This window comes from Lolium perenne, chromosome 6 (genome assembly GCF_019359855.2).
Source record: "Lolium perenne isolate Kyuss_39 chromosome 6, Kyuss_2.0, whole genome shotgun sequence".
Classification (NCBI taxonomy): Eukaryota; Viridiplantae; Streptophyta; class Magnoliopsida; order Poales; family Poaceae; genus Lolium; species Lolium perenne.
Genome location: NC_067249.2, coordinates 42252364 through 42324452, shown reverse-complemented (window position 1 = coordinate 42324452; position 72089 = coordinate 42252364). Strand labels below are relative to the sequence as shown.

General features: G+C 46.0%; 3 protein-coding genes, 1 non-coding gene and 1 pseudogene across 4 annotated transcripts; 1 reads left to right on the top strand and 4 right to left on the bottom strand.

The window, feature by feature from the left end:
* Nucleotides 1–14811: 14811 nt before the first annotated feature.
* LOC139832369 (uncharacterized) lies at nt 14812–16540 on the bottom strand. The gene is made up of 2 exons (XM_071822108.1): nt 16451–16540; nt 14812–15528 (listed from the first exon to the last, which is right to left on the bottom strand). Exons 1-2 carry the CDS (start codon nt 16538–16540, stop codon nt 14812–14814), a joined length of 807 nt encoding a protein of 268 aa, XP_071678209.1.
* A 1100-nt stretch (nt 16541–17640) lies between these two features.
* On the bottom strand, nt 17641–21292 carry LOC127308230 (uncharacterized). The gene is made up of 9 exons (XM_051339002.2): nt 20774–21292; nt 20024–20653; nt 19274–19427; nt 19040–19187; nt 18830–18940; nt 18676–18756; nt 18361–18547; nt 18047–18275; nt 17641–17968 (listed from the first exon to the last, which is right to left on the bottom strand). The coding sequence occupies exons 2-9, from the start codon at nt 20600–20602 to the stop codon at nt 17808–17810; spliced, it is 1650 nt and encodes a 549-aa protein (XP_051194962.1). The 5' UTR covers nt 20603–20653; nt 20774–21292; the 3' UTR covers nt 17641–17807.
* A 17529-nt stretch (nt 21293–38821) lies between these two features.
* Nucleotides 38822–45439, bottom strand: LOC139832368 (uncharacterized). The gene is made up of 4 exons (XM_071822107.1): nt 45360–45439; nt 44222–44366; nt 43768–43937; nt 38822–39533 (listed from the first exon to the last, which is right to left on the bottom strand). Exons 1-4 carry the CDS (start codon nt 45437–45439, stop codon nt 38822–38824), a joined length of 1107 nt encoding a protein of 368 aa, XP_071678208.1.
* LOC139832944 (small nucleolar RNA U3) lies at nt 41896–42109 on the top strand. Its single transcript, XR_011747853.1, has one exon. It is a non-coding gene; the product is annotated as a small nucleolar RNA U3 (small nucleolar RNA).
* Nucleotides 42700–48021, bottom strand: LOC127308229 (uncharacterized; annotated as a pseudogene).
* Nucleotides 48022–72089: the final 24068 nt, after the last annotated feature.

Genomic DNA, 72089 nt, shown 5'->3' with positions numbered 1-72089 from the left:
CAAGAAAGCACCCCTCATGAATTAGAGCTAGTGCAAATCAACTAAACTTGACTACTCTAGATGGGAACCTTGTGATTTTGAAAGGATTTTGAAACTTTGGAATGAAGATGCATTCCATTGAATGATTTTTGAAGGTGAATATGACCAAGAGAAGATGGTGATTTTTTTTTTTGTAAAACAGGATGTTGGTTTGAATGCGATACCTTTCCAATTCTCAAGTACCCCCACAATACCTGATTATGGGTAGGGCTTAACTGGAAGTTTATGCGTCTTAGTATGGGTTCCCTCTAAACAAGCGTCATCGGGGTTATGCCGAAAGCTGCCTCTACCACAAAAGAAACGACACGATATGATGCGAAATGAGGTGAATGTCCGGCCCAAGCCCTGTGCAGTTCCCAGGTTGACAGTTGGTCTTCACTGGGAGGCCAAGCTCATGGGGAGAGGTGCTCATACTAGGGTTCGTAAGTGAAAGGTTATGGTTGATGATCCGCGTACTGTGTTACGATTATTCGGGGAAATCCCGACGGATGAAATCAAATGTTGTGGCACAAGTGTGCAACCTCTGCAGAGTGTAAACCTATTCGAATAGCCGCGTCCACGGTTACGGACGGTTGGAAAGGCCATACAGTTTCCGATGTCATATCTTTGAAAATGATGTTGAAAGGTGATGGTGATTTGACTTGTGGTGAATTGAATTGAAATCACCACTTGAATGGTGGGAATGACACTAATGTTCCCCCTTGGGTTAGTTAGCACTTGAATAAGTTTTCTCAAAACTTTGTGAACCAAAACTAGCTTTATGCAAATAAACTAGAGCTTAGCAAACCCTACTAGAATGTCTAGCACTTTTTCTTAGTATTAGTTTGCGAGTACTCAACGTACTCACGGCTTTGTCCCTGGCTATTCAAATGGCCAGAGTATGAAGATGAACAAGGAGATGACCAGCAGGACGCCTACGACAACTAAGCGCCTTCCGACGTCAAGCGTTGGCCTGTGGACTCGAGAGTCCTTGTATCTTACGCTTCCGCTATGTTGAACTATGAACTTGTGTTTGTTCGTTGATCGATAGATCAACTATTCGTGTAATATGGATCATGTGATTCCAAATTTGTAAGACTTATGGTTTGTAATGAATGATGACTGTGATACTTAACTATTATGCCTCGCAACAACAATATTCCTGGGATTGCGATGTACGACATAATAGGCATTCGGACTTAAAAATCCGGGTGTTGACAAGTTGGTATCAGAGCCATTGTTTGACCTTAGAAGACCTTAGTTAGAATGGGCGTTCTGAAAAAAATTAACTTTGAAATCAAATGAAAGGACTTATTTGCGAAAATTTACTACACTCTTGTCTTTGAGACTTTGCCAAAATTTGATCATGTTCCATCTTCTTTAAATCAACTTAAAACCTTGCCACACTTTGCACTCCCTAACTTACTCATCCAATTCTCTTTCAGATGGAGCCGAATGAACCCCTCAACACCAAGTTTTATCAGCTTGGAAACGGAGGAAGCTTGATCTTCGAGCATGACCTCGACTCCCTGTCGGATCACCTTGGCCGCCCACACCCCGAGTTTCACGGGATTCAGGTGGACGACCAGCCGGGAGGGGAACTGCAGTGGATTATCACTGCCGACTTGAGGGGCAAGCTGGAGCCTCCCGCCTCGGAGAGGATCCTTTTCTCTTTCAGGGAAAGCAACTGGCTCGACGGACTTGCACGTGCTCTTCAGGAAGCACTTGCTCGTCTGTGCGGACAGAATACCGAAGCCCTTCGTGAGGAACGCTTTGCGCATCTCGCACGGCGTAACTCTGACGGAAGACCCATGGATGTGCCACTCCACCCCCAGTTGAGGCACCATGTGGATCACTTGGACTTCATGCTCTACCAGACTCAGAGAGACCTCGACGCCTCTCGCGCTTACGCGAACCAGACCCATGCTCACATCATTGAGCAGGGTGAGGCGATCAAGCTACTCAACAACGACCGCAGGAACCTTCGCCAGCAGCGTGCCAAGAGGGACGCTACGATTCGCCGCCTTCGCGACCGGATCGCGTCACTTGAGGCCACTGTCACGGCCCAGGAGGATCAGATTCGTCACATGGAGGAGGACGATGAAGGCATCGATATTCAGGGAGGAGACGCCTTTCTGAGCGATGACGATGACTTTGAGGAGGACGAGAACACCGAGGAGGAGGACTACGAGTTCCTGGAGGCCGGACAGGATGACTACGTCCCGATTGATATCGACGATGAGGAGTAGTTGCACTAGTTTCACTTATAGTAGGTGTGAGTTGTATCCCGTCCTTTGTATCGTAGCACGCGAATGGTTCTTAAAACCATTGGAGTATGTGTGTAGTTTGTACTATGTGTTGCATGAATGAATGAATGTTATGTTTGTCATGAAAAGATTACAAGTTTTCAAATGTTTTTCAAACTTAAATGAACCATAGAATGTTCCCTCTTATCTCATGATCTTCTATACCTTCAGATGGCCCCTCCGAATCGCACCAACGACGCGATGATGCAGCTTCTGCAAACCCTGCTTGCAGACCGGGAAACCGAGAGAGCCGAGCGCCAAGCCAACATCATCGCCTTGCAGAACCTCGCCCAAGGCCATGGAAATCATGACCACCCCGGATCCAAGCTCAAGAACTTCCAGAACACCAACCCTCCGGTGTTTAGCAAGACCGAGGAGCCCCTCGACGCCGACGATTGGCTCCAGACTATGGAGAACAATCTGGAAGTAGCTGGAGTAGAAGCCAACGAGAAGGTGTTGTTCGCCACTCACTACCTCGCTGGACCAGCTCGCGCTTGGTGGACAAGTACCCGTGCCATGAACGGAGGTCAATTCATGACTTGGGAGGATTTCAAACTCAAGTTTAGCAAGTACCATGTACCCCCGGGTCTTATCAAAAAGATGAGGGATGAGTTCCGTGAACTGAAACAAGGTCGCATGACGGTGGTTGAGTACCGCGACAAGTTTCTCACCTTGTCAAGGTATGCCCCTGATGAGACGGACACCGTTGAAAAGAGGAAGGAGAGATTCCTGAACGGGCTGCATGATGAGATGCAGACTGTCCTCGTCAACATCCCCTTCGCCGACCTCGAAGCCCTTGTTGACTCCGCCATCCAGATGGAGGGCAAGTTGAACCAAGCCAATGAGAACCGCAAGCGCCGCATGGCAAATCAGAGTGGATCAAGCCACCCCCAAAAGTTTCGCCCTAGCTCAAGCGGAGGTTTCAATCCAAGACCTAACAAACCCCCGATGCAGAGCTCTCGCCCCGGTTATCAGAACCGAAGTGGAGGAAACTCCAAGCCAGGAGGCTACAACCCCAACTACAACAACAACAACTACAACCGCGCTCCACCTCGAGCCCCGAACACCAACAACACCAACACCAACACCAACCCCAGAACCGGGAGCAATGCCATTCCCGTTGCGAACAAGCAGGACAAGAGCACTATCACTTGTTATGAGTGTGGTGTAGTGGGGCACTACTCCAACGAGTGTCCCAAGCGTCTTGCCAAGCTCGCCGGCAACACCGCTGCTCTGCTTTCAGCGACAACGCCGTGTCTCCACCGGCAAGAAGTTCGCCCCCAACAACCCCAACAACCGCAACGGCCGCCTCTACCACCTGAACGCCGAAGAAGCCCGAGAAGCCCCCGCTGTCGTCCTGCGTATGTTTTCTGTCAACCACACCCCTGCTAGAGTGTTGTTTGATTCCGGAGCATCGCATTCCTTTGTCACCGAAGATTTTGCATCAACAAGTAAAATTCAACCCCTCAGTTTGAAGCATGTTATGATAGTTCAAATCCCCGGATCAACCACCAAAGCCAGAAAATTTTGTAAAAATGTGCCAATCAAAATCCATGATGTTGATTTCTTTGCAAATCTCATCATACTTGGAACCAAAGGTTTGGAAGTTGTCCTAGGAATGGACTGGATGTCCAAACACAATGGATTGATAGACTGCGCCAAGAAAGCCATAACCATGACTAGCAGCACCGGAATCGTAGTTGAGCACGTCTCTGAAAAACTACCCAGAAAATTTACCTGCAACCAAAGTGTATCCAAGCCTACTCTGGATCAAATCAGGGTCGTTTGTCGCTACCCTGATGTGTTTCCGGATGATCTACCCGGTATGCCCCCGGACCGGGATATCGAGTTTATCATCGAGTTAATCCCCGGAACTGGACCCATCGCCCAGAGAGCCTACAGCATGAACGCAGCCGAGCTTGTGGAGCTGAAGAAGCAAATAGATGACATGTTAGCCAAAGGTTTGATCAGACCAAGTGCATCCCCTGGAGATCCCCGTCTTGTTTGTCGACAAGAAGGATGGTGCAAATCGTTTATGCACCGACTATCGTAAGCTTAACGATGTCACCATCAAAAACAAATACCCCTTACCCAAGATCGAAGACTTGTTCGACCAACTCACCGGATCCCGAGTTTTCTCGAAAATTGATCTTAGAACTGGATACCACCAACTGAAAACCCGAGCCGCCGACATTCCAAAAACTGCCTTTACCACCAGATATGGGTTGTATGAGTACAACGTCATGTCATTTGGACTGACCAATGCTCCCGCTTATTTCATGAATCTCATGAATAAGATCTTCATGAACTTCTTGGACAAATTTGTCGTTGTTTTCATCGACGACATTTTGGTCTACTCCAAGTCCGAAGAAGAACATGAACGACATCTCGGAGATTGTTCTAGAAACCCTGAGACAGCACCAGTTGTACGCCAAGTTTAGCAAGTGTGAGTTTTGGCTGGAAGAAGTTGGATTCCTCGGACACATCTTGTCTGCAGGAGGAATTGCCGTAGATCCCGCCAAGATCAAAACTGTTATGGAATGGAAAGCCCCGACCACACAAACTGAGGTCCGTGCTTTTCTTGGATTAGCCGGATATTACCGCAGATTTGTAGAAGGTTTTTCGAGCATCGCTCGACCAATGACCCAACTGCTGAAAAAGGACAGAAAGTTTGAGTGGACCGACAAGTGTGAAGAGAGCTTTCAACAGCTCAAGAGTAGACTGACAACAGCCCCAATCCTGATCATGCCAGATATCGCAAAGCCCTTTGACGTATATTGCGACGCCTCCAAGACTGGACTTGGATGCGTGCTTATGCAAGAAGGAAAGGTTGTATCCTACCTTTCTAGACAACTCAAGCAACATGAGCAGAACTACCCAACCCACGACCTCGAGCTTGCAGCCGTGGTCTTAGCCTTGAAAGTTTGGCGTCATTACCTCATGGGTAATCGATGCGAGATTTACTCCGACCACAAAAGCCTCAAATACATTTTCACCCAGAAGGAGTTAAACATGAGACAACGCCGATGGATCGAATTGATCAAGGATTACGACATGGAGATTCACTACCACCCCGGCAAGGCCAATGTGGTAGCGGATGCTTTGAGTCGACTGCCGTGCCAGTTGAACTCCATGCTCGCCACCGAACAGCCTAGTTTGCACCAAGAGTTTGAACAGTTCAGACTTGAACTTGTGAGTGAAGGATTCCTAGCCAGCATCGAACTGCAACCTACCTTGATTGGTCAGATCAAGGAAGCCCAGAAAGACAACGCTAGCATTGATGGAATCAAGAAACAGATAGCCACAGGAAAAGCCCCCGGATTCACCATTGACGAAGCCGGAGTGCTTTGGTACAAAGAACGCCTCTGCGTACCATCGGACTCTGACCTGAAACAAGTCATCCTGCAAGAAGCCCACGACACCCTTTACTCAATCCACCCCGGAGGTACCAAGATGTACCAGGACCTGAAAGAACAATTTTGGTGGCACGGAATGAAGAGAGAGATCGGTAGCTATATCGCTAAGTGTGACATCTGCCAGCGAGTTAAGGCAGAACACCAGAGACCCGCCGGACTGTTGCAACCCCTTGATTCCGGAATGGAAATGGGACTCCGTAGGAATGGACTTTATCACCGGACTGCCCAAATCCAGCAAAGGCAATGATTCCATATGGGTAGTGGTCGATAGATTGACCAAAGTCGCCCATTTCATCGCCGTCAAAACCACCTATCAAGGCCCCAAGTTAGCTGAACTCTACATCTCCAGGATAGTCGCTTTGCATGGAACCCCCAAATCGATAGTGTCAGATAGAGGATCACAGTTCACCTCAAGGTTCTGGCAGAAAGTGCATGAAGGACTAGGCACTCGCCTAAATTTCAGCACCGCCTATCATCCTCAGACCGACGGACAGACTGAGAGAGTAAACCAGATACTAGAAGACATGCTTAGGGCATGCGTACTGGAATACGGATCCAAGTGGGAAGACTGCCTACCTTATGCAGAATTCTCATACAACAATAGTTATCAAGCCAGCCTACAGATGGCCCCCTTTGAAGCCTTGTACGGAAGGAAGTGCCGTACCCCCCTGAACTGGTCAGAAGTCGGAGAGAGTCAAGTTTTCGGCCCAGACGTTCTTCGTGAAGCCGAAGAGAAGGTTCACAAGATCCGTGAGTACCTCAAGACTGCGCAATCCAGACAGAAGAGCTACGCCGACAAGAGACGTCGGGAGATGACCTTTGAGATCGGAGATTTTGTCTATCTCAAAGTATCCCCCTTGAAAGGGATGCAAAGGTTTCAGCTGAAAGGGAAGCTTGCACCTCGCTACGTGGGACCTTTCCAAGTCCTCAGCCGCCGAGGTGAAGTATCTTATCAACTGGAGTTGCCTGAAGAAATGTCGGCTGTGCACGACGTTTTTCACATCTCACTTCTCCGGAAATGTCTTGAAGTCCCTGAGAAGACCGAAGTGTTCAAGAACATCGATCACCGATCGGTGGATATCAACAAGGATCTGACTTACCGCGAAGTGCCGATTCGCATCCTAGAAGAAGCATACAGGACCACCCGCACCCGAAGCATCAAGTTTCTAAAGATCCAATGGAGCAATCATACCGAGGATGAAGCCACCTGGGAACGCGAAGACTTCATGAAGAAGGAGTACCCAGATCTCTTTAGTACCTAACTTTCTTTTTGATCTCGGGACGAGATCTTTTGTAAGGGGGAAGGGTTTGTAACACCCCAAATTTCAATAAAAAGAAAGTTAGAAGATTCCAGAATTACAAAATTTCAAACCAACAAAAACTTTTCCTTTGCATATAGTACCCTGCATAGGACTTGTGCATTTGAGTGATATGCCATGATGATTGTTATTACTTGTTATTGATATGCCCTAAAACCCTAGAGTGATCATGTGAAGATCACCAACCAAATAAATCAGAGAGGAAGAAAATCAAATAAAAGGCAAAACCCTAAAAACCCTCATAGATGCCCTATGGCATTTATATAAATTTTGACCCTAGACCTATTTGGTCTTCACCATTAGTTGAATAATGTTTTTAAACACTTATCACAACTTTTGGAACCAAGGTTTCACTTTTCAAATAATTTTCAAACACTTTTCCCACTCACATGTGATGATGACCAAATCTGCCAATTTTAGTCTGATCACCACTTTGAGCCCCTGCAATTCAATTTTCCCAAACCAATTCTTGCTAACTCTTTGCACCATTTCAAAGTCAACATCAAGGTGAACAACTTTGATGAAGACCACCCTGCCAAATTCATCTTTGATCACTAGCTATGCTCATCCAAAGTTGCAACTTTATATTAAGATCAACAATCTCCACTTAGCCATTTTGGCCAAAATTTGAAATCTAATTTTTCCACCACCACCTCCATTCATCTCTGGTCAATTACAACTTATCCTAACACTCACTTTTCAAAAAGGTTCACCATTTGAATTATTTCAAATTTGGACATTTTTGGGAATTCCAAAATTGGACACTATTTGCAACTATTGCAAATAGTGATCTATCCCACCTAATTGAAACCAAAGTACTACATTGTTCCCTGGTCCCCTTAAACCATCAAGGCCACATAGTTGAGCTAAGGAGAGGAGGAGAGAAGCTAGGACATGGCCATGCCGGCCATGTCGCCGAGCCGACCACCTCCCCCTCTCTCCCTTGCTCGCCACCCCTGGCCACCTCGCCACCGTGTGCCACCGCCTCTCCTACGCCACCCTAGCACAGCCCTGGTCGAGGAAGAGCTCGACAGCAGCCGGAACACGCGCGCCCAAACTCGCCCTGGACGCCGCTCGCGTCGCGCGTGAGCACGCCGCGGACACGTACTGGCCACGCGCCGCGCCACCATCTCGCGTTCGCCCTGGCCCCGCTGACTAGCCGTTGAGCATCACCACACCACCACGACACCGCCAGACATGGCCCCAACCAGACCCTGGACCGCCGTCGCCGTAGACGGGGAAGAAGATCCCGCCACTGCCGCCGCACGACATGGAAGCAACGCGAACTATTCTGACGCCGCCCGACCAAGCCAACACCACCCCTAGCTTCGCCTGGACGAGGAGAACCCGACCGCACCCTCGCCTAGCCCAACCGCTCACCGGAGACGCCGCGAGCATGTCGACCACCACCCTGCCCCGCGACCCTTGCTCAACCCTATAAATAGAGCGTTCCCTGGACCTAACCAAGCACACCACCTCACTCCCCACCTCTCACTGCTTCGCCACAACCACTCCACCCACTCGATCGTCGCCGGAGCTGCTCCAATTTGAAGGTCGGAGCCGCCCGTACCCGGAGGTCGCCGCCGTCGATTGGAGCTGTTCCAGGAGGAGCCGCCGGTACCAGCTGCTTCGCCGTCGTCCACATCTACCTCGCGCACACTGCCATACCTTGCTGGAGCCGCGGTGAGCTCTCCCACCCCCTACCAGAGCCGCCGGTGAACTCCCCTCTCGCCGGCGGGACGATGAACTGGAGCCGTTAGATCCCTCTCTAATCCTACGCTCCACGTCGCCCCGTACCGCTTCGGCGTTTAAACGCCGCTGACATGCGGGACCCCCCTGTCAGGCAGCCCACGCGGGCACAGACGCGTGGTGGGCTGGCCTTGGGCCTGTTTAAACTATTTCAGCCCGTTAGCTTTTCCCGCCGGCCTGTTGAATTCAAATTCGTGTTAAACATTTTTCCAAACATTTTCAATACTGCCCAAACTTTGAAATTAAATAGTTTCCAATTGGCTAAACCAAATTTAGTGAATTTGATATTGTTGGAAAGCCACTGAAATTCTCTATCCAATGCCACTGGCCTCTTGGTCAAATTCTTGGTAGAATTAATGTGACAAAAATAACAAGCCAGGGACTTTTCCCTATTCAAATAATTCTTAAAAATCAACCAAAATAGATATTAAGTTAATTCCAACTCTAATAGCTCACATTTGACTTACACTAATTGTTTATGCAATAAAATGGTGTGGTCACTTTGCATGATCATGCCATGGTTTAATGAATGGATATTTTGACTAGTTTAACTAGTTGATATTATCCAAAACTATTAAAGTTAAATTGTGTGAAGTCTTACACTTCATTTAAACTTGTCTCACATGAATTCATGGATGTTTGGACCCCTGGTTCCAAACTCTCTTATATGAAATTCTTGAGATTTAAATCAAGTGTAGTGTTATTTAAATGGTATGAGGTGTTCCCCCTCATTTAAATCATTCTCCCAAATGATGATGATGATGAACATTTGATCTAGGTCAAGATGAGTTCATCCATGATTGTTGGAGAAATTAAATCTTAAGAAGATTTCAATGAGAGGAAATTATTTCTCAAGAACCCTATGGAAACTATCATTTACATATAGAATACAAATCCTATTTAAATCCCACAACCCATGCACCCTAGTTTATTTATGTGTGTGCATAGAGTAGTTTGTGTGTTTATTTGTGATGTGTGGAATAGCCATTGAATTAGTGAGTAATTATACTCGTATTCAAATTTAGACGGTAGCACCGGAGAGTACGCCGAAGAAGAAGGTTGCTACCAGGAGGAGGAAGAGGAACAGTTTGAGAACTACCAAGGCAAGCTAAATTACTGTGCAAGCTTTTTTTTTTCTTGCCAAGTGCAAAGCCCCTTTGGGGCAAGGCACCATGTCTTACCTTTTCTTATGAGAACCCATCCCAAGTTTGACTGGTTTTCCAAATGACTTTTCCTTTTATAGTTAACTTTGGTCGAAGTACAAGTTGGTTACTAGAGTAGTAAGTTAGTCTCTTCCAAGCAAAGCAAGAAAGCACCCCTCATGAATTAGAGCTAGTGCAAATCAACTAAACTTGACTACTCTAGATGGGAACCTTGTGATTTTGAAAGGATTTTGAAACTTTGGAATGAAGATGCATTCCATTGAATGATTTTTGAAGGTGAATATGACCAAGAGAAGATGGTGATTTTTTTTTTTGTAAAACAGGATGTTGGTTTGAATGCGATACCTTTCCAATTCTCAAGTACCCCCACAATACCTGATTATGGGTAGGGCTTAACTGGAAGTTTATGCGTCTTAGTATGGGTTCCCTCTAAACAAGCGTCATCGGGGTTATGCCGAAAGCTGCCTCTACCACAAAAGAAACGACACGATATGATGCGAAATGAGGTGAATGTCCGGCCCAAGCCCTGTGCAGTTCCAGGTTGTGAGTTGGTCTTCTTTGGGAGGCCAAGCTCATGGGGAGAGGTGCTCATACTAGGGTTCGTAAGTGAAAGGTTATGGTTGATGATCCGCGTGCGTGTTACGATTATTCGGGGAAATCCCGACGGATGAAATCAAATGTTGTGGCACAAGTGTGCAACCTCTGGCAGTGTAAACCTATTCGAATAGCCGCGTCCACGGTTACGGACGGTTGGAAAGGCCATACAGTTTCCGATGTCATATCTTTGAAAATGATGTTGAAAGGTGATGGTGATTTGACTTGTGGTGAATTGAATTGAAATCACCACTTGAATGGTGGGAATGACACTAATGTTCCCCCTTGGGTTAGTTAGCACTTGAATAAGTTTTCTCAAAACTTTGTGAACCAAAACTAGCTTTATGCAAATAAACTAGAGCTTAGCAAACCCTACTAGAATGTCTAGCACTTTTTCTTAGTATTAGTTTGCGAGTACTCAACGTACTCACGGCTTTGTCCCTGGCTATTCAAATGGCCAGAGTATGAAGATGAACAAGGAGATGACCAGCAGGACGCCTACGACAACTAAGCGCCTTCCGACGTCAAGCGTTGGCCTGTGGACTCGAGAGTCCTTGTATCTTACGCTTCCGCTATGTTGAACTATGAACTTGTGTTTGTTCGTTGATCGATAGATCAACTATTCGTGTAATATGGATCATGTGATTCCAAATTTGTAAGACTTATGGTTTGTAATGAATGATGACTGTGATACTTAACTATTATGCCTCGCAACAACAATATTCCTGGGATTGCGATGTACGACATAATAGGCATTCGGACTTAAAAATCCGGGTGTTGACAGTAACATTCAATGTTCATGATCATGAAACTACGATCATCTATTAATCAACAAGCTAGTTTAACAAGAGGCTTACTAGAGACTCTTTTATGTTTACAAAACACACAAGTATTATTGTTTCCAGTTAATACTATTCTAGCATGGGATGTAAACATTTATCGTAAACACAAAGATAAATAATAACCACTTTATTATTACCTTTTGGGAATATCTCCAACAGTCTCCCACTTGCACTAGAGTCAATAATCCAAATTACATGGTAATATAACTAACACCCATGGCGCTTTGGTGTAGGTCATGTTTTTCTCTAGGGAGAGGTTTAGTCAATGGATCTGCTACATTCAGACTTGTGTGTACTTTGCAAATCTTTATGTCATCGTCTTCGACATACTCGCGAATAGAATGAAAACGTAGCTTGATATGCTTCAGCTTCTTGTGTGACCTTGGCTCCTGTGCATTGTCTATTGCACTCATGTTATCACAATAGATGGTCATCGGGTCCAATGCTCTAGGAACCACCACCAAGCTTAGTAATGAAACACTTCATCCATATCGCCTTTGATGAAGCCTCCGAAGCAGCTATGCATTCTGATGCAGTTGAAGATTTCGCCACAACACTTTGCTTTGCACTCCTTCAGCTTACTGCTGCACCATTCAAAATAAAAGTGTATCCAGATTGTGATTTAGAGTCATCTGGATCAGTGTTCCAACTAGCATCGGTTTAACTGGTTACAACGAGCTCTTGGTCACCTCCATAACAAAGAAACATATCATTAGTTCTTTTCAAGTACTTCAGGATATTCTTGACCGCTGTCTAGTGTTTCATTCCTGGATCACTTTGATATCTGCTAGTCAAACTAACAACATGTGCGATATCCGCTCTCGTACATATCATGGCATATATGATAGAGCCTATGGCCGATCACTTATTCATCTTTTCTCTACCATAGCCGGACTTTGATTTTTACTCAAGGACTTACCTGGCAACATGGGAAATAACTCTTTCTTTCTTTCATCCATTCTAAACTTATTTAGAATCTTGTCCAGGTATGTACTCTATGAAATTCCTATTAAACATCTTGATCTATCTCTATAAATCTTGATACCTAAAATGTATGCTGGTTTGCCAAGGTCTTTCGTTTAAAAACTTTTATTCAAATAGCCTTTGACACTCCTAAGAAGTTGTATATCATTCCCAATCAATAATATGTCATCCACATATAGTATTAGGAATGCTACAGAGGTTCCACTCACTTTCTTGTAAATACAAGTTTTTCCAAAAATTTGTATAAATCCAAAGTCTTTGATCGCTTTATCAAAGCATCGATTCCAACTCCGAGATGCTTGCTTTAGTCCATAAATGGAGCGCTGAACTTTGCATACAATTTCAGCATTTTTAGGATCGCCAAATCCCTTGGGTTGTACCATGTACAACTCTTTCTTAATGTCTATTGACATCAATCTGCTAGTTAGATTTCATAATCGATAAATGCAGCGATTTCTAACAAAATCTAGACTTAAGCTTCGCTACCGGTGAGAAAGTCTCATCGTAGTCAACTCCTTGAATTTGTCGGAATCCTTTCGCGATAAGTCAAACTTTATAGACAGTAACATTATCATCAGCATCTGTTTTCTTTTTGAAAATCCATTTGTTTTCAACAGCCTTGCGGCCATCAGGTAAGTCCACCAAAGTCCATACTTGGTTTTCATACATGGATCCCATTTTGGATTTCATGACTTCTTGCCATTTGTTGGAATCTGAGCTCATCATTGCTTCTTCATACATCTCAGGGTCATCATTGTTGTCTACCAACATGACATGCAACGTGGGTCATACGAATCAGGAGTGGCACGAACCCTCGTTGACCTGCGAGGTTCAGTAGTAACTTCGTTCGAAGTTTCATGATCAGTATCATTAGCTTCCTATCTTATTACTGCAGGCGGCACAAGAACATCTTCCGATGCTGCGCTACTCTCAAGTCCAAGAGAAGGTTTAATAACCTCATCGGGTTCTATTTTTCTTCCAGTCTCATCTTTCAAGAGAACTCTTTTTTTAAAAAGGATCCGTTTTTGCCAACAAAATTTTTACCTTCGGATCTATGATAGAAAGTATACCTAATTGTTTCTTTAGGGTATCCTATGAAGACGCATTTTTCCATTTTGGGTTCAGGCTTGTCAGGTTGTAACTTTTTTATATAAGCTTCGCAGCCCCAAACTTTAAGGAACGATAACTTAGGTTTCTTATTAAACCATAATTCATATGGTGTCGTTTCAACGGATTTAGATGGTGCCCTATTTAAAGTAAATGTGGTTGTCTCTAATGCATAACTCCAAAACGATAACAGTAAATCTGTAAGAGACATCATAGACCGAACCATATCTAAGAGAGTTCGATTACAACGTTCGGACGCACCATTATGTTGTGGTGTTCCTGGCGGTGTTAACTGTGAAAGTATTCCACATTTCTTCAAATGCATGCCAAACTCGTAACTTAGATATTCACCTCCGTGATCAGAGCGCAGAGACTTAATCTTCTTGTTACGTTGATTCTCTACTTCAATTTGAAATTCGTTAAACTTCTTGAAACTTTTGGATTTATGTTTCATAAAGTAGATATACCCATATCTACTAAAATCATCAGTGAAAGTAAGAACATAACGATAACCACCGCGCGATGCTACACTCATTGAACCACACACGTCGGCATGTATTATTTCCAATAAGTATGTAGCTCGCTCCATTATACCAGAGAATAAAGTCTTAGTCATTTTTCCCATTAGACATGATTCACATTTTTCAAGTGATTCTAGAAGTCCATCGGAATGGAATTTCTTCATGCATTTCACTCCAATATGACCAAGACGACAGTGCCACATGTATGTAGAAGTATCATTTTTTTTAATCATTTAGCATTAATGTTAAGAACATGTGTATCACTACTATCGAGATTTAACAAGAATAAACCATTCTTCTCAGTTGCATGACCATAAAAGATATTTTTTCATAAAAATTGAACAACCATTATTCTCAGACTTGAATGAATAACCGTCTTGCAATAAACAAGATCCAGATATAATGTTCATGCTCAACGCATGCACCAAATAACAATTATTTAGATTTAAAACTAATCCCGACGGTAGATGAAGGGGGATGCCAAGTGCGATCACATCAACCTTGGAGCCATTTCCAAGGCGCATTGTCACCCCGTCCTTCGCTAGTCTACGTTTATTCCGCAGTTCCTGTTTCGAGTTACAAATATGAGCAACCGAACCCGTATCAAATACCCAGGCACTACTATGATTACTAGTAAGATACACATCAATAACATGTATATCAGATATACCTTTTTTCTTGATGGTGTTGTTCTTCAGATCTGCCAAGTACTTGGAGCAGTTCCGCTTCTAGTGTCCTTCACCCTTGCAGTAAAAGCACTCAGTATCAGGCTTAGGACTAGCCTTGGGTTTCTTAGCAGGCGCAGCAGCTTTGTTGCCGCCCTTCTTGAATACCCTTTTCCTTAGGTTTGGCCTGATTCTTGAAATTAGTGGTCTTGTTGACCATCAACACTTGGTGCTCTTTCTTAATCTCCACTTCAGTAGTTTTTAGCATTGAGAAGAGTTCAGGAAACGTCTTGTTCTTGCACTGCATATTGTAGTTCATCACTAAGTTCTTGTAACTAGGTGGTAGTGATTGGAGTAGACGATGAATCCCAAAAGAATTAGGAATCTTTATTCCCAAATCTTGGAGCTTCTTTGCTTGCCCAGACATTTTGAGCACATGCTCGCTAACGGAGCATCCCTCTTCCATTTTATAGTTACATAACTGTTTAGAGGCTTCATAGCTTTCCACGGCCGCATGATTTTCAAATATCATTTTGAGCTCACTGATTATATCATGAGGGTAGTGGTTCTCGAAGCGCCTTTGAAGCTCTGAATCTAATCCATAGAGTATGGCATACTGAACTGTGCAGTATTGATTCTTTCGAGTGAGGTAAACATTTTTAACCTCATCGGGAGCAGTCTTTGCATGTGTATCACTTAGTGGTGCATTGAGCACATAGAGCAGTTGTCCAACAGTGAAGACAATCCTCGTGTTATGGAACCAGTTCGTAAAGTTGCTTCCATTGTTTTTCAGCTTTTCTTTCTCTAGAAATGAATTAAAATTGATGGTACGGGCCACCATAATCTACAAGATATTTACAAAGAATTTAGACTAAATTCATGATAATTTGAGTTCAAATTTTAATTCTTTAAAACAAACTAGGTGAACTCCCACTCAAAACAACATCACTCATGTTGCCTTAGTGATTACACATGAACCAAATTCACTACACAAAGTCCGATCATCACGAGAGATGATGTAGCTTCGATGGCGAACAATCAACATGTTCATCATATCAATCATATGACTCATGCTCTACCTTTCAGTATTATGTGTTCCGAGGTCATGTATGTACATGCTAAGCTCATCAAGTTAAACCTTAATTTTCACATGTGCAAATCTGGCTTGCACCCATTGTATGCACACATTGAATCTATCACACCCGATCATCACGAGATGCTTCGAAACAACTAGTTTCAACAAACTAGTTTAACATGAGGCTTACTAGGGACTCCTTTATATTTACAAAACACACAAGTATTATTGGTTGTAGTAGTTGTTGTTTTCTTTGCTTGGGCCGGCCTTGGACCTGCAGTTTTTCTGCCGCATGAACCATAGTTTTGATCTTTTCCCTTTTGCTGGAGGGCCTGATAAACTTCAACAAGAGTTAGTTAACCACGAATTAGTAATATGGTGTCTTGGAAATTCGTAAAGGAACTAGGTAATGAGATTAACAAAGAAGAGTGAGATCCTCGTCTTCACACTTTACCTTCATAGACAGCAAGCTAGAAAGGATCTCTCTAAAGATCGATAAGTGATTCATCACCAACACCTTCTTGTAGACGGGAACAACTTCATCTTCACGTGTATCTTACTGGTTAGATCTTTGTACATGCAGAACGATTCCTAATTCAACCACATCGCCTCTACAGTTTTCTCGAACAACACTTTCCTGCAAAATATGATTGGATAGATGAAGTTGAATCGAAGAAAAAGCCTTACAGACCTTCCGCTTTTCTTTATCCGTCCATGTCTTTGCATCGGACTTGCCAAACCCTTCGAATGCTTCATCCACATTAGAAGTTTGAGCGAGCATCGCTCTCTCATCTTCACTTGCCACAGGGAAAATCTTATGATATAATCCAGCTATGGTAGATCAAGCTTTAAGAAAGACATGTCGCAAACCCTAGATTAAAACACGGGCCTCTGATATCACTTGTTACAAACATGACAAGCAAATAACGAAAAACAAACAAGAACACACGCAGGGAAGTGTTTACAAATGCCGTGGGTGCCAGCCAACAAAAAATCACTATATCGAAAAGTATTTACAAACACCGTGGGTTAGCTTATGAAGCAGTTAACCCTAGCCGATAGCTTACAAGAGACATAAATTTAGATCACAATATAACAAGGTGGATCAACTTACAAGCTTCATATGTGATGAGTTCAACCGTTGGGCCATTGCCAGGAGTAGTGTCAACTGTGTTTTCGATGTGATACAGTGGTAGTAGGAGAGTAGGCTAGTGTGTGGTGAGTGAGTGAACCCTGCTGTCGTCGTTCGGGACACTGGCACAATCTTGTATATTTCCGTCTTCTGTAGAAATATGGTAAGCCTAGGCACACTATCGAAGAAAGGCCAGTGCGTTTCGTTCAGAGTGCATTTCGTCAGATAAATATGTTGTATCCTGCCTGCCTGCCTGACGGCGCGCTCCCCGCCCGTGCCCACATCGCCAAAGCTAGCAACGACGCCAAAACGAGTCGACGAGCCGGACAGGCAAGAGACCTTGACAGACAGCTGCTGTGCCGTCTTCTTCCATCGTCGACCAGTACTGACTGGACGCTCCCCCCAAACAACACATACGTGTTTGTTTCTTTATTTACAGCATGTAATGATTTCCTATACTGCTTCCGCTGCAAAGAATAGAACCATAAAGCAATGTTCCACGGTGTCAGATGTGCTATTTGTATACCGATGTTCTAGGGTACAAGAACGATGCTTGTCCATATCCACACCATCCAATCATCAAGCCAATGCATCAGTTCTGTTTTACTTTGAAAGCCCAACTCTAAAACGTGAGCACTTGCCTGTGTGTCTATGTACACACAGAGTTTTAAAACAGTGTCTTGATCAAAGTACCAGATAATGGCAGCACCTTTCATTCTCAAGGTCTATCCATTAGAGATGCAGCATAATCGATCTTAAGTACACAAGTTTGTATAGGATGGAAACAGTTACTGTACAAAGTTTGCAACCAGAGAGTAAAATGAATCGAGCCAGAATGAGGCTGATGGTAACAGTCACCATACAAGGTTCCAACCACACAAAACTCCTATAAAAGCTCAGCAATCTGGAGGCTAGCTCACACTGAGTAAACGTATACTCTGCCTCCTCTTGTGCCAACGTAGATCTCATTCAAGTCTTCGTTATAGGATAAACAACTTGCTTCCACTTCTGGATCAAACGTGGCGACAAACACCTCTCTGCCGAGGCTGCAGATGTTTACTGATCCAAATTCTGAAGCTGCAAAACCAACATTTAAGTTCATTTATATAGAAATACAAGTTAGTGGTCCTGACTCCTGAGGATAACTTATTTTACCTTTTGATTCTGCAAGATAGATGACTGTGTCATCATCTGAAGAGCTGCAAATCATATGCTCATTGGTCCGCGATTTCCATAGTGTGCTATCTAGCTCTTTGACAACGCTGCCATTCAAGGTTCTGAGTTGGCTCGAGTCCTTCTGAAATGTCAGGAAGCAGTTCCTGCCATACAACGGGTGATACTCGAAAAGCCCAATGGGGACTTCCTTTTTATCTTGTTTTTTCGCCTGCAGTAAACACCATAAATGATCTAAGTTCTAAGATATTTAGTACTGAAGAATAGCACTACTTGTATCTCGAAATTGTACTTACATCTATTATCAGAAGCCCTTTGGATCTCTCTTTAATGAGAATCTTCTCATGAAATATCTCCAAGAGCTCGAGCTTTCCTTCCATTGGATGATAAATAAAACTGATATCATGACCTGAATCTATCTGCTTGATCCCTAAAGAGAGAAGATGTTTTCTCTTTTCTTTCATAACAAGCAAGGCCTGTGACCTACTCCAGACAGAAGAATGCATATCAGAACTGCAAGGCCGAGGTAGGATGCAGAATGATTGTAAGATGCAGAATTGTAAGATGGAGATAAGATGCAGAACAATTGTAAGATGCAGAAAGGTTCATACCCGCATAATATATCAACGATGTCTGTCTCAGGTATCTTATACATCAGGGAGTAGGTTTCCAAATCAAATACTGTGTGGTTGCTGAAAATACAGTATATTCATAAAAATAAAGTCATCAATGGTATGTAATGTTAGGAATACCAGGATTACATACTTGCTATCTCTCATCAAAGCTATTCCATTTGTCGCATCAAAGCCAAGGAGCCACTTAATCTGCTGTGAAGAAAAAACACGAGATCCAGTGTGATCACGTGTTCTAAGCGATCTGCAGTAACAGTAACACCCAGAAGGATTTCTAATGTGAGATTAGAAGATACAAAGTAATATAAGAAGTAAAGTACGGCATAGAAACAATTATAGTTACCCAATGGGGATGGACATGTATTCTTTAGCTGTGTAACTATCACTTCTAGTTGATGAGGAAACGATGAGAGAATTGTTCTTTTTGTTGTAAAATATGTCCTCGGTCAATTCCCCAGTTTTAGTAACAAATGCAATGATGCGATTTGTCACTGCATATAAGAAATAGCGAAAAAGGGATTAGTCTAAGAAGAAACCGAAATTGTCCGGCTGAAAGGCATAAAATTTGGAGTACCACCTCGGCTGACAGTGCAACATACACCTGTTGAGGATAGAAGAACAAGAATATCCTGTATTGGAATCATTTTGACAATCGCAGACCTATTTCTCATGAACGGTTCAAATTCTTCAAGAGCTTCTCTGTTTTTGCGCATGTACAAGTCCACTGAGATCTGCAGTAGCCGAGATGGAATTCCGAAATCAAGTTCATGTACTAGCAAAGACAAACTTCCGATCATGACTAAAGATTCACTAACTACGGGCTCTACTAAGCAGTTCATGTATAAATTTCCTTCATGGAGATTCGCTGGTGAAGTGTATAAGGCAGACTACGGGCTCTACTAAGCAGTTCATGTATAAATTGCCTTCATGGAGATTCACTAACTACGGGCTGTACTAAGCAGTTCATGTATAAATTGCCTTCATGGAGATTCACTAACTACGGGCTCAACTAAGCAGTTCATGTATAAATTGCCTCCATGGAGATTCACTAACTACGGGCTCTACTAAGCAGTTCATGTATAAGGCAGACCTTATTTTACAGTAAATTGACGGCCAATAGGAAGTGCTGACTAAAGAAGAACCAAAATCTGGAGATTCGCTGGTGAATCAAAATACTTGTACCTGGAAGTTCCATAGCAGAAAAAAAAAGAAATGGGATTTGACAAAAACAGCAGGTTAACTCCCACAGGCCACCGTCCCATTAATCTAAGCACAAGCCATGTCGATGTTCGCATCGGACCAAGAAAAAAGAGAGATCGGAACTCACCTCTTTCTTCATTCCCTTGAACTTCTCTCTGCTGAAAGATGCTGAGAATCCAATTTCTCGTAGCTGTATCTTCTTCAGCGTGCTAATGGCGGAATGCTTTCTAGCTTTCTTGGCATAATCTGAAGCGCTAATGGCTTTCCTCTTGCAATCACCATGAACGGCTCGCGATTCTTGATCCAGTGCCTGGTGGGACTCCTTGTTCCGGCAATCGCGTCCAACCTCAGGCTCGGGAAAGCCGCCAGATTGCTGTAGAGGGACGGGGATGGAAGTGCTAATGGCCTTCCTCTTCCTTGTGCTGTTGCAATCACCGTGACCAGCTCGTGATTCTTGATCCAGTGCCTCGTGGGGCTCCTTGCTCCGGTCATCTCGCCTCACAATGTCTGGCTCAGAGGAGGAGCCAGAGTCTTCTACATGGACAAGGGTTTCCATGGCTCTTCGATTCTTGGTTTCTTGGTTGGCTGGCGCACCTCGCGAGTCATGGTCGCGTGCCTCGACAACCTTCTTGCTCGGTTCATCCCGTCTGATGATCTCTGACTCAGGTAAGCACCCAGAATCATCTAAAGGGACAAGGATCACCATTGCTCCTCTGTTCTTGCTTTCTCTCGCCTCTTCTTGCTTACTTGGTGTTTCCTGTTGAAGCAGAGAAGTTTGGGGAAACGAAAGCAGAGAAAGCGGCAAACGGAATGAGGCTTAAAACCACAGGGACTCAAGACGACGGAAAAAAAAGGGGGACGGGGGGCGGGCTCTAACCTGTAACTTGGGCTGGGCCGGGTCCTCCGGCCACGCGTCTGGCGGTAGGAACTAGGCCGTGCCGGGCTGGCACGGGCCCTAGAGTGACGGGCCACACCGAGCCGAGCCATTGAAGCACGATGAGGCGACACATGGCACGACGCGCGGCGGTCCGCCGGCGTGCCGTGCCTACACGAGCCGGATCCGTTGGGGACCGGCGGCGAGCGTGGTAGCGACGATGGTGTGGAACGCTTCAGAAGTAAACCCTCGGCGGCGGGGATCCGCATTGATGCTGGCTGAGAGGAGGAGCAGTTCATGTCCGTGGCTAGGACGCTGGACGCCTAGGAGACTGGGAGGGAGGAGCAGATGGTGGTGGGAGGGAGGAGCGGACGTTCGTGGGGAAGGAGCTTAGAGGTGGCGGCCATGGTTGTCTCTCCTCAGCCACCACGGGTGGGATTGGGAATTGGGGGATCCGAAAGATGGCTTGGTGTTTGGCTGACTAAGCTGCTATGCGGTCGTGGAAATGGCGATACCCTGGGCTATTCTTATCTACTACTTCTTTAAGTGCTAAGCGCTCACAAAATTGTTTAATAAAAAATTGATTTGTCACGTGGCGTGTGTAAAAGAGATGAAATTCAATAAAAAATAAGGATTTTCAGAATATAAATTTTCTCTTTTTATATTGATCACATCAAATATTGGTTTCTCACCCACATATATTGTGAACGTGTACATGTAGAATTTTTAGTAAAAAATTTCGATATTTCGAAATATAACTTTTTGGTAGAGGGAGCATATCACCTGGGATCCGAATTGAATTTCCGAAGAAGTTGGGCGAGATTTCCGACCACGTAAAAAAACAAAAAAAATGTCCTTTCTACCCCTGATTTGAAATAAGATAGCGATCTACTTCGCCTCACGATCCCTCCCCGCGCATCCTCTTCCTCGCGATCCCTCCTCGCCTCGCCTTCGTCCAGGTGATCCTCGCCACCAGCTTCTTGGGCACGATCACCTCGCCCACCTGCTTCTCGGCCATGATCTCCTCGACCGCTCGCTTCTCGGCCATGATCCCTCACCCATGAGAACCTGGGAGCCGCTTCTCCTCTACCCACCTACCATCAGGTGCTCATGGGATCTTCATCAGTTACACCTCTGGCCTCTAGCTCTTCTCCTCCGCCCACCTCTAGCTGCTTTAGCTTCCCCTGATCATCAAGACTCCTAGGTCGCCAGCTCTCCTAAGCCCATGATCGTCCAGAACAAGAGGTGGGCCGGAGTGGAGAGGGGGCATCGGAGGCGGGGGTGAGTGCAGGGACCATCGACGGTTGCACACAATTTCTTCTTCATCTTGTTGATGTCTTGAAGATACACATGAGAGCTCACCCAATGTTCTTCTTCAAGACACATTTGTCACTTGATCTTTGTCAATTTCTTCTTATTGCAACCTTGAAGTCAACATATGGTTCAAGCATTGCTGTTGTGGGTATACTTTATGGGTATATCAACGGCGTGGCCTAGATCCGGCAAGCCCGGGTGGCCCATAGTTGGTGGTGAGGCATGTGGCCCATCGGGCGGCCTAGTTGCTGTAGATCATGAAGGATGAAGTCCAGCCCAGGAACGAGGAGCCGGATCCCAACCGACCTACGAAGGAGGCCGGATCCGTTGAAGCCCATGAAGTATCCGGATCCAGCACGTACTTGGAGGAAGGCGGATCCTTGACGTACACGGCAAGACTTTGTACCGTAGTTAGTCAACTTGTATTCCGGCTAGGACTCTCCGTGTAAACCCTAGATCCGGGCGCCTATATAAGCCGGATCCTGGGAGCCCTAGAGGCACAACCACAACTCATTGTAACAACGCGAAAGCGCCCAGATAATTCCAGACAAGCAGCAGTAGGCCCTGTCATCGTGCAGGTGTTCCGAAGCTGGGTAACTCGCGTACCACCGTCCCGAGTGCACTCTGCCCTATGGCCCCTACTTCTTCTCCCCCTCGTGAGGATCCCTCCTCCGAGGTACCGTCGATTAGGCAACGACAGTTGGCGCCCACCGTGGGGCCTGTGGCGTCTGGAGGCCGGAACCGGGAGGGTTCCGCCATGGGAAGCTACGACGACACCATCGCCGTGGGGCGCGTCCTTTACGCCGGAAATCTGCCGATCGTCCCTCCGGATGAGTGCTGGATTCCGGCTAGGACAAACCCCGTCAAGCTCTCCATCGTCCCAGTTGGCGGCATTCACATCTTCATCGGGGAAACCGTCGATTCCGACGGAAACCCACTGGTAAGTAGCGCAGACGCGACCGCCGCCGCGCTGGACGCAGTCGCGAAGATCCGATCTGAGATGCAGGAGCTTCCCAAGGAAGATTCCGCCTTGGATCTGGAAATTTCAAAGCCCACCCAATCCGCCCCTGAGCAGGAAACAAAGGTGGAAGACCAATGCAGATCCGCCTGGGTCTCCCAGGTGTTAGAAAAGCAGAGGTGCCACTTCGTACACTTCTTGGCCCATACCGCCGGAACCGCCCCTCAAGAAGTCGGAGTTGGTCCTGAGCAGGTAGAGGCACCGGAAAGCGGCGCAGATCCGGATCAGGCTCAGCCTGTCGGAGAAAGCAAAGCTCCGGTTGAAGAGTCAATTTTGGGCAATCTGAGCCCAATTTCCGGAGATACCCCCTCCATGGAATCTGATGACTTCGTCCGCAAGCTAGGGGAGTACGGTTTCGGCGATCAGCCTGAAGTCGACTCCGCCCAGCCTAAGCAGGTTCTCGCAACGGTAGCAGCACTGGGACAAACTGGATCTGGAGACCAAGCCAGCCAATCCGACCCCCAACCATCCCAACAAGGATCTCCAATGTCTCGGGTGCGACCCCAGAGGGATTCTTCCTCGGAGGAAATCCTGTCAGCTGAAGAGATGGCCGCGCGAGCAGTTCTTAACACACCTATAACCCCGGGCGACGCCGCAGATCTGGAGGCTCTAGAGACCACCAGAAAGGAAATGCTGGCCACAGCCAAGAAGCTCGCCGATACCGAAGCTGCGTTAAAGGAAGGGAGGGCTGATCATGCAGCCTGGGCGGAAAACTTTGACAGACAGGACCGCGAGATTACTGCCACACTCGAGCAGGTCAAGAGCATGAGGGCTGAGTGGGAAGTAAAGATGATCTATGCGCAGGCGGAGGCCGATCGAATTGTTAGAGAAGCAATTCCGCCTCGCAGGATACCCTTCAACACGCCCGCAGATCACCAGCCGCTGGAAACCCCAAAGGACAACATGCAAAAAGCGGCGGAATTGCTGAAGAAGAAGGACGAAGAAGTTGATATCAACTATCTCCGCACACTTGTCGCTTCAGCAATGCAGCAGCAAAGCAAGGCGGATACTTCGCGCAGGCTGGAATCCAATCCGGATAACTGTGTATCTACCGCGCAGAAGGACGCCCGCGCTGATCGGCATCCCGATGATGAATCACACACCGGATCCTCGGAGCGCAGAAGAAGGACCAGGGAACACCCAAATCCGATCCCCGTTCCGTCAAAGACCCCTTCGTCAGATCCAAGAAAGGGAAAGGATGCGATGTACTCCGGACGAGACAAATACCGCAACCCCTCTCCTCCGCCCAATGGTTACCCGCGACCCCCTCGCCGCCGTAGTCCAGCCGGAAACACCAGGCCCCCAGGGCATGGTGGGATTATTATCCGCGACAACGTGCTACCAAGAAACAGAAACAGGGAGCGCTCGCCGGAACCTCGCCGGAACCAGAACAATGTTCATGAGCCCGAGCCCAGGAGGAATCGGAATGAGGACCGCGGTCCAGAACCTCGCCGGAACCGCGATCCAGAACCTCGTCGGAGCCGCGATCCAGAACCTCGCCGGAGACGGGACACCGAGCCTCGCCCGAGCAGTGACCGGAGCCTCGCCGGAACGACCAGGGCAGCCAGCGCCATGGCGAAGGCAGCCACAGGAGCCGGAGCCAGCACCAGGAAGGCCGAGGAGATTCAGATGGCGGAAGCAAGAAGTCAGACCGCCCACCTCGCAGGTCTCCCTCACCACCACCTAGCGGTGGCGGCGGAGGTGGAGGCGGAGGCCATGGCCGGAGATCTCGCTCTCGCTCAAAGTCTCCTCGCCACGGCTCGCGCGACGCGCGGGGCCGCCTTAACGAGTACAGAACCGACTACATTGGTCCGAAGTGCTTTGGCAGGATGATTCGAGAGGAACCAAAGCCAAGGATGAACCTCAAGCTACCCGGAAATCTGAAACATTATGATGGCACCGAAAGGCCGGATACCTGGATTGAGGATTACTATAATCTTTGTAACCTTCGCCGGAGGAACCCCTAACATCGCTGCCGCATGCTTCAGTTGTACCTTGTAGGTCCAGCCCGGATCTGGCTCAGCGACCTCGAGAAGAACTCCATCTTTTGCTGGTTCGACCTGAAGAACGCTTTTGAGAAACACTTCAGGGGCACCTACAAGAGACCTGCCACAACAAGCGACCTGCAGGCATGCATCCAGAAGAAGGGCGAAACATCGAGGAACTTCCTCACCCGATGGTTGGCATGCAGAAACGAGTGCGAGAACGTCGACAACCGCACAGCAATGCACGCTTTCATTGGGGGCTTGCAGCGAGGAGGATTGCTGCGACACAAGCTAACTTGCTTGGTCAATGCAAATAAACTGACGTTGGACGACATGATCACCATCGCCAGCGATCACACTGCCGCCGATGACGATGCAGGCGGTGATCTCGCAGCTACAGCAATCCCACTGCATCAACAAAAGAAGAACCGTGACAACGGTAGCAGCAGCAGCCATAAGCGCAAGAACCCTGATGACCAGAAAAGTGGCGGATCCGAAATGGTCGCCATGGCATTTCAACGCGGAGGTCCAGGAGGCGGAAGAGGACGCGGACGTGGAGGCGGAGCCAGCAGGGGTCAGTAGCATACCTCCGAGGTCACTGCTGGCGGATCCCGCGCTCCGCAAACCTACGAGGAGTACAGAGACATGCCCTGCACAGCCCATACGGATCCGGTTACAGGGAAGTCCACTCACACCAACCGCAACTGCAAGTGGGTCAATGACCTAAAGAACGACCCGGAGGCAGGATACAAGCGCGCCCGGAAGCACCGCCCACGCGGAAAAGGTGGCAAGGGCAAGAACAAAGACAAAGAGGATGACAGTTCCGAGGCGATGGATGAGGATGATAACTCGCCGGATCCCAAGGCAGGATCCGCAGGAAAATCCAACCCATTCGACAAAAAGAGCGTGGGGGCTTACCACACTTTCCTCGGAACCCCAACAGTACGCGCCTCCAAGTCAGCTACCCGGATCCTGAACGCCATAGTTCCGGCTGTGCCGCAGTACGTCAGGTGGTCGGAAATCCCGTGCACTTTTGATAGGAAGGATCACCCCGCAATTGTGCCGAAAGAATGCTATGCCTTGGTTGTAAGTCCCCGCATAGATGGGTATGACTTCTCCAAGTGCCTCATGGATGGCGGAGCCAGCTTGAACATCATGTACCTGGAGACTCTAGAGCGGATGAACCTCACCAAGGAACAGCTCAAACACAGCACCACTGAGTTTCATGGCGTGGTTCCGGGTAAGAAGGCAAATTCCCTCGGCAGCATCACACTTCCCGTGGCTTTTGGCGATGTTCATAATTTCCGCGAAGAGAGGATCACGTTCGAAGTTGTGCCCTTCAAGAGCTCCTACCACGTCATCTTCGGCAGGCCCACCTACCACAAGTTCCACGCAAGAGCGTGCTACATCTACAACAAGCTCAAGATTCCGGGTCCTAAAGGTATGATTACCGTATCCGGAGACTACAAAAAGGCTCATGAGTGCGAGTTAGGCGAAGCCGCCTTCGCCGAGTCCGTGATATCCGGAGAAGAGCTGAAAGGCTACAGAGCCGCGGTGGATCCGACTGAGATGCAGACCACCAAGAAGCAGATCTCCGAGGAGAAAACCTCCTTCAAGGCCGCGATAGAAACCAAGAAGCACGACCTGATCAAGGGCGACTCTTCCAAGCAGGTTTCGGTCGGAGCCAACATGGACCCCAAATAGGAAGACGCGCTCGTCGAGTTCCTCCGCGCTAACATGGATATCTTCGCATGGCAACCTTCTGACATGTCCGGAGTACCTAGGGAACTCGCCGAGCACTACCTCAACATAAATCCGGGGGCCAAACCAGTGAAGCAAGCTATGCGACGCTTTGGAGACAAGAAGCGCCGCGCCATAGGAATGGAACTAGCAAAGTTACTAGAAGCAGGTTTTGTAATAGAAGTTATCCATACCGATTGGGTCGCGAATCCCGTCCTTGTACCCAAAAAGAACACTGAAATACTAAGAATGTGCATCGATTACTCCGGCTTGAACAAGCATTGCCCGAAGGATCCGTTCCCCTTGCCGCGCATTGACCAGGTCATTGATTCGACGGCGGGGGCGGAACTTCTGTGTTTTCTTGATGCGTATTCCGGGTATCATCAGATCCGGATGAAGGAATCCGACCAAAAGGCGACTTCATTCATTACCCCGTTTGGTACTTACTGCTATGTCACTATGCCTTTTGGTTTGAAAAATGCAGGTGCTACTTACCAACGTACGATGCAGCGGTGCCTGAAGGACCAAATTGGCCGGAACGTGCACGCTTACGTCGACGACATCGCGGTCATGACCCGGAAAGGATCCGACTTGATCAGCGACCTCACAGAAACCTTCGACAACCTCCGCAGGTACAAGATGATGTTGAATCCGCTGAAGTGCGTCTTTGGCGTGCCAGCCGGAAAACTCCTTGGCTTCATAGTCTCTCAGAGTGGCATTGAGGTTATACCGGACATGCTCAAGGCAATCCTGTGCATCAAAAGGCCAACTTGTCTCAAAGATGTGCAACGACTAACTGGTTGTGTTGCAGCAATCAGTAGGTTTGTTAGCCGTCTTGGCGAGAAGGCACTACCTCTGTACAAGCTGCTGAAGAAAACAGACAAATTTATGCGGGACGACGCGGTGACGCAGCTCTTCGAGGGTTGAAGGAAATACTCACCTCCCCACCTATCTTGGCAGCTCCAGCAGAGTCAGAGCCAATGCTCCTTTATCTGGCAGCTACCAACAAAGTCATCAGCCTCGTCATCGTGGTGGAGCGAAAGGAAGAAGGTCATGAATATGACGTCCAAAGGCCTGTCTACTACATTAGCGAGGTGCTAACGGAGTCAAAACAAAGGTACCCTCACTTTCAGAAGATAGCCTATGGAGTGTTCCTGGGTAGCCGGAAGCTGAGGCACTACTTCCAAGAGCATCCACTAACAGTCGTGAGCAAGGCTCCGCTGTCAACAATTCTCAACAACGCTGACGCAACAGGACGTACGGCTAAATGGGGCATTGAATTATCCGCCTTCGACATCGCCTACAAGCCCAGGACTGCGGTTAAATCCCAAGTCTTGGCAGATTTCGTCGCAGATTGGACAGAGGCTCCGGATGCAAGTCTGGAGCCGGAACCAGAAACATGGGTCATGCACTTCGATGGATCCAAGCAGCATCAAGGCTCAGGAGCCGGAGTCACCCTGAAGTCCCCTACCGGAGAAGAACTGCAGTACGTTCTGCAGATCCACTTCGAAGCTACAAACAACATGGCGGAATATGAGGCTCTACTACACGGTCTGCGCATCGCTAAGGAAATTGGGATCAAGCACATCATATGCTGTGGAGATTCCGACCTGGTGGCACAACAAGTAGTCGGAACCTGGAACGCCAGAAACTCCGTCATGGCGGCCTACAGAGACGAAGTTGATGAGATCGCCAAGTGCTTCCTCGGATACGAAGTCAAGTACGTCAGAAGAGACGATAACACAGCGGCAGATATGCTATCCAAGCTCGGATCCGGCAGAAAGCAAATTCCGCCTGGCATTTTCCTGGAGCATCTCCGGATATCCTCAGTTAAGGGCGCTAACCCGGAAAACCCAGAGGTGGCAGTGTCTCCGGCTAGGAAAGTGATGGCTATCATTCCGGCTTGGACACAGCCTTTCCTGGACTACCTCATCGATCAGAAGTTGCCAGAGGACGAGGTCCTCGCACGACAGATCGTCAGACGAGCAAGAACCTACACAATAGTTGATGGACAGCTCTACAAACGAAGTGCAGCAGGGGTGTTTCTCAAATGCGTCTCCAATCAAGATGGCATTGAAATCCTCAGAGAGATCCATGCAGGGGATTGCGGGCATCACGCCGCTCCCAGATCCCTCGTTGCCAAAGCTTTCCGGCTAGGATTCTACTGGCTCACAGCTAAAGAAGATGCTGACAAGCTGGTAAAAACCTGCCGAGGTTGTCAGTACTACGCTACTCAACCAAACGCTCCAGCCCAAGAGCTGAAGACAATACCTATCACCTGGCCCTTTGCGGTCTGGGGGCTCGATATGGTTGGCAAGTTAAAAAGATCATCTCCTGGCGGTTTTGAGTACCTCCTGGTCGCTGTTGACAAGTTCAGCAAATGGATCGAGGCTAAGCCAGTGAGAAAAGCCGACGGTGCTACAGCACTAAAATTTGTCTGCAGCCTCGTGATGAGATTCGGCATCCCACACAGCATAATCACAGATAATGGCACGAACTTCGCTCAAGGAGAATTGAGGGATTATTGTGAAACAATGGGGATACGACTGGACCTCGCATCTGTGGCTCACCCACAATCCAATGGTCAGGTTGAAAGGGCTAACGGCCTAATATTGTCAGGAATTAAACCACGCCTTGAAGGACCGCTGCGACGAGCAGCTGGAGCTTGGGCTGATGAGTTGGAAGCTGTTCTGTGGAGTTTACGAACTACCCCTAACAGATCAACAGGGTTCACCCCATTTTTCCTGGTATATGGATCCGAAGCCGTGCTTCCCTCCGACATCATCCACGATTCACCGCGAGTTTCCGCCTACAATGAAGAAACAGCTGACGAGGCCAGACAGCTATCTGTGGACCTGATCGAGGAAGCTCGGAACCTAGCTGATCAGCGCTCCGCCATCTACCGTGAAGCTCCGACGCTATCACAGTCGTCGAGTTCGGAATCGCTCCTTCATGGCAGGAGACCTGGTCCTCCGCCTTCGACAGGTGAAAGACCATAAGCTGCAATCTCCATGGGAAGGACCCTTCGTCGTTAGCAAAGTGCTCCATAACGGGTCGTATTACCTTGTTGATTTCCGCGAGCTGAGGGATAGACCTGCTAACTGGCACCGGAAACGCAAGCGTGAGGATCCGGATGACATCTACGATGAAACAGATCGCCCTTGGAACATTGCACAGCTACGTCCTTTCTACACTTAGCATATATTTTCTGAGTTATAAACTCTGTAATAGTTATACATGATCAATGAAATAAAGCTTATGGTTCACTCTTTGAGTCTTTTACCTCCTTTACTTGTTCATTTTAGATCGTGTATGTTTTTTCCGACTAAAACCGCAGAGCTGGATATTTCCGCCTAGGCGTGTATGAAAGTTGTGATTTCCAAAACCGTCCTTTAGGGCGTAAGCTTAAGATTTCTGATTAAGTTGTTATCTGCTGCGAACTTGTGGATTCCTAGTAGCGATTTCCGGCACCTATGCCTGGGGGCTTGTTTCCGCGGTTATTGACGGATTGCCATTGGGCTTCGTCGCCGCCGGTGAGCGTTTCCGGCTAAGGTCTTCCGGCTCGCGGAAGGTCAAGCGAGTAAGCCGGAAAACAATGAAGTCAGCACTTGCTTTCCGACATAAAACGAAACGTGCACATAATATTAACGGATAGCAGGATAAGTGTTTCCGCCCCATGCATAATCGTTTCGTTCCTAGCTACTTAAGAATTTAAAGTCTTATTACAAACCCTCGATGGGGCCAAAATGATGCATTTGTCTTTCCCGCAGGAATAAAAGTTTTCATTCCCCCTTAGCCGGAGAAGTTTTGCCCTCTGGATCCTGCTCCTTGGCACCTTCGGCCGGAGAAGACACGTCGTCGTCACTTTCTTTTTCTTCCGAAGCCGCAGTGCTGGTCTTGGGTTCTTCTTGGGGAGCATCCTTGGAGCTGGTCCAGGTATATTGGGACCCGGATTCCGTGGGTCGCGCCTTCGCCTCAAGCTCCTTTTGAAGTTCCGCTTCCAAGGGCTCGTCTGCGGGCAGAACGACCTTGTCGTAGAATTCCCCATGCCGGATCCTGCGCGCGATACGGGTGTCGTAGCCGCTAACTGCATCCAGCAGCGCGCCGACATCCGCATCCGGAGGAACGCCCGTGGTCACTTCATCAAGATCAAGACCCGGAGTATGTGCTAGGCACATGGTCAAGGCCATTGCAGCTGCGCCTCGGGCTGACGATGCTTGTAGATCCGTCACCAGCTCCGGAAGAATGTCCATCTTTCCAACAAGCTTCCGGACGTTGCAAGTGCGGCTCCGCTTGATGGATAAGTTGTAGCATATCTTGCGGGAGGCGGAGATGAGATCTTTGCAGTCATCGCCTGCGAGTTGAAGAAGGTCATCCCGTGGAAACAAATTCCGGCGCTGTTCCGGATACCCAAGCGGCTCTGTATAAAAGATAATCAGGATATAAGCATGCACTTTGAGCGCAAAGTAAAAAATCGCAGCAAACATCTTGATGAGGTTCCGGTATCATACCCAAGATGTTCTCATTGAGCAAGTCCCAGTGATGCTCCGCGGTCTCCATGTACTTCCGGAGTCCGTTGAGCTCTTTTTGCTGCCTCTTGATGGTTTCGCTATCAGCATTCTTCTTCAATATCGTTTCGCCCCTTTCCCTGATGAGCTCGGAGTTTTTCTCCGCCAGTTGCTTCTCGGCCTGCTCCCTCTTTAGTTCCGCCTCCTTTAATTTCGTTTCCAAATCTTGGTACGAGGAGCGCAGGTTCTCAAGTTCAGATGAGGCTGTAGCAAGGGAAGAGGATGCACCTATAATAACATAAGTTAACAACAAGTTCTAAGTCGGAATATGACTAGTGACGAAGAAGGCGGAAACCAACCTTGGGCGTCCGCCAGTTGCTTGGTCAGTTCCGCATTCTCATCCTTCAGAGCCCGGATATTTTCCACCTGAGTCAGAGTAACGCGGCGCTGAAGCGCAATGTTTTTGTGCAGTTCATAGTGCAGCGCCTGCTGTTCCTGTAAAACATAGACAGAGCAGGAGTAAAAATTCCGCCTGTAAAGTGGTTTTCTCCAAAGCATCATTGCCGGAACGTTTTCCGCCACAACGCTTGGGGGCTACTGATCCAATTTAACAACTTTCCCAGAAGTAATCTTTTTCTAAGCATCTAAGCGCTAACTACTTTTTGAGTTTCCGCCTACATGCTTGGGGGCTACTGGGGAATACCTTTTGCTTGCAGATGAGCTGGTCGAAGAACTGGCCAACGTTTTTCTTGAAGTCCTGGATTTCCGATGTCCTGGAATCAGGCTTCCCCCAGGCGTTGTTCAGCATGGCGTTGAGCAGGTCTTGTTCAAGTTCCCACTTCTCCGCCTCGGACAGCTTGTTAAAGAACTTAGTGGCATACGCCTTGGGGGTGGAAGTGGTGTCAGCCGGATCTCCAAAGTTCTTCGGAAAAACGACCATGTCGCCAGCACCTTCTCCAGCCTTCTCGGAAGAAGTGACTTCAGCCTCTCCTTGGCCTTGTATTTCCGCGTCTTCTTGGGCAGGGCCCTTGGCCTTAGGATCTTCTCCGCCCGCATGCTCGCTGCTAACCGGAATTACTTCCGGTGGAGTATTTGCGGCAGGAGGGGGAGATGGATCAGCCTGAGGGGGAGACGGTTGAGGAGTTGGGTGGGAGGCACTTGGCGGAACTGGAGTAGAAGGACCAACAGCCGGAGATTTTTTCATGTATTTCGTGATGGGCTCCTGGCTGGTGGTCCGCGTGGCAGTGACATTCGGATTCCTGCAAACAAGTGAAAGGGTTCAGACAAGAGATAATTTCACCAAGATAAAGTTGCATCATGTTCGGAAACTTACGGGGCGCCGGGGATGATGGGGCGCGTGCCCTGGCCAGCTGTTGAGAGCATCCTTAGACGCGCACGCTCCGCTTTCCTTGAGTCTAGCGGAGGTGGTTTTGTCGTCTTTGGCTTCTTGGCGGAGGCCTCGCCGCTAGCTCCGGCTTCAAAGCCGGAAGCCTTGGCGCGGGGACGCTTTGTAGGTCGAGGGGCCGCCTTGCGGGGTGCCTGTTCCTCTTCCTCCTCGTCGTCTTCCGGAGCCTCCTCCGCCGTGTCGCCGGTGACGGGGACGCGAAGAATGGTGCGGAAGCTTTCCTCCGCCAAAGTGTTGAGCTGGAAGGAAAATGAATAAAAGTTAAACATCCAAAAACTTGTGAAGTTTGAAGCAACGAAAAGAACAAAGCTTACCGGAGGACACTTGTCGTTCGTGTAAATGTCCTTGATCAGTTCCGGGACCTGTTGGCCCCTCGGAATCTTCACCAGCGTCTTGAACCTTCTCTTCAGAGAGTCGGCCGGAAGATCGTGGCGGGTAACCCGGAGAAGATCGTCCGCCCCGGTATAAGCGCACATCAGGCGCGCGTTGTAGCGTAGAGGCTGGATTCTCCGGGAGAACCAGCTAAGTGTGAGCTGGGCTCCGGTCAGTCCGTCGTGGACTAGCCAGGAGATTCTCCGCGCAGCCTTCTCCAAGATTGGGGTCTGGGCGAGCGAAGGGACGAAGCTCCAGCTTGCAAGTTCTTCCGGAGGTTCGTTGATAAACTGGGGCAGACCTTCATGAACATCCGGAACTGAGGCATTCTTCTCATAGAACCATCCGGCGTTCCAGTACCGGACGGATTCGTGCGAGTCGTGGGGAGGATACATACGGCTAGGGCGGAGCATAAACGTCATGCTTCCGCAGTTCACCATTGCTTTGTCCTTGGTTTCTTTCTTCACCCGGAAAAAGAATTGCCACAACTTGACGTCTGGCCGGATCCCAAGGTGTCCTTCGCAGAGAGTCACGAAGTTGGACAGGAGAAGGTATGAGTTTGGGCAGATGTTGTGGGGCTGGAGCCCGTATGTGTTGAGGATGGAGAGGAAGAACTCCGAACAGGGAAGTGAGAGTCCGCGTTCCACCCAAGCTTTGGTCATAACAATTTCTCCGGCTTCAGGTTTGGGAACGTCGGAGTCGCGCGTGAAACTCCAATGTGTGGTGATCATGCCCTCGTTCTGGAGCTCTCTAAGCTCCACATCGGTAGTTGCGCAAGGCCACCACTGACCTCGCTCCCCTTTGCGGATCCGGGCTTTGGACGCCCTCTTGTTTTCCGCCTCCTGCACCTTTGCCGCCATCCGAGCTTGTCCCTCGAGTTCTTCTTCGAGCTCTTGGAGGGAAGGGATCCGGCCTGGAGCGGTGCTGGAAGATGCGGAAAAAGGTTGAGCTAGTCTGATGTCGGAAACATATGGTGGCAGGAATGATATGGGATCCGGGCATATGGGTTCTATTTGGTTGGGATCCGGGCTACTCGGAGAGCTACCAGTACAATGCGACGATTCGAGAGGCATGCTTCCGGCTGCACCCATACAAAGTATTTGAGTACCCGGATCACTAAGTCTATCTTCTACACTAGGTTGTCTTCTACAAGGCCGGCGTACTTACCGCTAATGGCGCGGTGGCTCGACGGAGCTCCGGCGAAGATGAGGTCGCCGAACTTGAAGGAAATCGTCCCGCGAGACCACGAATCGGCGGCGGAGCGAGATTCTCGTTCAAACGCAGGAATCTTGGCGGGAGGAGAGCCTTGGTTTGGCGGCGCGCGAAGTTCACCGTGGTGAAGCTCGCCGGAGTCGAGATCTGGCGGGCGGCGCGGCGCGAGGAGGAAGACGAGGTGGTGAGAAGAGGTGAAAGAATGGATTTTTACCGGGCCGCGGGGTATTTATAGGCCGCGCGCGGAGATTCGGGATCCGGATCCAACGGTGGAAACGGAACGGTCACGCCGTTGGATGGATGACACGTGTTTTAGGTCAACTACGGTAAAACGACGAGGAGGTAACTTAACCACGCACTCCCGAAATTTCCGGCTGAAGATTCGCATCTGCGAAAATTTAGCGCGGGAAATGAGGATGTTGTGCGCGGGAGAAGTGGACTTTCCGTTGTTGTGCATGATCTGAAGATGAAGGATTTCCGGAGGAGTGAACCCGGAATTAAGAAAGAAGTTTTGAAGCTCTACAAGATTCTCTTCGTTTCCGAGCTGTATGAAGTCGGAGGAATGATGAATCTCGGAGAACTTCGGGGGCTACTGTTGTGGGTATACTTTATGGGTATATCAACGGCGTGGCCTAGATCCGGCAAGCCCGGGTGGCCCATAGTTGGTGGTGAGGCATGTGGCCCATCGGGCGGCCTAGTTGCTGTAGATCATGAAGGATGAAGTCCAGCCCAGGAACGAGGAGCCGGATCCCAACCGACCTACGAAGGAGGCCGGATCCGTTGAAGCCCATGAAGTATCCGGATCCAGCACGTACTTGGAGGAAGGCGGATCCTTGACGTACACGGCAAGACTTTGTACCGTAGTTAGTCAACTTGTATTCCGGCTAGGACTCTCCGTGTAAACCCTAGATCCGGGCGCCTATATAAGCCGGATCCTGGGAGCCCTAGAGGCACAACCACAACTCATTGTAACAACGCGAAAGCGCCCAGATAATTCCAGACAAGCAGCAGTAGGCCCTGTCATCGTGCAGGTGTTCCGAAGCTGGGTAACTCGCGTACCACCGTCCCGAGTGCACTCCGCCCTATGGCCCCTACTTCTTCTCCCCCTCGTGAGGATCCCTCCTCCGAGGTACCGTCGATTAGGCAACGACAATTGCCTATGGAAAACTCCTACAAAAATAACTCACTACAAACATTAGCCCATAGGGGTTGTCATCAATTACCAAAACTACACCCGAGGGCTCCATGCACTTTCAATCTCCCCCATTTTGGTAATTGATGATAATCTCTTTGAGAGAGTTTATATAAAGAATTTAAGGAACAAACAATTTTAAAACATAGAGTAAACTTCCTCATAATATATGAACTTGAATTTCATTGCATATATTATTGGCATTCAAAACCTAGTTTGGTTTCCTCTAAATATTCAACCATGCAAAGCAACAAGATGGAAAGCAAGAAAGGCAAATGCTTAAGAACACACCAAAAGCATAAATCTCCATGTTTCCTTGTAGATCCGAAAAAGTCGAGCGAGAAGAGTCGTTGTGCGGGGTGAACTCATAGGAGCCGAATCGGATCGGACTTCCCAAGATTGGCGATGATGATGGCGTCGACGAAGCTGCCGACGACATGGTTGAATCTGCCGATGATGGATCTTGTGCCAACAGGGTTCCACAGACGGCGCCAATTGTCGAGCGTACTCCTCGGCAATTCCCTCCGTTTGGGGCTTAGGGTTGATGGAATCCTGTAGGCTGACACGAGACATCGGTTAACAGACAAGCGGAGAGACCGATTTACCCAGGTTCGGGGCCCTCGATGAGGTAAAACCCTTACGTCCTGCCTGTCTGATCTTGATTATGAAAATATCGGGTTACAATGGGGTGCCAAAGATTTCGGTTGTGATCTCGTCGAGAGGCTAAGTACTATGGGGACCTAGCTCTGGACTTATGGTGGATAAAGCTGCTAAGGAGCACACACGCTCAACATGCAGGAAAAATGGTAAGCTAGTAGATTGAAAAAATATGGCGACTTCCTCCTTGGGCGATTTACACAGAAATAACCCAAAAGTGAAAGAAAAGCACAAACTGACCCTCCGGCCAAACTATTTCACCCATCTAACCTTTTTGTGTGGCGCCCCTCCCATGGGTGCCACACATGCCAGTGTGGCGCCCGTCCTGCCGGCGCCACACACCCATCCGACGTGGCGCCCTCGATGCTGAGCTGATGCGCCGATCCGACGTGGCAGGATGTGTGGCGCCGCTCCCATCGGCGCCACACATGCACTTATAATTGCCCAAAAACATATTGTAAGACAAATCTCCTGGGACTTAGCCGTTTTGCGAGGCTCTTTGTGTGGCGCCGATGCCATGGGAGTGTGGCGCCGATGCCACGGGCGCCACACAAAGAGGCTCGCCAAAACGGCTAAGGACTAATCGTCCGGAGCCCCTGGATGTTTTCGACCCAAAAGTTGATATAAGTTGACATGTGTGGCGCCGACGCCATGGGCGCCACACAGTGCATTGTGGCGCCAGTGGGAAGGGCGCCACACATTGACTTGTGTTAAAACAATGAAAATTATTGCCTTATTTGAACAGTTTTGAACACAACAATAGCAATTTCAATAGCAATTTCTTACACACATCATGCACATAGCACACATCATAGCTCACATCGAAGCACATAGATTCAAACAACATGTAGCAACAATAGACATGGTTCGAAATGACATATAGTTCACAACACGTAGCAATGACATAGAGTTTACAACACAAATCCATCTATCCCCGACGTCCCCTCCTCACGGGCTGCTTCCGGACGACCATCCTTTTCGTCCGCTGCCGTGGCTCTTGTTGCTGGTGCTCCTGCTCCTGCTGCTCCTCCTCCTCTGAAGATAACGGCTCATCATTCCTCGTCCTCCTCAAAGATGATCTCCGCGGCGGCGCCTCATCCTCCTCAATCACAACCTTCTTTCCTCGGTTGACATAATCCTCCGGAGTGTATAGGTTTGGAGCCTTGCCCCTTGGCTTCAACTGGTAAGCTGACCATGTGGCTTGCTTCTTGCCGCGACTAATGCTTTGACTCAAAATGGCGTCGTCGTCAGGAATCTTCACAAACATGAACACATGAGATTACAAAAGTTGAAATTAGTAAGAACATGTTTGACACCAACAAAATAGTCCATACCTCCAGCTCTTCAGAAGAGGATGTAGCGATTTCGGCGTCGCGACAACCTAGCAAGTTGGCTAACCGCCGCATCTTTCGTGCAGTGTTCTGCGTCATGGAAGTCATGGTTACAAAGCCACCCAAACATAATAGCTTACATTCAAAGTTGGTCATCATACCTTAATGAAATGCCGCAACGGTCCGACAGGCTTTTCATCCCTAAGGCTCTGATCCCACATAACCTCGCACTCGTCAGCTGTTTTTTGGATCTCCGACCGCTGTGACAAACATATTATACACTATTTAAGCGATCACATGGCAATGTAGATGATGTACTAGTTACTGATAGAATCCATTACCACGAAGTTCAGCTCGGAAGCAATAGAAGTCGATCTCCCTTTGCGAGCATAGATGTCGTGCTGGCTTTGCGCAACCTCATCGAACTCGATGGGATCGTCCAAGATGTCATCACCATACGCGTGTTTCACTAACTCGATACGCGTGCTTTGATGGAACCATTGGAGATAGTTGTTGAAAGCGGCCAAGTCGTGAGGCACAATCTCCACAGAGCCAGCATTCAGTATCGCTTCCAAACAGTGTTGGAACGATGTGACGTGGCCGCTATGATGGATAGGCTAATTTGTGATCTTCCTCTGCCGCTGCCTATCAAGCCTGCAAGAATCAACAAGTTATATTCTACCTCTTGAATCAAGAATCTTCCATCGCATGATTCTAGAAGTTTACCTATGGAGCGCGTGGTCCGTGTCTTGCCACTGAGGTGGGCACTCCTGATACAGCCCAAACTGTCTCATCACTCTCTGCGGCTGGTGGTATTCAACAAGCCACATGCATATATGAGTGGGCAGCGAATACGCCAGAACCGCGCCTCCTCAAGGCACTTGTGGTTGAGATCAGGCATCCCCGCGCCAATACGGTAGTAGGTACCATATGGCTCCCAATCCACCTGCAGCATACAAATATTTCAGAATTTACAACATGCCAGTAGAATTTATGAATTCGGATTGCAAAAGAGTGATCGGTTACCTGCTCAGCGGTAAGAGTTTCCAACTCCTCAGTGTAGTGCATGTACATGATCTTTGGATCGCTCGTCATCTCGGAGACATTGTCCCAAAGGTATGCCCAAGTGGGCTCCCGATCAAGGTTGTCATGGTGATGAGGCCATGGCCTCTCGGTGAGTGTCCTAGGCCGCCCAGCTGATAGGCGGTCCCAGCTCCATACGGAAAGTAGGAGCAAGCATCCACCAATATCGCCGCTCTCAGTCCTACGACAAGCTTCGTCCAACTGTGTACATAATACAATTGGTTAGTACTTTGTCTAGCACACTACTATAGAAGAATAGTACATACAACAAATCATCACCTGCCGGTAGAGGTAGGCAAGTGCCGCTGTTCCCCAACTCCACCGGTGCTCCAACACCGTAAGCGCCTTGAGCCAACACCAATGGGCCAACTTCCCACCACTGTCAGGAAAGAGAGTCCTCGAAATCATGTACCACAAGTACACGCGGGTGTACGTCCTGATAGTGTCCTCGTTGGCCCCTTGAGGGCATTGTCCAAAGTTAAGAGTGATCCAAGAGAAAGCTGCGCCGGCGGGAGCTCGCACCTTTGGATCTGCTGGCGGCGGAGGAGCCATGCCAATAAGCGCCTCCATCTTCTGGCGCCACCCATCAGAAGCTGTATTCATACACAGTGGCTCGTCCTGAATAGGAAGTTCAAGGATCATGGAAACATCCTGGAGAGTAGGGGTCATCTCGCCGGCCCTCAAGTGGAAGGTGTGCGTCTCCGGCCTCCACCGGTCGACAAGGGTGGTGAGTTCCGCGGCGTTCATGTTCGGCCCCCCACGGCTTACAAGCGATATGAACGGGAGAAGACCGGTAGGCTGTATGAACTCCGTGTACCTCTCGTCATACGCCATATCCACTGTGCCATGGTAACGAATCTTCAAAGGGTGAAGATCCGTTGTCCTCTCCGTCATATGAAAAGCCCGGTGGTCCCTGTCATACTCTTGATCTAGGAGCCACACCATCCTACATGTTTACAGAAATACACCATATTATGAGCCATTCCTAACAAATATGAGCAACACATACATGAGAATATATCCAAATAAGCCATCACACATACATCATATACATACATATACATTCATAGCTAGGGATAGAACACCATATTATGAGCCATTCCTAACAAATATGAGTTATTGCATCACAAATACTAGGCATACATAACACATTTGAATGCATTTGCTAGGCAAATATTAGACATTTCAACACATACATACATAGGGTTTGAACACATACATGTAAAATTTCATATCTAGGGTTCAAACAAATCTTTGGTTCAAACACATAGACTACAATGTAGATTCCACCAACATTAATTTCCATATCTATGGTTCATATCCAAATCCACCAACATAAATTTCCATGTCTAGGGTTCATATCCAAATCTACCAAATCCACCAACACTAGTGGATGAATCGGAGGGAATCGAAGGGGAATACCTTGAGGAATGGATGAGGAAGGAGTTGGCCGGCCAGATCTGATGAATCCTTGGTGGATTTGGTGGGGGGGGGGGACAAAGGTGAGGCGGGCGGCGGCGGCGGTTTCTTGCTTGCAGAGAAGAAAAGAACAGAGAAGAAGAGGAGAGCTCAGGCTGGGGAGGGCGCGGGCGCCACACTTAAGTGGATGTGTGGCGCCCTTCCGAGCGGCGCCACAGGTTCACAGTGTGACGCCGATGGGAGCGGCGCCACACATCCTGCCACGTCGGATCGGCGCACCAGCTCAGCGTCGAGGGCGCCACGTCGGCTGGGAGAGTGGCGCCGGAGGCACGGGCGTCACACTGCCATGTGTGGCGCCCATGAGAGGGGCGCCACACAAAAGGGTTAGATGGGTGAAATAGTTTGGCCGGAGGGTTAGTTTGTGTTTTTCTTTCACTTTTGGGTTATTTTTGTGTAAATCGCCTCCTCCTTGTTGGGATGCCCACAAGAAGTCCACGGGATGGAGTCAGCACATACCTAGGAGCATGTTGCTGGTGGTTCGATAAGATTAGAACACGAGATAATGATGATACAAGTAAAAACAGTGATCGTTATAAGAATGTATTGACACGACGGGGCTTTCTTGTTTTTCATATTAGTCAAGTACTAAAGTTACCTACGATTAGCTACATGTTTTAAGATATATCACTATACTTACCAACTCGAGTAGCACACGAAACTCGTAATGAGTACTCATCGCGAGCTGCACAACTCATCATGGAATGTAATTTGTTGGAAAAGATGGATTTTATAATGTAATTTATGGAGGCATATTGGTGGAGTACTTTTTTATGTGATTTTCTGGGGAGCAACAGAGTTCAGCGTCCGAAACGATTTCAGATTTCCTAGAGTTGATTTTCAGAGCAGGTGCTCAGCGCGCATCCCTATCTACACCGTACATACTGCATTAAGATTCGTGCTAGCTCTTTTTTCCCCTCCAAACTATGCTGATCACTCCAAACTATGCTGCAGCGTTGAAGGTAGAGACTGGAGAGTGACTGTGCAACTCTGATTGCTCAAGTAAATAGAGAAATAAGCCCAAGATCTGCTATCAGTAGCATAACCAGGGAGCTAAAAATATTCTCAGTTCTTTGCGGGCGTCAGTTTTCTGAAAAGTTAATCGGTCAGCGAACAAAGTCGCGTTCGCGCATGAGCTAGCCAGGTTTGGGCGTGGAGAGGATCATCATGTGTTGATTGGGTTAGCTCCACCCTGTGTGGAGGGGCTGATCAACCGTGAATGTAACCAAACTCTGTCTTCCTGATATATAAAGCCCAAGTTCAGAAAAAAAAAGGTTCAAATTGCTCAGCGTGTGACGTCCAAAATGTTTTTTCTGTCTTAGCAATGAACGAATGAAATGTTTTAGGTATTAAATAGGGTATGAATCCCCAAACTTTATTTTCAAGTGAAAATCTGGTAATTTGTTGAAGTTTGCCTGTTGCGAGAAACATTGTTATTTTATTTTATATTTACCAAGAGAACAGCACAAAACACCCCAACAAATTTTTGAAGTTTTTTTTTGAAAAAAAAAACTGACGTATTGTCTTGAGTGCGCTAGAATAGAAGTACCATTTCACATAGTTTTGCTTGCTGGAGATGACAGCACAGAGTGATTTCGGAAAGTAGACTAATGGTCATAACGATGGTTCTGGAAAAGGTGGGCTTTTCTATTTAGTGTTAAGGGGCCGGCCCAATATGAAGTGCAGCTGATGCACCGGAGCAAAATCACGCAACGCAGTGGCACAGGGCCAGTGTGGACAGACGGCAGCAGCACCTAGCGAAAGATAGTACCACCTCGGAAGTTGACTGAGGATTGCACCAGCTTAAATAGCAGACCCTGCAGTTGTATAGCACGACCTTACTTGAACAGGATCTGTTCTATAGGATCGTACTGTTGCATCCTTGACTAATAAGGAGGCAAGCACTAAAACCTGTTTGATGAAGTCTGACCTATGGGCCAGAGCGTGATTAACGGCTCAGATTACTCCTGATGGTGTCCTACGGCTGTAGAGGATCGTTCCTGTTCAGTTTGCTGACCGGGTGGCTCACAGGTTGTCTGACAGGTATAATATTTTTTTCCTTGCACAAAACAGCTGACGATCTTCGTGTTCCCAACCTGACTATTTTACATGAATGAGCTATGCATTCTATAGGAGCAGCAAATAAAATATGAATGATGAACATTCATGTGCTCGGCTAGCCCCATTTTCTGCAAGGTTTAGAGAATGTATCCCAGTTTGTTTTTAACTTTAGACTAACACTTTTGAACCTGCTGCACTGTCGGTGTTCTGATATGCATGCAAATGGGGCATTATGTTATGCATCCTGACAAAATTTTGACCTTCCTCAATCTCTAGATTTCCAGTAGGCTTTTAATTAAAAACAGGGACCTGGAAATCAACCTCTTTTTTGCATATTCAGATCCACAAGATTTATCAATCCCCAACCCAAACACAAGTAACCATGCATGCTCATTACTTTCCACGTCTCAGCCTGTTGCAATTGTCAGGGTCTAGACGAGAAACGAAAACCATAAGTATGAAAAAAGATGGCAATAGAAGATCATCACATAAATTTGTAGCCTAGTGTCAGGAACTCATTCCTCACAGAAAAGAAGACTTGCAACTATCCTAAATAAGTTTTCTCAGCCTTTTTTTTTGAACTGGGATTATTTTATTGATTTAACAACATTTTACAGATACTAGTTTGAATGGCTGAACAGCCAATTCAGACAGAGCTCCGCGCACTGGACATGTTCCAGGCTGCTGGGAATTGCATAAACACCTGAAAATAACATCCTTGTTGAGAAGCCTGAGTGCTAACTTGGCTTGATGGTGCGCCTTAAAATTATGTTGCCTGAAAGCAGATGTACTAAAAATGGCTGCAAGTTGAGGTGCAATATGCCTGTGTCCAGGGCACCAACGGGATTGTTGGCTGCTGCCGCAACAGATAGCGTCCTGTTGTCTGTCAAAAATATGGGTTGCTCAGAGCATAACAGCTCTGCGATTCTGACAGCTAATTGGACTCTAAATGCTTCGGCCTGTAGAGCAGATGAGGCATGCGGGGACATCGCCGAGATGAAGCTGTTGCTGCTGGGAGTCAGTCCTGTATGTTGTATGAAGATGCCAATGCCTGCTGGTGCTGAATTTTGTCCTTGCAAAGGCGACCAAGCAGCATCGACGTAGAATACCGGTCCTGCAAGTTTGGAGGGTTCCGATACCGAAGAACGAAGATCCCTGTTGGAGAGAGGTGCACTGTTTGTCCTGAGTTATGGAAGCATGCACTTCTGTAGGAGTGAGCTCATCATCAGTCCTAACGCCCTGAAGGATTGCCTTGGCTGCTGCATGTACCTGAAATGGTTTGTTTGATTTCCTGCCAAAAGGATTATCATTTGTAGACTTCCAAAGGCACCACAAGAACGTATACAGATTAGTAGTCGAAGCATTGGGATGCCCAGAAGACAAGATAGCCTCAATAACTGCAGGAACTGAGCCACGATTTGCAAAATAAACTTCGGATCTTAAGAGCCATGGAGAGCTGAACCAGGCAGCTTTTGCAAATGGGCAAAGGAAAAAAAGGTGTACCTCATTCTCTTCAAGACCACATTTGGAGCATTGTTTGTCAATATGAGTTGAGAATCTTCCAAGCGAAGGTTCTCGGCCATTTTCTTCAGAAGCTTCTAACTAAGTAGAAAGATAAGTTGTGGCGGAAGATCATTTTTTGCCGCTCTTTCTCTGAGCGCACCCAGTGCCCCCAGACCCCGCACAGTGCGGGAGCCCTCAGCACTGGGTACGTCCTTTTTTTTTCTCCGAGCGCGCCCAGTGCAGCTTTAGCCTTGAGCTCCTTGAGAGCCTTCTCATTCTCTCTGTTCTTCAGGAGGTTCCCCAGATCACTCTACAAACAAGAGAGAAACACAGGCTCATCAGTGCAGCTTACTTTCTTGTATGTGAATAGTTTGAACTACTATCTCAATATTCGGAAACAAGGCAAGGTCTCATCTAAGATTATTAATTTCATGTTTCAGAGTTCGTGTTAAAGGGGTTAACTAAAGTAGACTGACGTTTTTTATGTCTGACTTGTCTCTAATCTCTATGTACTTATATCATATATGATCAATAATGAAAGCAGTGAGAACGTACTAAGCACGCATGCATATTTCTTAAATTAGCAGTACATACCTCGTCGTACTCTTTCTTTTGCACCTTGGGCGCCTTGAGAGGCTTCTCCGGCAGCACGGCGGACAATGAGATGGAGCGGTGATAACAAACACAGTTGTCAAACTGAACGAACAAGCTCTCGTCGATGTCGACGACTATTGATATTCTGCAGCAGGAAGATCAAGCCTTCTTCAGAGCGCTGATGCGTGCAGCCAGTTTGTCGAAGTTTACCTGACCAAGGAGTACATTTCCCCTAGACGTGTCCAGCTGCAGCAAAATGGACCGAGCGGGACGACGAGCCTTCAGCTTCGCAATTGGGGATTCAGATACTGTGGGCAGCCATATGGCTATTTCTGAAGGATTGAACCTCCATCTCTGTTGGATCGCTCCCCATTGCCATCAGCACGTTGATTGGTTCGAGCTTGAGGTGTCCAGGATTCTGTCCTGGTCTTGTTATCCTCACTGTCTATGCCCTTGCCTCAGAAGCTTATCCATGAGCCTTTCCTCGTTGTCATGGCCTCCTTCACGGGGATGAGAACTCCTGCTCCTGTGATTCTGATGCAAACTAGGTGCTCACAGTAGAAGATTGCCGAAATCAATTGCATTATCCGTCTAATCTTCCTCTGTTTGGTAGTCACTGCTGCTTGCTGATCTATTTTGCCTACCTGAATGTTTTTTTTTCGAGAAAACGCAAGAGATGTTGCGTTTCATTTCATTGAACAGGATTTTTCGTAGTAGTCAGGGCAACCATTCCTGTTGCTTGAGTGTCTTGTTTGGCCACCATGTGTTTGGTTTGCCATCTTTCATCACTAGTCACTTCATCGTCCAGATAACTATATGCAGGTGACTGTGATTTTCCTTCCGATGGAAACAGGCTGAAGTGCATCATCATGCCTGTACCATTTGCAGCTTGATTTGTCAGATTTCATGTTAGTGTTTGGCTTAACATAGGAGGCCGCATATTCACCGCCTTCTTCTTTGGCATTTGCTGCCTATCTTCAATCGACTGTGCAAACTCTCCTATTTATCTTGCTTGATTATACAAACCAATACTATCTTCTTTAGCAAACTTCTCACTCGTTGCTCTCCAGGCTTATAATAACTTCAGCAATACTATCTTGCCTTGTTTACTATTTTACCATTTAAGGTGCTAACTGACTCAGTCCCTGCTTTCTCCAGGCCCAGATTTTTAAGCCCCAAGTCAGCATGCCCCCAATCATGATCAGTTCCACCAGCCATGTGGGATCCATCCTTTCCCATCAGCCTTTTCAATAAAAAGGGATGGGTGACATAATTCGTTAAGTTCACTAAAATATGCATTTTATTTTGAAGTACACCAGTTATCTTCCATTTGATTGCCTAGATGTTAAAAGGGAGTGTGAATTCTTCAGCGATGTCTTGCATCACTTGCAACTCCTCCTCGTTAGTAAATGACTTATTCTGAAGCTTCTGAACAAACTGTCCACAAAATTGTCAAGTTAATCAGAATGGAGCAACAAAAGGGAGCTTAAACACAAAAAGGAACAGCATCATATGGACGTCAATGGGAGCATCTCAAATACATCAAGGACCTTTTGAAATTTTAATTGAATGCAACCAGAAGTATTCCTAAGTTCTGTAAGACGTGCAGACTTAATATAGCAAAATTAAGTCGTATAGATAGCAAAATATAAACAAAATTCCATCTAGCATGAAAAATTGACATATACTCCTTGGTCAGGTAAACTTCGACAAACAACAGAGAATTATCCACAGCTATAAGCAGTGAAAAATGTACACACAACCACAACGGCAGAATCCTGTGAAAAGCTAGTATATTCTGATTTGCAGTTTCCAGATCCTCTTCAACTTTGGAAACACCATGCAAAGATTACATAAGATAGCAAATGCTAAGTTGCTTGATTAGCTAGACTGACCAAATTTGCTTCATTTGAGGTTGTCAATCTGGAGGACACATGTTCATCACAAAACTAAAGGATGGCACATTGTGCAGAAAATGATTTAGAGAGTCAGGCTATTGCCGTCAAGCTGCTGCCTTACATCATTTGCATGTTTCCTCAAGGACGCAAAGGTGTTTTCCGTAACGTATCCAACTTGAAAGCCATCTCTTGTGCCAAACTAATCCTTCCTCCCTCAATAAGAGCTTGCTTCAAATTACTGAAAAGCTGAGCAGGTGGCCTAATTCCTTTGTCCAACATCTCCTGGAAATAGATGCAGGCTTCTTCCAGCCTGTTCTCAAAGCATAACCCATTGATCAACGCGGAAAACATGTGCATACATGGGAGAACACCCTTCTCCTTCATCTGGTTCCACACCTTTAAGGCCATATCAACCCTTTCATTACTGCAGAACATACCAACCATTATTGTATATGTGTTGATCTGAGGTTCACAGCCACTCCTACCCATTTCCTGGAAAACATTATAAGCCTCGTCTATCTTCTGAGATTTTATAAGATACTGCAAAATAATATCATAAGTCCGGGAATTTGGTCCAATTCCACTCTTTCTCATCTCATCAACCATCCTGAAGGCATGCTCGAACTTTGAGGATCTGCAGTAAGCCCCAACAACCGCATTGCATGTAGGTACCTCCATGGGAAACCCGCTGGACTTAGAAAGCTCGAAAAACTTCAAAGCTTCATCCAGCCTCTCCTCTGAGCCAAGACCATTGATAAGCATGCAGTACACATGAGGGCTTGGCATGACACCGGTGGCTTCCATCTCATGGAACACCTTGATGGCCTCGTCACATTTGGCGGACTTGCAAAAGGCACTGATGAGCATCCCGTACGCCACGACATCAGGCTTAATGCCTGCATCCAGCATTTCTTGGTACACCGACTTGAGCATCAACAAGTCCTTCTCATGGCCCCAGCCTTCCATGAGGATAGTGTAGGTCTTCAGATCAGGCACAAACTTTCCATCCCTCTTCATGTCCTTAAAGATGGCATTCGCCTTCCTGACTTGCTTGGATTTGCTCAGCACATCGATCAGCCAGTTGTAATCTGACAAGTCTGTTTTCAGCCCAAAACCGCCCATCTTCTCGAACGTCTCGATGGCTTCCTTGACCTTCCTTGCCCGGGCATACCTCCTGACGATGAGCCTGAATGTGTCCTTGGAAAGCAAGCCGCGGCACCGCATAGCCTCGACCAGGCTCCACACCAGCCTGAACTGCTTTATCTTGCCGAGCGCTTCAATCAGGTTGTGGAAGCTCTCGGCTGTGTACACGAAGCCTTCCTGCCTCTCCGCCCACCGGAAGAAGGTGAGGGCTAGCACGCCGGCGTTGCTCAGGTTCTTCAGCACCTCTGCCACCAGTTCCCGCGACATGGGCACCCCTAGCGCGTCAAGAGCCGGCGCCACCGTCGGTTCTGGCTGGGTGGAGAGAACGCGGCACACCGCACACCCTCTCTGGTCTCTGCCACCTTGGAGACGTCAGAGCCCGGGACCACCGTGAACTGCTGGTCCATGGCCACGCGGCAGACCCTCTCTGCCGCCTCGGAGACTTCGGAGCCAGGGACCACCGTGAACCGCTGGTCCATGGCGAGCTCGTGGGCGCCGGTAGACCTCGCCTGGGTACAGAACCACGAGTCGCGCATTCCGTCGAGCACCTGGCAAGAGCGGCGCGCGACAAGGGAAGGTCGTACGCGCTCGAAGCATTTGGTCAAACGCCATGCGGGCGTCAATTGCGGGGACGGTCCTGGCGAGTGGCGTAGCAGCAGGTGGGCGGCAGAGCGGCGGAACTGCGGAAGCGGTGCATCCTGGTGCTGGTCGAGTGGAAGCGAAGCGTGGTGGCGGGACGTTTCGGTGAGGAATGATTTCGGAGTGGTGAGAGCCTGTGAGGGACTGCCAACTAAATTGCTGTCTTTTTTCATGTCATCCATAGTCAATACTCTCTATCTCAAATTTATTTAAATTTAGATGTATCTAAACACTCTATATCTAAATTTAGATAAATTTTTAATATCTTTTTATGGATGAAGAAAGTAATACTCCCTCTCAAAAAATATTTTGGATTAAAGCCGAGTACTTTATTTATACATGATCCACCTTATAGTCTCACAGAGAGTGAAAAAATTTAGGCTCAATTTACGATATCTTCAACAGCCTGCTGCTTTTAAACACTAAATGTATTTATTTCAATTTGTTGTTGGATTATTAGGCAATTTTCGTGTGAGTTTAATTACCGAAAGCAACATTATAGATGCACAAGCATATTTAACCACACACATCAGACTAAGCACATGCATCAGATCTGAACATGGAACAAGTAGCAGTGCAAGGTAGGAGAGGAAAAGCACATACATCGCGACCGGGAAGGTCGCACCAGCAGCATCACCACCACCACCATGGGAGTTGTTGATGTCGCCCATGGTGTAGTCGGATATGTCGATGAAGCGGCCGAACCGTCGAAGATGAGCACGAACAGCAATGAGCGATCGCGCCGAGACACTCCCCAAAAACCTTATCGCCCGTCTCCCGGTGCAGGATCTCAACGGACGGGGTTTCGGAGGCCTGCTCTCCCGGACGGCTGTGCACGCAGTCGCTGGGATGGGGAAGACTAGAGAGTAGCACAGCAAAAGGAATTTCACGAGAGAGATCTAAGAGCACTGTTCTCCAGATCTAATCGGTCTCCTTGTATAGCCTGGGAGGAGAGCCGCCCCGACCGCGTTGCCACGCGTAGGAAGCCAGGGACACGCGGCGAGCATGCACATGCAGGTCGACACGTACCCAAAACATTTGGTGCACCAAGCAAAAAATTTAGGCTTCCTTGAGTGTGTCTCGAACTCGAACTCGAGTCACGAAACGTGACGTGACGTGACGTGACGTGCGTGCGTGACGTGACGTGCCGAGCCGAGGCGGGGCGGAGGAGGAGGAGTGCGCGAGGGCTCCTTCTAATCTCACTCACTTGGAAGGACTAGAACATCAGCCCTTATATACCACTCTAAATCTCTCACAACTAGCAATGTGGGACTAAACTTTGTCTCACATGGTTGTCCCAAGCTGCCAACGTGATGGGCCTTGAGATTTCAGGAAACTGTAGACCACATGGGCTGCCTTATTGGGCCGCAGCCCATCTACATTCAACAATCCCCCACCAGATCTCATATGCACATCAGATGACACATTAGTTCCATTTACTGTTTAATATACCTGCACTTCAGTGGAGACTGTTAAGTTGAACTTTCACCTAGACAAGGAGTTACGCTTGACTACAACTGAACAATACTATGCCTTGAATTGTCAGTCTTTGTGCAACAAGTTTCACTCAATGTCGGCACGGTACTAGGCTACCTTAGCCTTCCCCTCGGGTGGAGCTTATAAGTCATACTCCTCGGCCCTTCATGAGCTTACTAGAGATTCACCCAAATCTCCCACACTATGACCAGTAGTGTCGCTCATATAGGTGTGTTCTTCAAAGATCGCCCTGTAGGACAGCGTCTTCGCTCATCAAGAGCCACTCAGAACACATTAAGACATTGTCAACCTGCCTTACAGTAGCTATGAGAGAATTGCATCTGCAGCGGAGTGGGAGTATTAAATTTTCTCTCAACTCAGTTACTCCGATTTGTTTTCCCAGGTCCAAGTTCACGGAATTTCCGATCACATAGGTTGGGTTACCCCCTCGGCAACTCAAGTGGGTCTCAAACCCATCTCCCTCGATTCAAGGTCTATCATGTTTCTTGATAGTCCTTTTGTGAAAGGATCTACCAGATTTTTAGCACTTTGGACATAATCCAATGCTATCACTCCGGAGTTCTTCAGTTTTCTGACAGACTTCAGTCTCCTCTTGATGTGTTTGGAACTTTTCATATTATCCTTAGAACCAATATCGGCCAAGGATCTCCTCTTGAACTCAACCATAGGCAAGTCCATCAAGAGCTCACGAAGTCATTCCGCTTCGGCGATGGCCGTATCTAATGCCGTGAGTTCTGCTTCCATAGTTGACCTCGTTAAGATGGTCTGCTTGCAAGACTTCCAGAAATGGCGCCACCACCAAGAGTGAAAACATATCCACTTGTGGCTTTCATCTTAGCATCAGAAATCCAATTGGAATCACTATACCCTTCAAGTCCTCTTGGATACCCGGTATAATGAATTCCATAACTCATGGTTCCCTTTAGATAGTGCATTACTCTCTCAAGAGCATGCCAATGATCATCTCCCGGGTTGGCCACAAACCGGCTAAGTTTGCACACAACAAAAGAGATATCAGGCCTCGTAGCGCAAGCTAAATACATGAGTGAACCAATGATTTGAGAGTATCTCAATTGATCTCTAGTTGCCTTTTCATTCTTTCGAAGAAAGACACTAGGATCATAAGGTGTGAGAGAAGATTTGCAATCATCATAGCCAAATCTACTCAACATGACTTCTCAACATAATGAGATTGCACAAGTGTAATCCCATTATTCTCATCTCTCAATAGCTTGATGTTCAATATAACATCAGCTTCTCCAAGATCTTTCATCTCGAAACACTGAGATAGGAAGGTTTTTACCTCCTCAATCACTTTGAGACTTGTCCCAAAAATTAGTATGTCATCCACATACAAGCATAGGACAACGCCCTCACCCCCACCATGGCGGTAGTACACACATTTGTCAGCTTCATTGACAACAAAGCCCGCAGATGTCGAAGTTCTTTCAAACTTCTCATGCCATTGTTTGGGAGCTTGTTTGAGACCATACACAGATTTCTTTAATTTACACACCTTTCTTTCTTGACCTTCTAGTACGAAACCATCGAAATTTGTTTCATGTAAATTTCCTCGTCCAACTCTCCATTTAGGAAAGTCGTCTTAACGTCCATTTGATGAACGAGAAGACCGTGTGAGGCAGCCAATGATAGTAGTACTCGAATGGTGGTCAATCTCGCCACAGGTGAGTAGGTATCGAAGAAATATTCACCTTCCTTTTGGGTATAGCCTTTGGCTACAAGCCGAGCTTTGTACTTCTCAATAGTACCATCAGCTCGAAGCTTCTTCTTAAATACCCATTTATATCCTATAGGTTTGCACCCATAAGGATACTCAGTTAACTCCCACGTTCCATTAGCCACGATGGAATACATCTCGCTTTGAACCGCTTCCTTCTAGTAGTCTGCATCCGGAGATACGAGAGCTTCTGAAATGGTAGTGGGAGTATCATCCACAAGATATACAATGAAATCATTACCAAAAGACTTTGCAGTCCTTTGTCTCTTACTCCTTGTGGGAGCTTCATTGTCATCTTCATCAGAATCTGAACTCTCATCATCAGATTCCTCATCAGACTCCATAGGAGTTTCATGTATTGGATCACATTCCCAACTAGATATGCCATGCATATCTCTCATAGGAAATATATCCTCAAAGAATGTAGCATCTCTTGATTCAAAGATGGTGCCAACATTCATGTCATTCACTCCAGATTTCACCACAAGAAATCTATAAGCAATGCTATGGGCAGTGCTGTCCACAACTGGCGCGTGGTTGACGTGGGAGGTAGAAATCTCTGTGGTGTAGCTTTTCTTCGTTCCTAGCAACGGCGCCAGAAAATAGCTTGCTATCCACACACGGCTTCTTTTCCTGTAGACAGTGTTGGGCCTCCAAGAGCAGAGGTTTGTAGAACAGCAGCAAGTTTTCCCTTAAGTGGATCACCCAAGGTTTTATCGAACTCAGGGAGGAAGAGGTCAAAGATATCTGCTGCGCGTGGTCGACGTATTGTCTTTCCGTTCAACACGCGTCCGTTGGGAACCCCAAGATGAAGGTGTGATGCGTACAGCGGCAAGTTTCCCTCAGTAAGAAACCAAGGTTTATCGAACCAGTAGGAGCCAAGAAGCACGTGAAGGTTGATGGCGGCGAGATGTAGTGCGGCGCAACACCAGGGATTCCGGCGCCAACGTGGAACCTGCACAACACAACCAAAGTACTTTGCCCCAACGAAACAGTGAGGTTGTCAATCTCACCGGCTTGATGTAACAAAGGATTAGATGTATAGTGTGGATGATGATTGTTTGCGAAAAACAAGAGAACAAGTATTGCAGTAGATGTATTCGATTAAAAGAATGGACCGGGGTCCACAGTTCACTAGTGGTGTCTCTCCCATAAGATAAATAGCATGTTGGGTGAACAAATTACAGTTGGGCAATTGACAAATAGAGAGGGCATGACCATGCACATACATGATATGATGAGTATAGTGAGATTTAATTGGGCATTACGACAAAGTACATAGACCGCTATCCAGCATGCATCTATGCCTAAAAAGTCCACCTTCAGGTTATCATCCGAACCCCTTCCAGTATTAAGTTGCAAACAACAGACAATTGCATTAAGTATGGTGCGTAATGTAATCAATAACTACATCCTCGGACATAGCATCAATGTTTTATCCCTAGTGGCAACAACACATCCACAACCTTAGAACTTTCTGTCATCGTCCCTGCATTTAATGGAGGCATGAACCCACTATCGAGCATAAATACTCCCTCTTGGAGTTAAGAGTAAAAACTTGGCCAGAGCCTCTACTAATAACGGAGAGCATGCAAGATCATAAACAACACATAGATATAAATTGATAATCAACATAACATAGTATTCTCTATCCATCGGATCCCAACAAACACAACATGTAGCATTGCAGATAGATGATCTTGATCATGTTAGGCAGCTCACAAGACCCGACAATGAAGCATATAAGGAGAAGACGACCATCTAGCTACTGCTATGGACCCATAGTCCAGGGGTGAACTACTCACTCATCACTCCGGAGGCGACCATGGCGGTGAAGAGTCCTCCGGGAGATGATTCCCCTCTCCGGCAGGGTGCCGGAGGCGATCTCCTGAATCCCCCGAGATGGGATTGGCGGCGGCGGCGTCTGCGGAAGGTTTTCCGTATCATGACTCTCGGATCGGGGTTTCGCGACGAAGACTATATGTAGGCGGAAGGGCAGGTCAGGGAGCCGCACGGGGGCCCCACACACTAGGGCCGCGCGGGCCCCCCTTGGGCCGCGCCGTCCTAGTGTGGCAGCGCCCCGTGGCCCCACTTCGTCTCTCCTTCGGTCTTCTGGAAGCTTCGTGGCAAAATAGGCCCCTGGGCGTTGATTTCGTCCAATTCCGAGAATATTTCCTTACTAGGATTTCTGACCAAAAACAGCAGAGAAAATAGCAACTGGCTCTTCGGCATCTCGTTAATAGGTTAGTGCCGGAAAATGCATAAATATGACATAAAGTATGCATAAAGCATGTAGGTATCATCAATAATGTGGCATGGAACATAAGAAATTATCGATACGTCGGAGACGTATCAGCATCCCCAAGCTTAGTTCCTGCTCGTCCCGAGCAGGTAAACGATAACAAAGATAATTTCTGGAGTGACATACCATCATAACCTCGATCATACTATTGTAAGCATATGTAATGAATGCAGCGATCAAAACAATGGTAAATGACATGAGTAAACAAATGAATCATGTAGCAAAGACTTTTCATGAATAGTACTTTCAAGACAAGCATCAATAAGTCTTGCATAAGAGTTAACTCATAAAGCAATAAATCAAAGTAAAGGTATTGAAGCAACACAAAGGAAGATTAAGTTTCAGCGGTTGCTTTCAACTTGTAACATGTATATCTCATAGATAGTTATCAATGCAAAGTAATATAACAAGTGCAATATGCAAGTATGTAGGAATCAATGCACAGTTCACACAAGTGTTTGCTTCTTGAGGTGGAGAGAAATAGGTGAACTGACTCAACATAAAAGTAAAAGAAAGGCCCTTCGCAGAGGGAAACATTGATTGCTATATTTGTGCTAGAGCTTTGGTTTTGAAAACAAGAAACAATTTTGTCAACGGTAGTAATAAAGCATATGTATCATGTAAATTATATCTTACAAGTTGCAAGCCTCATGCATAGTATACTAATAGTGCCCGCACCTTGTCCTAATTAGCTCGGATTACCGGGATTATCATCGCAATACACATGTTTTAACCAAGTGTCACAAAGGGGTACCTCTATGCCGCCCGTACAAAGGTCTAAGGAGAAAGCTCGCATTGGATTTCTCGCTTTTGATTATTCTCAACTTAGACATCCATACCGGGACAGCATAGACAATGAGATAATGGACTCCTCTTTAATGCATAAGCATGTAGCAACAATTAATTTTCTCATATGAGATTGAGGATATATGTCCAAAACTGAAACTTCCACCATGATTCATGGCTTAAGTTAGCGGCCCAATGTTCTTCTCTAACATTATGCATGCTCTAACCATTAAATAAGTGGTAAATCTCCCTTACTTCAGACAAGACGGACATGCATAGCAACTCACATGATATTCAACAAAGAGTAGTTGATGGCGTCCCCAGGAACATGGTTATCGCACAACAAGCAACTTAATAAGAGATAAAGTGCATAAGTACATATTCAATACCACAATAGTTTTTAAGCTATTTGTCCCATGAGCTATATATTGCAAAGGTAGAGAATAGAAATTTTAAAGGTAGCACTCAAGCAATTTGCTTTGGAATGGCGGAGAAATACCATGTAGTAGGTAGGTATGGTGGACACAAATGGCATAGTGGTTGGCTCAAGGATTTTGGATGCATGAGTAGTATTCCCTCTCGATACAAGGTTTAGGCTAGCAAGGTTATTTGAAACAAACACAAGGATGAACCGGTGCAGCAAAACTCATATAAAAGACATATTGTAAACATTATAAGACTCTACACCGTCTTCCTTGTTGTTCAAACTCAATACTAGAAATTATCTAGACCTGAGAGAGACCAATTATGCAAACCAAATTTTAGCAAGCTCTATGTATTTCTTCATTAATAGGTGCAAAGTATATGATGCAAGAGCTTAAACATGAGCACAACAATTGCCAAGTATCAAATTATCCAAGACATTTTATCAATTACTACATGTAGCATTTCCGTTTCCAACCATATAACAATTTAACGAAGAAGATTCAACCTTCGCCATGAATACTATGAGTAAAGCCTAAGGACATATTTGTCCATATGCAACAATGGAGCGTGTCTCTCTCCCACACAAAGAATGCTAGGATCCATTTTATTCAAACAAAAACAAAAACAAAAACAAACCGACGCTCCAAGCAAAGTGCATAAGATGTGATGGAATAAAAATATAGTTTCAGGGGAGGAACCTGATAATGTTGTCAATGAAGAAGGGGATGCCTTGGGCATCCCCAAGCTTAGATGCTTGAGTCTTCTTGAAATATGCAGGGGTGAACCACCGGGGCATCCCCAAGCTTAGAGCTTTCACTCTCCTTGATCATATTGTATCATCCTCCTCTCTTGATCCTTGAAAACTTCCTCCACACCAAACTCAAAACAACTCATTAGAGAGTTAGTGCACAATAAAAATTTACATGTTCAGAGGTGACATAATCATTCTTAACACTTCTGGACATTGCACAAAGCTACTGAAAGTTAATGGAATCGAAAAATCCATCAAGCATATCAAAACCGGCAATGCGAAATAAAAGGCAGAATCTGTCAAAACAGAACAGTTCGTAAAGATGAATTTCTAAGAGGCACCAGACTTGCTCAAATGAAAATGCTAAAATTGAATGAAAGTTGCGTACATATCTGAGGATCACTCACGTAAATTGGCATAATTTTCTGAGTTACCTACAGAGAATTAGACCCAAATTCGTGACAGCAAAGAGATCTGTTTCTCGCGCAGTAATCCAAATCTAGTATGAACCTTACTATCAACGACTTTACTTGGCAGAACTATGCAACAAAATAAGATAAGGAGAGGTTGCTACAGTAGTAACAACTTTCAAGACTCAAATATAAAATAAAGGTACTGTAGTAAAAAACATGGGTTGTCTCCCATAAGCGCTTTTCTTTAACGCCTTTCAGCTAGGCGTAGAAAGTGTATATCAAGTGTTATCAAGAGATGATGCATCTACAGCGGGGGTTGGAGTTTTCTCAACCATGCATAGTATTTTGGATACATAGGTTTCAGCGGCTCCCTTTTCATTAGTCTTGGGCTTGCTACTCTCGTCAAACAAATTTTCAGGAACAAGCCAAGCATAATTATCATCTAGAGCTTCATGCATCGCTAGGAGCTTACATGGTATTGGTGCTTTAATCTCCCCACCATCATTAACATTATTAGTGTACTTAATCCTATCCATATCCATCTTTTCAAGTGTTCTTTTAAAATCAGTGATCATACCAATCCTCTCATGCTTACTAAAAACTTTTCTAGCTTCTTTAGCTATATCCGCAAATTCTCGCACTAGGACTTTTAAAACAAAATCTCTCTTCTCTCCCCTCTCCATATCAGAAAGTGTAAGAAACATGTGTTGTATCATGGGGTTGAGACTAATAAATCTAGCTTCCATCATGCGTACCAAACAAACAGAGGCATCTTCATAAGTGGGGACAGCTTTTGCAAGGGGTATATCTTTAAGATCTTCATGCATACTAACATGGGTGAAAAATTCTTCTATATTATCTCTTCCAATTATAGACCCTTGTCCCACAGGTATATCTTTTACAGTAAAATTAAAAGGAAACATGTTGAAATAAGTAAAGCAAATGCAAGTAACTAATTTTTTTTGTGTTTTTTTTAGAGTGCAAACAAGACAGTAAATAAAGTAAAACTAGCAACTAATTTTTTTGTATTTTGATATAATGCAGCAAACAAGAAAGTAAATAAAATAAAGCAAGACAAAAACAAAGTAAAGAGATTGGATTGTGGAGACTCCCCTTGCAGTGTGTCTTGATCTCCCCGGCAACGGCGCCAGAAATTTTGCTTGCTACGCGTGGTCGACGTATTGTCTTTCCGTTCAACACGCGTCCGTCGGGAACCCCAAGAGGAAGGTGTGATGCGTACAGCGGCAAGTTTCCCTCAGTAAGAAACCAAGGTTTATCGAACCAGTAGGAGCCAAGAAGCACGTGAAGGTTGATAGCGGCGAGATGTAGTGCGGCGCAACACCAGGGATTCCGGCGCCAACGTGGAACCTGCACAACACAACCAAAGTACTTTGCCCCAACGAAACAGTGAGGTTGTCAATCTCACCGGCTTGGTAACAAAGGATTAGATGTATAGTGTAGATGATGATTGTTTTGAAAACAGTAGAACAAGTATTGCAGTAGATTGTATTCGATTAAAAGAATGGACCGGGGTCCACAGTTCACTAGTGGTGTCTCTCCCATAAGATAAATAGCATGTTGGGTGAACAAATTACAGTTGGGCAATTGACAAATAGAGAGGGCATGACCATGCACATACATGATATGATGAGTATAGTGAGATTTAATTGGGCATTACGACAAAGTACATAGACCGCTATCCAACATGCATCTATGCCTAAAAAGTCCACCTTCAGGTTATCATCCGAACCCCTTCCAGTATTAAGTTGCAAACAACAGACAATTGCATTAAGTATGGTGCGTAATGTAATCAATAACTACATCCTCGGACATAGCAACAATGATTTATCCATAGAGGCAACACCACATCCACAACCTTCGAACTTTACATCCTTGTCCTGCATTTAATGGAGGCATGAACCCACTATCGAGCATAAATACCCCCTCTTGGAGTTAAGAGTAAAAACTTGGCCAGAGCCTCTACTAATAACGGAGAGCATGCAAGATCATAAACAACACATAGATATAAATTGATAATCAACATAACATAGTATTCTCTATCCATCGGATCCCAACAAACACAACATGTAGCATTACAGATAGATGATCTTGATCATGTTAGGCAGCTCACAAGACCCGACAATGAAGCATATAAGGAGAAGACGACCATCTAGCTACTGCTATGGACCCATAGTCCAGGGGTGAACTACTCACTCATCACTCCGGAGGCGACCATGGCGGTGAAGAGTCCTCCGGGAGATGATTCCCCTCTCCGGCAGGGTGCCGGAGGCGATCTCCTGAATCCCCCGAGATGGGACTGGCGGCGGCGGCGTCTCTGGAAGGTTTTCCGTATCGTGGCTCTCGGTACTGGGGGTTTCGCGACGAAGACTATATGTAGGCAAAAGGGCAGGTCAGGGAGCCGCACCGGGGCCCCACTTCGTCTCTCCTTCGGTCTTCTGGAAGTTTCGTGGCAAAATAGGCCCCTGGGCGTTGATTTCGTCCAATTTCGAGAATATTTCCTTACTAGGATTTCTGAAACCAAAAACAGCAGAAAACAAGAATCGGCTCTTCGGCATCTCGTTAATAGGTTAGTGCCGGAAAATGCATAAATATGACATAAAGTATGCATAAAGCATGTAGGTATCATCAATAATGTGGCATGGAACATAAGAAATTATCGATACGTCGGAGACGTATCAATATCTCTCTCAAGCAACCCTGCAATCACGATACAAGAAGTCTCTTGTGTCCCCAACACACCTAATACACTTGTCAGATGTATAGGTGCACTAGTTCGGCGAAGAGATAGTGAGATGCAAGTAATATGGATGTATATGAGTGGTAATAGCAATCTGAATAAAATATGGCAGCGAGCAAACATGCAACAGAACAGTAAATAAACGGAGATTCGATGTTTGGAAACAAGGCCTAGGGATCATACTTTTACTAGTGGACACTCTCAACATTGATCACATAATAAAACCACTCTACACTCTCTTGTTGGATGACAAACACCATTAATTGTGTAGGGCTACAAGAGCACCTCAATGCCGGAGTTAACAAGCTCCACAACATTCGATGTTCATATTTAAGTAACCTTAGAGTGCATGATAGACCAACACAATTATACCGAGTACTAACATAGCATGCACACTGTCACCATCAAGCTTTGAAAGGAGGAATAGATCACATCAATACTATCATAGTAATAGTTAACTTCATAATCTACAAGAGATCACAATCATAGCTTATACCAAGTACTACATGATGCACACACTGTTAACATTACATCATGGAGGAGGAATATACTACTTTAATAACATCACTAGAGTAGCACATAGATGATATTCAACTAGATCACAAAGAGAGAGATGAACCACATAGCTACGGTAGAGCCCTCAGCCCCGGGGGTGAATTACTCCCTCCTCATCATGGAAACAGCGATGGCGGTGAAGATGGCAATGGAGATGGCGGTGGAGATGCCTTCCGGGGGCAATTCCCCGTCCCGGCAGGGTGCCGGAACAGAGACTTCTGTCCCCCGAATTGGAGTTTCGCGATGGCGGCGGCTCTGGAAGGTTTTCTGGTGTTTCGTCAATCCGTGTCGATGTTTTAGGTCAGGGAGGCCTAAATAGGCGAAGAGGCGGAGTCGGAGGGGCCACGGGGCCTCCTCACACTAGGGGGGCGCCCCCCCTGGGCCGCGCCGCCACCTTGTGTGGGGCCCTGTGGCTCCCCTCTGGTCCCCCTTTGACTTTCTCGGAAGGTTAGGAAAAATAAGATGTTGGGCATTGATTTCGTCCGATTCTGAGAATATTTCCTTTGTAGGATTCTGAAACCAAAAACAGCAGAAAACAGCAACTGGCACTTCGGCATCTCGTCAATAGGTTAGTTCCGGAAAACGCATAAAATCATCATAAAGTGTGAACAAAACATGTAGGTATTGTCATAAAACAAGCATGGAACATCAGAAATTGTAGATACGTTGGAGACGTATCAGCATCCCAAGCTTAGTTCCTACTCGTTCTCGAGTAGGTAAACGATAAAAGAATAATTTCTGAAGTGACATGCTACTTACATAATCTTGATCATACTATTGCAGAGCATATGAGATGAATGCAGCGATTCAAAGCAATGGTAAAGGCAATGAGTAAACAACTGAATCATATAGCAAAGACTTTTCATGAATAGTACTTTCAAGACAAGCATCAATAAGTCTTGCATAAGAGTTAACTCATAAAGCAATAAATTCTTAGTAAAGGCATTGAAGCAACACAAAGGAAGATTTAAGTTTCAGCGGTTGCTTTCAACTTGTAACATGTATATCTCATGGATAATTGTCAATGTAAAGTAATATAACAAGTGCAATAGGTAAACATGTAAGAATCAATGCACAGTTAACACACGTGATTGCTTCTAAGATAGAAGGAAATGGGTAAACTGACTCAACATAAAAGTAGAAGAAAGGCCCTTCGCAGAGGGAAGCATTGATTGCTATATTTGTGCTAGAGCTTTTATTTTGAAAACATAAAGAGAGCATAAAAGTAAAGTTTTGAGAGGTGTTTGTTGTTGTCAACGAATGGTAGTGGGCACTCTAACGCCCCTTGCCAGATAGGCTTTCAAAGAGCGGCTCCCATGAAAGATTTTTATTTTTAGGTGGCACTCCTTCCAACCTTGCTTTCACAAACCATGGCTAACCGAATCCTCGGGTGCCTGCCAACAATCACATACCATGAAGGAGTGCCTTTTATTTTAGTTTTATTTAGATGACACTCCTCACCACCTTTGCTTTCTCAAGCCATGGCTAACCCAATCCTCAGGTGCCGTCCAAAAATCACATACCATGGAGGAGTGTCTATTTGTAAAATTATGAAAGTTAATTAATTTGGGGCTGGGAACCCCATTGCTAGCTCTTTTTGCAAAATTATTGGATAAGCGGATGAAGCCACTAGTCCATTGGTGAAAGTTGCCCAACAAGATTGAAAGATAAACACCACATACTTCCTCATGAGCTATAAAACATTGACACAAATAAGAGGTAATAACTTTTGAAGTGTTTAAAGATAGCACTCAAGCAATTTACTTTGGAATGGCAGAGAAATACCATGTAGTAGGTAGGTATGGTGGACACAAATGGCATATTGTTTGGCTCAAAGATTTGGATGCACGAGAAGTATTCCCTCTCAGTACAAGGCTTAGGCTAGCAAGGTTGTTTGAAGCAAACACAAGTATGAACTAGTACAGCAAGACTCACATAAGAACATATTGTAAGCATTATAAGACTATACATTGTCTTCCTTGTTGTTCAAACACCTCACCAGAAAATATCTAGACTTTAGAGAGACCAATCATGCAAACCAAATTTTAGCAAGCTCTATGTATTTCTTCACTAATAGGTGCAAAGTATATGATGCAAGAGCTTAAACATGAGCACAACAATTGCCAAGTATCAAATTATTCAAGACATTATACCAATTACCACATGTAGAATTTCCCGTTTCCAACCATATAACAATTAACGAAGCAGTTTCAACCTTTGCCATGAAAATTAAAATCTAAGAACACATGTGTTCATATGAACCATCGGAGCGTGTCTCTCTCCCACACAAGCATTTATTCAGAGAATGAAAATAACAAAAATGAAAGTAAAAGCACACAGACGCTCCAAGTAAAGTACATAAGATGTGACGGAATAAAAATATAGTTTCACTAGAGGTGACCTGATAAGTTGTCGATAAAGAAGGGGATGCTTTGGGCATCCCCAAGCTTAGATGCTTGAGTCTTCTTGAAATATGCAGGGATGAACCACGGGGGCATCCCCAAGCTTAGACTTTTCACTCTTCTTGATCATATCATATCATCCTCCTCTCTTGACCCTTCAAAACTTTCTCCACACCAAACTCAAAACAACTCATTAGAGGGTTAGTGCATAATCAAAAATTCACATGTTCAGAGGTGATACAATCATTCTTAACACTTCTGGACATTGACCAAGGCTTCTGAAAGTTAATGGAACAAAGAAATCCATCCAACACAGCAAAAGAGGCAATGCGAAATAAAATGCAGAATCTATCAAAACAGAACTGTCCGTAAAGACGAATTTTTTAGAGGTACCAGACTTGCTCAAATAAAAATGCTCAAATTGAATGAAAGTTGCGTACATATCTGAGGATCACTCACGTAAATTGGCAGATTTTTCTGAGTTACGTACAGAGACTACTGCTCAAATTCGTGACAGCAAGAAATCTGTTTCTGCGCAGTAATCCAAATCTAGTATGAACCTTACTATCAAAGACTTTACTTGGCACAACAATGCAATAAAATAAAGATAAGGAGAGGTTGCTACAGTAGTAACAACTTCCAAGACACAACAAAACAGTAGCAAAATAAAAACATGGGTTATCTCCCAAAAAGTGCTTTCTTTATAGCCATTAAGATGGGCTCAAAGAATTTTGATGATGCACTCACGAGAAATAAGAGTTGAAGCAAAAGAGAGCATCAAAAAGCAAATTCAAAACAAATTTAAGTCTAACCCACTTCCTATGCATAGGAATCTTGTAAATAAACAAGTTATGTAAGCATAAGGCAATAAACATAGGAAAACTAGACAAGTGCAACTTCAAGATTTTCAGCAAAAAGAGAGGGTGTTTAGTAACATGAAAATTTCTACAACCATATTTTCCTCTCTCATAAAGATTTTCAGTAGCATCATGAACAAACTCAAAAATATAACTATCAAATGAAACATTCTTATCATGAGTCTCATGCATAAAATATTACTACTCCCAACATAAGCATAGTCATTCTTATTAATTGTAGTAGGAGCAAATTCAACGAAGTAGCTATCATCAAATATAGGAGGCATATTGTAATCATAATTAGATTTATCCTCCATAGTAGGCGGCACCAAAAGACTACTATCATTATAATCATCATAAATAGGAGGCAAAGTATCATCAAAGAAAATTTTCTCCTCAATGCTTGGGGGACTAAAAATATCATGCTCATCAAAGCCAGCTTCCCCAAGCTTAGAATTTTCCATATCATTAGCAACAGTGGTGTTCAAAGCATTCATACTAATAACATTGCCATTAGCATGCAAATAAGGTTCCATAGGTTTTTTAATTTTTGCAACACATCATTTATGTCTTAACTCAGGAAATAGATTAAAAAGCTCACAGTTGTTTTCCATTATGCCTTACTAGTGTTTAACAAGAAACAAAAAGATGCAATTGCAGGATCTAAAGGAAATAGCTTTGAGCACTCACCCAGAAAATAGCTTAGTTGCCGAGATCCGGAGTGTGAGTGCCTTTTACCTTTCCTCCCCGGCAACGGCGCCAGAAAATAGCTTGCTGTCCACAACTGGCGCGTGGTTGACGTGGGAGGTAGAAATCTCTGTGGTGTAGCTTTTCTTCGTTCCCCGGCAACGGCGCCAGAAAATAGCTTGCTGTCCACACACGGCTTCTTTTCCTGTAGACAGTGTTGGGCCTCCAAGAGCATAGGTTTGTAGAACAGCAACAAGTTTTCCCTTAAGTGGATCACCCAAGGTTTTATCGAACTCAAGGAGGAAGAGGTCAAAGATATCCCTCTCAAGCAACCCTGCAATCACGATACAAGAAGTCTCTTGTGTCCCCAACACACCTAATACACTTGTCAGATGTATATGTGCACTAGTTCGGCGAAGAGATAGTGAGATGCAAGTAATATGGATGTATATGAGTGGTAATAGCAATCTGAATAAAATATGGCAGCGAGCAAACATGCAACAGAACAGTAAATAAACGGAGATTCGATGTTTGGAAACAAGGCCTAGGGATCATACTTTCACTAGTGGACACTCTCAACATTGATCACATAATAAAACCACTCTACACTCTCTTGTTGGATGACAAACACCATTAATTGTGTAGGGCTACAAGAGCACCTCAATGCCGGAGTTAACAAGCTCCACAACATTATGTTCATATTTAAGTAACCTTAGAGTGCATGATAGACCAACGCAATTATACCGAGTACTAACATAGCATGCACACTGTCACCATCAAGCTATGAAAGGAGGAATAGATCACATCAATACTATCATAGTAATAGTTAACTTCATAATCTACAAGAGATCACAATCATAGCTTATACCAAGTACTACATGATGCACACACTGTCAACATTACATCATGGAGGAGGAATAGACTACTTTAATAACATCACTAGAGTAGCACATAGATGATATTCAACTAGATCACAAAGAGAGAGATGAACCACATAGCTACGGTAGAGCCCTCAGCCCCGGGGGTGAATTACTCCCTCCTCATCATGGAGACAGCGATGGCGGTGAAGATGGCGATGGAGATGGCGGTGGAGATGCCTTCTGGGGGCAATTCCCCGTCCCGGCAGGGTGCCGGAACAGAGACTTCTGTCCCCCGAATTGGAGTTTCGCGATGGCGGCGGCTCTGGAAGGTTTTCTGGTGTTTCGTCAATCTGTGTCGATGTTTTAGGTCAGGGAGGCCTAAATAGGCGAAGAGGCGGAGTCGGAGGGGCCACGGGGCCTCCTCACACTAGGGGGGCGCCCCCCCTGGGCCGCGCCACCACCTTGTGTGGGGCCCCCTGGGCTCCCCTCTGGCCCCCCTTTGACTTTCTGGAAGGTTCCGGGAAAAATAAGATGTTGGGCATTGATTTCGTCCGATTCTGAGAATATTTCCTTTGTAGGATTTCTGAAACCAAAAACAGCAGAAAACAGCAACTAACACTTCGGCATCTCGTCAATAGGTTAGTTCCGGAAAACGCATAAAATCATCATAAAGTGTGAACAAAACATGTAGGTATTGTCATAAAACAAGCATGGAACATCAGAAATTGTAGATACGTTGGAGACGTATCAGGCAGCATAGTCAAGAAAGACACAGTCCACGGTTGTTGGTCCAAGTTTTCGCTTTTTGGTGATTGGCAAATTCACTTCAGCCAAACAGCCCCAAGTTCGTAGGTAGGAGAGTGTTGGTCTTTTCTTTTCCCATTCCTCATAAGGGGTAATCTCTTTATTCTTGGTTGGAACACGGTTTAGGACATGACACGAAATCAATATAGCCTCCCCCCACCATTCCTTGGATAAACCCGAAACATCTAACATGGCGTTAACCAAATCTGTTAGAGTACGGTTTTTTCCTTTCCGCAATCCCATTGGGTTGTGGGGAATTGGGAGGCGTCCTCTCATGGATTATACCATGTTCCGCACAGAATAAATTGAACTCATTAGAAAAGTACTCTCCACCACGATCGGACCGAACCCTTTTTATCTTTCTTTCAAGTTGATTTTCAACTTCAACTTTATAGATTTTAAAGAAATCAAGAGCCTCATCTTTAGTTTTCAGTAGATACACATAATGCACCTAGTGGAATCATCAATCAAAGTCATGAAATATTTCTTTCCACCTCTTTGTCAACTCACCATTCATTTCACATAGATCTGAATGTATGAGCTCTAGTGGTGCCAAATTTCTTTCCTTCGCAGGCTTGTGAGGCTTGCGAGGCTGCTTTGCTTGCACACAAGCATGGCACTTAGAGCCTTTGACAAAGGTGAATTTTGGAATTAAACTCATATCAGCAAGCCACGTAATACAACCGAAATTAATATGAAAAAGTCGTGAATGCCAAACATTAGTTTCATTAACACTAGTGCTTACATGGTTCACAACATTATCACAGAAGTCTTCTAGAAAGAAGCGAAACATTCCCTCACATTCATATCCCTTTCCAACAAAAGTTCCATACTTAGACAGTACAACTTTATTGGACTCAAACACCAACTTAAACCCATCTTTCATAAGACGGGAGCCACTAACGAGATTCTTCTTGATAGAAGGGACATGCAACACGTTCCTCAGTTGCACGATCTTTCCCAAAGTAAACTTCAGATCTACCGTGCCAACACCACGAACAGTAGCATGTAACCAATTCCCCATCATTACTGAGGAACCTCGGGCCTGATAAGAGGTAAACATGGAGATGTCAGCACACACATGAACATTGGCACCTGTATCAACCCACCATTCCGTGGGCTGAAACACCGAAAGAACAGTAGGTAATAAATTACCATACCATGTAGTTCCTTACTCTGTGTTACCAATGATCATGCTGACAGAATTTGAGTTCTGTCCAGCCTGACCTTTCTTTCCTTTGCGTTGTGGACAGCGATTAGCCCAATGGCGTGTCTCGCCACACACCCAACAAGGATCTTTCTTCTTCGTTTTCCCCTTCTTCTTGAAGTTGGTAGTCTAGGAGACTCACTTGTTCTTTCCCTTGGACTTGTGGGCATTTTTCTGTACCATATTGGCAGCAGAACGTCTTTCAGTTCCTCTAGTGTGTTTTTCTTTTGCCCTCGCCTTCTCCTCAACATCCAGAGAGCCCATGATATTCTCAACAGAGAACTCATGCCTCTGATGTTTCAGAGAAGTGATAAAGTTCCTCCATGAAGGGGGAAGCTTAGCGACAATGCATCCCGCGACAAACTTGTCCGGTAGCACACACTTGAGGAGCTCAAGTTCCTTTGCCATGATCTGTATCTCATGAGCCTGTTCTACCACAGATCGGTTCTCAACCATTATGTAGTCATTGAACTACTCCGTAGTATACAGTTCACCTCCGGCATCGGCAGCACCAAACTTAGCGTCCAGTGCATCCCACAGTTTCTTCCCATTTCGGATGTGCAGATAAGCATCAACCAACTTGTCTCCAATCACACTTAGGGCGGCACCCACAAAGATTACGATGGCATCCCTGAACGCTTTATCCTCGTCAGGAGTAAGCGGACCTTTGGGAGTACCTTCCGCAACTCGGTGCACACCCATAGAAGTGAGCCACAAGAGGGTTTTATTCCGCCATCTCTTGAAATGAGAACCCGTAAACGGGCTCGGTTTGAGCGCAGCAGTAAAACCAGACGGTGAAAATTGCCTAAGCATATAAGGTTTTTGGATTGTTGGATTATTAGGCAATTTCCGTGTGAGTTTAATTACCGAAAGCAACATTACAGATACACAAGCATACTTAACCACACACATCAGACTAAGCACATGCATCATATCTGAACATGGAACAAGTAGCAGTGCAAGGTAGGAGAGGAAAAGCACATACATCGCGACCGAGAAGGTCGCACCAGCAGCAGCACCACCACCATGGGAGTTGTTGATGTCGCCCATGGTGTAGTCAGATCTATCGATGAAGCAGCCAAACCATCGAAGATGAGCACGAACAGCAGCGAGCAGTCGCGCCGAGACGCTCCTGAAAAACCTTATCGCCCGTTTCCCGGTGCAGGATCTCAACGGACGGGGTTTCGAAGGCCTGCTCTCCCGGACGGTTGTGCACGCAGTCGCCGGGATGGGGAAGACTAGAGAGTAGCACAGCAAAAGGAATTTCACGAGAGAGATCTAAGAGCATTGTTCTCCAGATCTGATCGGTCTCCTTGTATAGCCTGGGAGGAGAGCCGCCCCGACCGCGTTGCCACGCATAGGAAGCCAGGGACACGCGGCGAGCATGCACATGCAGGTCGTACCCAAAACATTTGGTGCACCAAGCAAAAATTTAGGCTTCCTTGAGTGTGTCTCGAACTCGAACTCGAGTCACGAAACATGTCGTGCCGGGGCTGGCGGAGGAGGAGGAGTGCGCGAGGGCTCCTTCTAATCTCACTCACTTGGAAGGATTAGAACATCAGCCCTTATATACCACTCCAACTCTCTCCCAACTAGCAATGTGGGACTAAACTTTGTCCCCCAAGACTGTCCCAAGCTATCAACGTGATGGGCCTTGAGATTTCAGGAATTGTAGACCACATGGGCTGCCTTATTGGGCCGCAACCCATCTACATTCAACATTTGTTTGGATCAGGTCGTGGACACATAAGTGGCCCCGTGACCATCTTTGTCCGTATAGGCTGGGGGCATCCCAGCAGCCCGAGCGTATTTGATCTGCCATTTTCATGTTGATCCTTTTTCCTATTTCAATCCAAGCTAACATATGAATGAAAAACAATAATGCAGCAATCAAATTACTTTAAATATTGTACATCTAAGTACAATAATGAGTCCACTAGGGAACAGAACACCCTTTCTTAATCACCTTTCGTGAGGATTGGACTATGTGTGGATTGCCTGCCACCACAGGTCCGTCAGAGACATCCTCGTAGGTTTAAACTCAGCCACGATACAAGTTAAGAATGTTATCGCAGGTGATCGGTGTGTCAAGTTTCACGTTAAAAATAAGTCTGATGGCTTTGAATGAGCTATGGTAGCTGTTTATGGGGCGGCTTAAGATGCCCAAAAATCTGAGTTTCTGGCAAAGCTTGTATGTGTTTGTGATGATAATACTTTACCCATGCTAGTAGGTTGTGGCTTTAATATTATTCGTTGGCAAGAACAGAAAAATAATGACAATTTTAGCCCTAGGTGGCCATTTATTTTTAATGAGATTATCGAGAGTTTAGACTTTGGAGAAATTGCTTTGTAAGGCACGCAGTTCACATGGGTTAATCGTAGATCCGTGCTAACTTATGAGAATTTGGACCGTGTGTTAGCCAACGTTGATTGGGAAGAAAAGTTACTGTTGGTTAGTGTGCGACTCCTAACTAAATCAGGCTCTTATCACACGCCTTTGCTTTTGGACTCGGGTGTCCAAGCTTACCTAGGGAAAAAGGTAAAATTTTCATTCCAGCTATCATGGCTGAGACATGAAGTGTTGTGAATATAGTTCATAGATATACCATCGACATGGTCCGATTCCGGCAAGCCTGGGTGGCCACCAGATGGTGGTGATGGCATATAGTCCACGGGCGGCCCAGTTGCTTTCGATCAAGATGGAAGATGTCCAGCCCAGTTACAAGGAGCCAGATCCCAACCGACCTACGAAGGTAGCTGAACCGAACCGACCTACCGAGGTAGCCGGATCCTTGGAGGTCTATGTCAGGAGTCAGATCCGTGAAGGCCCATGAAGGAAACCGGATCCATGACGAAAAGTTAGGAATAGGTGGATCATTGACGTACACGGCAATGTAATATTTCGTAGTTAGGCACCTTGTATTTCGTGTAGGACTCTCCGTAGATACTCTAGATCCGAGCGCCTTTATAAGTGATGTCTACGCACGCTCCTATTCTTATAGATAGTGTTAGGCCTCTAAGTGTAGAGGTTTGTAGAACATCAGCAAGTTTCCCTTAAGTGGATCACCCAAGGTTTTTCGAACTCAGGGAGGTAGAGGTCAAAGGTATCCCTCTCAAGCAACCCTGCAATTACGATCCGAGAAGTCTCTTGTGCCCCCAACACACCCAATACACTTGTCAGGTGTATAGGTGCACTAGTTCGGCGAAGAGATAGTGAAATACAACTAATATGGATGATTGTAAGTAGTAATTGTAATCTGAAATAAAAATAGCAGCAGGCAAACATGTAGTAGAACTGGTTGTAAACGGTTTTCAATGCTTGAAAACAAGGCCTAGGGATCATACTTTCACTAGTGGACACTCTCAACAATAATGCCATAATTTAATACAGAGATATTATCACTTCACTATGCTACTCTGAACCACTCTCCGGTTTGATAATAAAGACAAATTCGCTGCGTAGGGCTGCATAAGCATTTCTTGAAGTTCGTATTCCCAATCTATGGACACCTGACGTTGTCACTTTGAGCATACAAAGATGGTACTAACTAGTCATCACAATTCATAAGTATTTCTATAAATTAAGCTTAAGAAGCAAACACGGTGTGCACACTGTCACCTTCACACCGTTGGACAAGGTGTCCCTGGAGATCACATAATAAAACCACTTGAGTAGCACAATAGTTGAAGAATAACATCTACTTATTCAACTAGATTACAATGCCCATGATCACATAAAGATCATACATGGAGAGATAGATATACCACATAGCTATCGATAAAGCCCTCAGCCTCGGGGAAGAACTACTCACTCCTCATCACGGGAGAAAGCAATGGCGATGAAGATGGTGGTGGAGTTGATGGAGATGGCTCCGGGGGCAATTCCCCATCTCGATAGGGTACTGCATCGTAGACTTCTGTCCCCCGGATCTTGTCTGCAACGGCGGCGGAGTTACAAAACTTTTCATGGACGGAGGCTGGTTGATTTAGGGTGTTTTCATCGGGAGGCATTTATAGGCGGAAGGGCGAGGGTTGGTGGAGGCCAGGGGGGCCACACCACCCCTAGGCGCGGGCCAGGGCTAGGCCACGCCAAGGGCTGGTCTAGCCGCCCTGCTGCCTTTCTTTGACTCCCCTTTGGAGTCTGTCTTCGTTACGGAAAAATATTAACTTCGGCTTTTATTTCGTCCAATTCCGAGAATATTTTCTGTACAACTTTTCTGAAATGCAAAACAACAGAAAACATGGAACTGGCACTGTGGCATCTTGTTAATAGGTTAGTGCCGGAAAATGTATAAAGTGCAACGAAACATGAGCAAAACATATACAAATTGGTGTAAAACAAGCATGGAGCATCAAAAATTATAGATACGTTTGAGATGTATCTATAGGCCATATCCCGGGACCCTAGAGGCAGATCTCGAACTAGAAACGAGAGAACCACAACTCATTGTAACAACACGAAAGCACCCAAATAATGCCAGACAAGCAGTTGTAGGCCCTGTCCTCAAGCAGGTGTTCCGAAGCTGGGTAAATCGCGTACCACCTTGCCGAAAGCTCTCCGCCCAATGGCCCCTACTTCTTCCCCCTCCGCGAGGATCCCTCCTCTGGGTACCATCAAATAGGCAACGACTGACAAGGGATTAACTTGGCAATGCCTACAGATTGTAGACTTAGGGTTCGTGGAAAGTAGAGGGCAAGTAGATCTCGAGAGTTTCAGCCAAAAAGATACTCAACTAAAGATTATGGTGGTTCTGTTGACAATGGATTCGATCCTTTCTTTCTCCCCCGGCTCCCCTTTATATAGGAGATGGAGCCGAGGCTTTCCGTGTCGTACAAGATACAAATTACAAGAGGCTTATGGGCTTCCCTATTTTGCTATCGTATTCCTATTACATCTCGACTTTCCTTGTACAGAATTCTTTGGGATTCCAAGCTTCTCGATCTTCAGGTCCATGGACTTCTCGCCTTTCAGAGATAACCTAGGTACCTTATACGGCATGCCTATTAGGCGTACCTATGTCAACGACATGAAGGTTTCATAGTAATGATAGCTAAGGAGTGGGAGTCTGTTTTAGAGGGCTCTACAATGATGGGGGTATCGTAGAACAAGATCCACCATCTCCATAATTTTCTGAGGGGATGGGCGCGCAATCAAAGCAGCGTTAATAAAAAAGGAAAAAAAGCGAGGTTGCTTCACACAATAGATATGTTAGATCGCAAGGTGGAAGCGACCCCTCTTAGTGTATCGCAGAGAGAAACTATGAATGAATCTAATGAAAAAGTGCTCAAGCTGGCCAGGTGACGCGGAGTCCAAGTGGGCTCAACGCGCTAAGGTAAAACATATTCAAGAAGGAGGAAATAATACGAAGTATTTCCATATCACTGCGAACGGCAAGCATAGGAGAAAAAATATTTTCCTCAAAATGAAGGTATTATAGTGGGAGAGGAAAATCTGAAAAATTACGTCCCCGCTGAGTATTATAAAAAACTATTCGGGCCATCAGCTCATAATTTTCTCCATGGTAGAACCTAAGATTAATGATATCCCTCAAACATCGGATGAAAGAAAACATTATTCTTATAGCCGAATTCACAGATAAAGAGGTGTAAAAAGCAATCATGGAAATGAAGAAAATAAAGCCCCTGGACTAGACGAGTTTTTGCGGAGTTTTATCAAACATGTTGGTCTTTCATTAGAATGGACTTGATGAAAATGTTGTTCAGATTCAGCAATACCCTCCAATATGCCTGCTTATTAATGTGAGTTTTAAGATATTCACTAAAGTAGGCATGAACCGAGTAACTACTATCGCCCATAACGTCATTCGTCCAACACAAACCTCCTTCACGCCTAGACGTCATATCTTGGAGGGGGTAGTTATTCTTCATGAAATTATACATGAGTTGCACAGAAATAAACTAGTTGGTGTTCTTCTTAAAATAGTCCTTGAGATAGCATACGAACAGGTTAGATGGCCTTTTATAAGGGCTTTGATCCTAAATGGTACAACTAGATAAGTGAGTTCATAAACAAAGGTAGTGTGGGTATTAAGGTTAATGATGTCATATGACACTATTTCCAAACTCGAAAAGGTCTTCGTCTGGGAGACCCGCTCTCACTATGCTGTTTAATATTATAGTGGAT

Excerpts from the sequence above, each read along its gene's own strand:
- LOC139832369 (XM_071822108.1), bottom strand. The coding sequence starts at position 16,540 with ATGCTCGCTCAAACTTCTAATGTGGATGAAGCATTCGAAGGGTTTGGC. Across the intron at positions 15,529-16,450 it reads CGGATAAAGAAAAGCGGAAG|ATTATGGTGGCCCGTACCAT; the intron begins GTCTGTAAGGCT and ends AATATCTTGTAG.
- LOC127308230 (XM_051339002.2), bottom strand. The coding sequence starts at position 20,602 with ATGGTGATCCTTGTCCCTTTAGATGATTCTGGGTGCTTACCTGAGTCA. Across the intron at positions 18,548-18,675 it reads ATCGTTGATATATTATGCGG|GTCACAGGCCTTGCTTGTTA; the intron begins GTATGAACCTTT and ends TGTCTGGAGTAG. Across the intron at positions 17,969-18,046 it reads CTATCTTGCAGAATCAAAAG|CTTCAGAATTTGGATCAGTA; the intron begins GTAAAATAAGTT and ends TTGGTTTTGCAG.
- LOC139832368 (XM_071822107.1), bottom strand. The coding sequence starts at position 45,439 with ATGGCTGGTGGAACTGATCATGATTGGGGGCATGCTGACTTGGGGCTT. Across the intron at positions 43,938-44,221 it reads AAAAGAAAGAGTACGACGAG|AGTGATCTGGGGAACCTCCT; the intron begins GTATGTACTGCT and ends TCTTGTTTGTAG. Across the intron at positions 39,534-43,767 it reads GTGCGCTCAGAGAAAGAGCG|GATGGTGTGGCTCCTAGATC; the intron begins GCAAAAAATGAT and ends GTAAACATGTAG.